Source organism: Pyxicephalus adspersus, chromosome 2 (assembly GCF_032062135.1).
Source record: "Pyxicephalus adspersus chromosome 2, UCB_Pads_2.0, whole genome shotgun sequence".
NCBI lineage: Eukaryota > Metazoa > Chordata > Amphibia > Anura > Pyxicephalidae > Pyxicephalus > Pyxicephalus adspersus.
Window position 1 is genome coordinate 159,042,531 of NC_092859.1, and position 72,089 is coordinate 159,114,619.

Genomic DNA, 72,089 nt, shown 5'->3' on the forward strand with positions numbered 1-72,089 from the left:
ACTAATGTGGTATATTAGAGAACAATAAGTCCGGTGCACTGTTATTTGGCCTGACGTGTAGAGGGCTTGTGTGCCGGTATCCCGAATTTACAGTCACCATTCCTGCGGCTTTCCTCCATTTCTTTTGACCAATTTCTAATTACATCCGGGGTTTCCTTAATTAGCTTAATTGTTTAGGGGAAGTGTTAGACCCTCAGCCAAGATTTCATATGTGCCCCCCTTGTGCTCTTTTTACCAAAACATAATATGGAGATCACCCTAAGACCAAAAGAAGCGTTCCTAATGCAATCCAACACAAGGAATTCGCACGCCATGTTTAATCTTTGTCAATTGAAATTTGCCCAAAGCCCCAAGTGGTGACCTGGATGGGGGGGGGGGTGCAGCACAAACATGGGGGCAGAATGGAGATAAAGATTAGGAAAGTGTTGGATTGCCAATGGACGGTACTCTGATCCCATACACAGGGAAGCCACTCCGGCCATTTCAATCATCAGCTCACCCCCCCCGAGAAACTCTCTGCAACCACAGGTCCTCTTCAACATACAATTCCGGCTATAGATGGACTTCTCTCTGAATCTCCAAAAAGTTCTTCAGATTGTTTCCGCACGCAGTATGAATCAGATCGAATCCGACTTTTTCAGACGAGGAATGGGGGGATAATAACGAATTTTTAAAGGATCGCAAAACGTCAATATTCGGGAAAACAATTTCAAACTTTGCACAAGATGGTACAGAGTACCCCATACCTTCCACAAACAGAAACCTAATCATGATGGTAATTATTGGCGATGTGGATCAGAAGAAGGCAAATTTCTTCATTTGTGGTGGAGCTGCTCTTTAATCCAACGCTTCTCGTATCTCTTTGATACCAAAGATTACCGAGGAATTACCAAAATCGATCACACACTCACAAATACAAGAAAACTCTTCTGTTCCACATCCTTATTGCAGCTAAACTTTGGATTCGGAGACTTCGCTTCCCACAGTAAGAGACGGGTTGAAGCAAATTACCCGTATAGCAGAAATGGAGGAGCTAATTCACTCCTCTCAAGACTCCAGAATATCAAAATTTATATGGCGACACCTAATGATAATCAAGTCCGACAAGAGAGTAGGGATGAAAATCTCCTCGAACTTCCAATGGTTCAGCGAAATTTCGGCGAACCGATTCCATGAAACTATCAGCCCTGGGAATCTCCCTAATTAACCTCTAGAGCTTTGGGGATCGCCTGCAGTCAGAGCTGTGACCGCAAAGTTCCCACAGTCATGTGACCATGGGAACTGAACTGCAGATGAACTCTACAGTTCTACTACAATCCCCAGGGCACTAGAGATTAATTAACCTCTATTGCCCCAGGGATTGCACACTCTGCTCAATGAATGGAGCCACCGCTGCAATCATTGAGAAGATGCCCAGCACAGGAGAACCTCCTGACATTGTAATATAAGTATCTCTTACAAATTATACATCTCTATCTGTAACAACTGTATAATTTGTAAGAGATACTTATATTACAATGTCAGGAGGTTCTCCTGTACTGGGCATCTTCTCAATGATTGCAGCTGTGGCCGCATACATTGAGCAGAGTGTGCGATCCCTGGGATCCCCTCTAGTGCCCGGGGATCGCAGCCCTGGAAATCCTTTTATTCAGGGAGAGATTGACCTCTCAGCGAATCAGAAGGCCGCTCTCACTTACATTTCCGGTAAGCGAGAAAGCCCGATTCACCGCGAGATCAAACGTAATATTTTCGCTCTCTCATCCCTACAAGAGAATCTCTTTTATTCTTCTTAGATTTCTATCGTTCTTTTTTTCACCATGACCCCAACATTCTGTATATCATTCTATTGACTCTTGGATAATATAATTGAGATATCCTCCTAAATAGTTTGTTTGTTGAGATGATTTCATTTCCGGAGACACTTTAGTTACAAATATATATTTTGGTTTTCTCACTCGGTATACTTTGTACTTTAATTGTTATATAATGTCATGTGACTGACGCAACTCCCTACAACACATCACCTATGTATATTCTGTCATTATATTATTCTGATATTGCTGGAAACTGATGTTAAAATTTCAATAAAGTCTGATAAGCCCAAACAGCTGACGGGACAATCGTATCTCATGAAGTCACCCCGGCCCGAGATACAGGGAACTCCGCAGGGTGTTAATAAAGAGCCGGCAAATTATTTCCATTTGGTGGGATCCTGGTATAAAAATCTTTCAAAATCGGCATAATAGCCGGGTCACTGCGGCACAACTCCAACTGTGCCACACATAGGAAGCCAAACACGTGTCGCCATGTATGTGCCCGGCCTTACATCACATTGGTGGTGTCTGTGCCCCCCCATATTACATTGGTGGTGTCTGTGCCCCCCCTTATATTACATTGGCAGTGTCTGTGCCCCCCCTTACATTACATTTGTGGTGTCTGAGCCCCCCTTACATTACATTGGTGGTGTCTGTGCCCCCCTTACATAAACTTTGCACAAGATGGTACAGAGTACCCCATACCTTCCACAAACAGAAACCTAATCATGATGGTAATTATTGGCGATGTGGATCAGAAGAAGGCAAATTTCTTCATTTGTGGTGGAGCTGCTCTTTAATCCAACGTTTCTGGTCAGAGATTTTAGATTTGATACCAAAGATTACCGAGGAATTACCAAAAATCGATCACACACTCACAAATACAAGAAAACTCTTCTGTTCCACATCCTTAATGCAGCTAAAATTTGGATTCCGAGACTTGGAAAACGACTTTGCTTCCCACAGAAAGAGACGGGTTGAAGCAAATTAACCGTATGGCAGAAATGGAGGAGCTAATTCACTCCTCTGGAGACTCCAGAATATCAAAATGTATGCGGCGACACCTAATGATAATCAAGTCTGACAAGAGAGTGGGGATGAAAATTTCCTCGAACTTCCAATGGTTACTCGTATTTCGGCGAACCGCAAAACCATCAGCCCTGGGAATCTCCCTAATTAACCTCTAGTGTCCCGGGGATTGCCTGCAGTCAGAGCTGTGACCGCAAAGTTCCCATGGTCACGTGACCGTGGGAACTGAACTGCATTTCCACTACAATCCCCAGAGCACTAGAGGGTAATTAACATCTAGTGCCCCGGGGATCGCACACTCTGCTCAATGGATGCAGCCATGATCTCCCGATCATTTCAGGAGACACTTTAGTTACAAATGTATATTTTGGTTTTCTCGCTCTGTATACTTTGTACTTGAAATGTTATATAATGCCATGTGACTGACGCAACTCCCTACAACACATCACCTATGTATATTCTGTCATTATATTATGTATTCTAATTGGTGGTGTCTGTGCCCCCCCTTACATTACATTGGTGGTGTCTGTGCCCCCCCTACATTACATTGGTGGTGTCTGTGCCCCCCCTACATTACATTGGTGGTGTCTGTGCCCCCCTTACATTACATTGGTGGTGTCTGTGCCCCCTCTTACATTACATTGGTGGTGCCTGTGCCCCCTTATATCAGTGGGTGGTGTCTGTGCCCCCCCTTACATTACATTGGTGGTGTCTGTGCCCCCCCTACATTACATTGGTGGTCTCTGTGCCCCCCCTTACATTACATTGGTGGTGTCTGTGCCCCCCTATATCAGTGGGTGGTGTCTGGCACACCTTCATGGTGGCCATGCCATGGAAGATTACAATTTGCACACAGAAGCCCCTGATTGGTGGGGGTTGGGTCAGCTGCCCCTTTCGCCCCTTGGGGGAATACAGTCCCTTACTTTCAGACTTAACTTAACTCTCTTACACCAGTTTGAGGAAATTCCCCTCCATGCTCAGGTGATGGTGCCGGTATTTTGTAGCCCCGGGCGGTGGAAGGGACGTTACTCACAGGAAAACCCTTTGCCAAATGACCGGCAGATCTGGAAATTCCATGGCCGTCCATTATCAGCTGTCAGAAACAAGGAGCGGCTTCTCTGTGCAATACACCAAGCTGTGATAATCTTACCTTTTATGGGGCAATTTGCATTTGTAACAATTCTTTAAAATTGGGGTAAAAACCCCTTTAAGCTGGTGAAAAATTTACCAAAATTATTCAAACTAAAGTTTAACGTTTCTATGAAAAAATTCAGAAGCCTTTTGGCCATAATGTGATTTTTATTTCAATTTATTTATTTTTGGGGGGTATTTACAGCCACCTTCCAAGGCGCCATGGGTACAAGGGACGCCAGGTATACCTCTGCCGATACAGCCGGCATTTATCGGGGTTTATTTTTCAACATAAATCCTAATTAAAGTGAACTCCTGACCAAATAATATTTATTATTTTAGTGTTGTATCGAGTGGGCACAGAACAGCTCCCTGGGCTCATTATTATTTTTACACAGTATTTATATAGCGCTGACATATTCCGCAGCGCTGTACAAAGTCTATAGTCATGTGACTAGCTGTCCCTCAGAGGAGCTCACAATCTAATCTCCCTACCATAGTCCTATGTCATTATCATAGTCTAAGGGCAATTTTAGGAGGAAGCCAAATAACCTAACTGCATGTTTTTGGAATGTGGGAGGAAACCCACACAGACACGGGGAGAACCTGCAAACTCCATGCAGATAGGGTCCCACCTGAGATTCCAACCTGGGGCTGGAAAGACCGGAGTGCTAACCACTGAGCCACCATGCTGCCCACATACTCACATGAAGCCAGTGGATAACCATAGCCCCAAGATTGGGGTCCCCTATACCCCTGACTATGAGTGCTACCCCCAGATTTGTGCAGACAAGGACGGATGATGATGCACATGGAGCAGAATTGTTTGCTGATGGAGGTGCGAGACTTTGGCTGTGTATACCCCATGCAGGGCTTTTTTTTATAAATTTCAATTTTTTTTACATTTTGTAGAGGGGCCACTGGCGGATCTAAAATATTTCTATGGGGCCCCTGGATGATGTAATATGACAGACGCAAACTTTATGCCAGGAAGTCATTGCCTTAACCTGCAATAAAGGTGAGCCAGGTGAGGTGGAGGTGTGGCCCTGCTGTCCGGCCCTGAGCATTTATCACCTCACCTGTGAGTAACACCAAACAGAACAATCTGAGGCTCCAACCCAGCACAACGTCCTGCTCTATATTAACATTCACCGGAGGTAAGTGTGAATCTTATTTACTAATAGCGCCAATATACAGAATATAGATGAAGTGCAATGTGAGCGCTCATCGTGCATCACTTCCATGTTACTTCATTTGTCTTCATCATCGCGGGGGGAATTGTGCAGACTTTGGCCCAGGAAATGCAGACAGCGCTCTGATCTGTACTGTGAGAGCGTTCTGTATCTCCAGATCAGAAATGTATCTGTCATTTATTACCCCCATTTATTGTACAGCGCTGCCTTATATGTTGGTGCTATTTAAATCCTGTTTAATAATAATAAAGGCTTACAATCTGATTGAACAAATGTATAAAATGTTTAGAGAGCCATTTATAAAAGAGTGAATCTGACATTCCCTGGCGGAGAATTAATTACTGCCGTGGCAATGAAAGAAAGATTCTTCACCAGGGAATGTTTCAGTGAATGTCAGATTCACTGATTTAATATTAATGAACCTTATCCTGCATAGTTCTCTGGACACTTTGGGGACCTTTTTATAAAAATTTCAACTAATGGAGAAGTATGCACATTCATTCTGTGTGAATTAACTTTTTGTAATTTATAAAGCTGCTGCATTGGTCCATAATGAAATGTCCCTAATGGATTTTGTGCTCTTGCAGTGAATGTTTTTAAGGTGTTATTGTTATATTTTGTGTTATATTTGTCCTGCAGAAGACAATATAAATAGATTGTAAGCTCACAAGGCCAGGTTTTGTGTTTGCTGTCTGATCCTACATGGGGTCTCCATTCCCAGTCTGGATTATGGGGGATCTCCAGTGCTCCCCTCTCCTTTGTTTCTGGAGGGGTCAGTGGACCAGATTTTTCACCACCGATTGCATTTGGGAGAATTAATTTGCCGGCAGTAACCTCACATTTGCTGCTAGTAAGAGGATGGGCAACAAGGAGATAAATTCACACTTGTGGTGCAGGTGTTATGGAGAATGTTAGAATGAATCTTCATGGATAAGTGAATTTATCCCGAGTGCCCCCCTAACCTACCCCACCCTCCCCCTCCACAGATCTGATGGCCCTGGTTCTGCTCTTTGCATCCATTTACTGTCCCTTCTATGGGACTCATCCCTGGCCCCGGGCGCCATAAGGAGTCCATGGGGCACTGATGGGGTGCAAATAAAAAACAAGTCCGGTGCACATTTTTTTGGCCTGCTGTGTAGTGGGCTCGTGTGCCCGTATCATAAAGAACCGAAACTTACAGTCCCCATTCCTGCAGCTTTCCAACATTTCCATGTAAATGCAAAATTGTGTGGGGAAAGTGTTAGACCCCAGAGATTGCCCCCCCCCCCCCCAATATGTTCTGGTGACCCCGGCTACCAAAACAAAAAAGGAAGATCACCCTAAGACCATAGGAACTCATTCTTCATGAAATCAAATACAAGGAATACGGTCGCCATGTTTAATCTTTGTAGACTGAAATTTGCCCCAAATGGTGACCTGGACAGGGGGGCGCAGGACAAACATGAGGTTAGAAAGGTCAAATGATTAGGAAAGTCTAAGTTTGTTTTTAGTTGCTCAGGGGAAGTGTTAGCTCTTCAGACAAGATTGTGTATGTGCCATCCCCACCCCCTGGTGACCAAACAGAAAATAGGGGACATTGTATATTTTGGTGTTGCCCATCTAAGACCAAGAGAACTCATTCTTCATGAAATCTAATACAAGGAATATGCACGCCATGTTGTTTAATCTTTGTGGATTGAAATTTGCCCCAAGTGGTGACCTGGCCGGGGGGGGGGGCAAACATGGGGGCAGAATGGGGATGAAGAAAGTGTTGTATTGTCAATGGACGGCACGCTGATCCACAGGGAAGCCAAGCCGGCCATCTCAATCATCCGCTCCGTATTCTTCTATATAAAAGCCTGATAAGCCCTAACAATGCAAATTGTCACAAACAGCTGACGGGACAATCGTATCTCATGAAGTCACCACGGCTCAAGGTACTGGCACTCCGCAGGGTGTAAATAAAGAGCCGGCGAATTATTTCCATTTGGTGGAATGCCAGTATAAAATGTTTAATCGGCATAATAGCCGGGTCACTGTGGCACAACTCCAACTGTGCCACACATAGGAAGCCAAACACGTTTCGCCATGTATGTGTCCGGCCTTACATAGGTTATCATTGTGTGTACCCCCCATATTACATTACATTGGTGGTGTCTGTGCCCCCCCCATACATTACATTGGTGGTGTCTGTGCCCCCCCCATACATTACATTGGTGGTGTCTGTGCCCCCCCCATACATTACATTGGTGGTGTCTGTGCCCCCTTATATCAGTGGGTGGTGTCTGGCACACTTTCATGGTGGCCGTGCCATGGAAGATACCATTTTACACTCAGAGGCCCCTGATTGGTGGGGGTTGGGTCAGCTGCCCCTTTTGCCCCATTGGGGAATACAGTCCCTTACTTTCACAAACTTTCTTACACCAGTTTGAGGAAATTCCTCTCCATGCTCAGGTGATGGTGCCGCTTTTTTGTAGCCCCAGGTGGTGGAAGGGACGTTACTCACAAGAAAACCCTTTGCCAAATGACCGGCAGATCTGGAAATTCCATGGCCGTCCATTATCAGCTGTCAGAAATATTGACAAGGAGCGGCTTCCCTGTGCAAAGGTGTGATAATCTTCCCAGCACTCTGTTTTATGGGGCAATTTGTTTCCTTCTTCTGATGAAAAATAAAATAAACGGCACCATTGGGGGGTAATAGTAATCGGGAACAATTTCAGATGCCATGTTATTATTCTGAAGGATTTCTCTCCTCCTTGGAACCAACATTCATATCTTAAATTATGGGGAATTGTACAGGGGACACACACTTCTGCCCTGAGGGGGTATATTCATTCTGGGGGCAATACAGCAGTAAATGCCTGCAAGATCCAATTCAGATCTTATAACAATCTTGGAGGAGATTGGGGGGGGGGGGGGTCACTTGACTTTCTGTTCTAAAGACAATGGCGGTTACAATGGCGCAGCAAATGAGCGCAAATAATTAGGAACATAGTGACCAATAAAAACCCAACTGATGTTCTAATCCATCACCATCCTGAATCCAATGTACATTGATTTATCTAATACCACCTCACGGGATGTAATCCTCTCCCCTCCCCAATATTTGGAGGCATGGAACCATTGGGCATTGCTGCTTTGCCATGGATCTGATAACATTTCCCTTGTATAATTATTTTCCTTCTATTGTTTTTCTGCAGAGTCTCATCATGACGAAAGCTCGCGCTCTGATCATCGCCATATCATCGTTTTATGATCGGCCCGGTGAGAACGGTATAGCGTTAGATCAACGTAATGGAGTAAAGCGTGACACGAAACGTCTCTTCCGGGTTCTCTCCAAGCTGGGCTTTGATGTTTGTTTGCGCACTGATATCACTGCCAGAGAGATCAGAGAGCTCTACCAAAACGGTAATTATACTTTTATGTTAAGATATCAATTATATATAAAGAGTCCAATCCTAAGTCACACATTCGTGGATTGTTTGGACTTTTATGTTTAAAGAAAACAACAAAGATATACCACTACTTAAAAGATAAAGTAAAGTTAAAACAACATTAATATTACACAGTACTTATATAGTGCTGACATATTACACAGCGCAGTACAAAGTCCATAGTCATGTCATTAGCTGTCCCTCAAAAGAGCCCACAATCTAATGTTCCCTACCATAGTCATATGTCATTATCACTAAGATAACTAGTCTAAGGGCAATATTGTGGAGAACCCACCTGGGAGTACCCTGAGGAAACGCACACAAACACGGGGAGAACCTGCAAACTCCATGCAGATAGTCCAGGCCAAGATTCCAACCTGGGACCCAGCGCTGCAAAGGTCGGAGTGCTAACCACTGAGCCACCATGCTGCCCAGTCAAGTCAATATTTGTCTAACATATGGTTGTTTTAATTTATTCCTACAATATTTATTAATAATAATAGTAAATAATATTATTATACAATAATATTAAAAAATATATAAATAATATTAGGACATGCTCCATGCTCCTCAGGCTTCTGATCAATCATTTATATTATCTTCACATATTGGCATATAGAAAATGCAATCCAGTTGGTGAATATTGATTTTTTTTATTTCTTTCAGAACGAAGGATGCCCCAAGGGGATTGTTTCATCAGCATCCTTTCCAGCCATGGTGAGGAGGGGGTCATTTATGATTTACGTGGTGATCCGGTGTACCTTCGAGATTTGTATGACCTGCTATCTCCGGAGAGCTGCCCAGCACTGGCTGGGGTACCCAAGCTGTTCTTCATACAGGTGACTATGTGGGGATGATGCTGGGATGGGTGATGTGGGGATTTATGGCAGGATTGTTTAATTCCAATTCACGTTTTATCATAGGCGTGCCGAGGCACAGATTTGGATGAAGGAGCCATGGTGGAGACTGATGCGGCATCACCCCAAATAAGCGCCTTCTCCCACATTGACTCCCTCCCGAGGGACACTGCGGTTGTGTTTGCCAGCAGTGAAGGTAGGTGAAGATTATTGTGCAACATTCCAAATATCTAAACTGAGAAAAAATATCCAAGAAATGTTCATGGCACTGGAATGAAGACAAAATGTACTAGAGAAGTCCCTGATGCATCAAAAGCCTTTACCTGAAATCTGTACAATGTTCAGGATTAGGAGAAACTATGGGTGCCTAGGCATTACCCAGTAACATGTGATGTCTTTGTAGGAATTCGGAGACAACGGTCATATTGTTAGCACTCCACCTGCAGCATCCTCGGCTTCCCTTTAGCTGTGCAGATTTTTTTTTTTTTAGCATCCCCTGCACTTTCTCTGGGGCTGTTCACAGCTGGAGGGGATTTCATAAAAAGTGCAGCAGCCAATGAGCAGAGTAGTAGTTCCTGGTTCTAACATTGTCCTGCTATTGGCTGCTAGCCGTATTTATACCCCCCGATTCCAGGCTCGGATTGCTGTATCCTCAGCCTTACCTGAGATTTGCTCAGTCGCACTCTGCCATATTTTTCCCTTTTGGTTTCCTGACCTGTGCTTGTATCTGGAATACGCATGTGCTGTCATCCAATTTAGTACCTGATCTGTGCTGTCCCTACACCGGAGCCCTCTGTCCCCTTCGCCCCTGGTGGGTAAGAGCCTGGGGGCCACGATCTGGTGTTCTCCCCACAACAAAGTAGTCATTAGGGTCACCGGGCCGTCATCCCCTGGGGGGTTCTCTGGTGAAGACCGGGAGACACTTAGACTCTACGCCCCAGGTAATGCCGCATCACCTGCCAGTGGGTGAAACCCTAACATATATATTGCCCCATTCATGCCAAACAAGTGACAGCATGGAATCAGAAAGGTGTGACAAGAGTAGAAAGACTGAAAGAGGCAATCCTCCCAGTTTACATCAATTCAGCTAGAGCCAATTACTGGGGGAGGGGGGTAAGATGTTTTCAAAAAACAGAACACTAGTTTGTGGGCACAAACCCAAAGTGTATATTGTAAGTAGACACCTGTGTATAAAGGATGGGGGATGGGGTGGTGAGGAGTGCGGCTATCTTACAATAAAAGTTTGCTGTACCTCTAATATGAAGCCAGTGAGCATTAATAAATACTTTGGCTTACTAAGGAAAGTTTTATTATTATTCCCTAACTTATCTTTCCCTTTTCCCAACTCTCCTTCCTTTGTTCCTCGCTCCTCCATATCTCCTTACTGTTGTAGGTCTTGACACGCTTGTACCTTAGCTTCAGTTGTTGAATGTCTCAACAAGACCTGCGAAACGCGTGGAGATTGTGCATTAGTCTTAGTCTCATTCTGTCAATCTACATATTTGCTGACATGTTTTTGTAACCCAAAAACAACATTTTAACCTAAAAAATAACAATTTTATAAAATGTTATTTGTAATGTATATTTCGGAAGCCTTAATGTCCCTTATGATCACCAGTTTTTGGGATGTTGGTATCGTTTCTAGAATAGTTTTGGGATGTTGGTATCGTTTCTAGAGTAGTTTTGGGATGTTGGTATCGTTTCTAGAATAGTTTTGGGATGTTGGTATCGTTTCTAGAATAGTTTTGGGACGTGGTTTCCTGTATTCATAAGTATGTTTCGTGGAATGTTTTTATTGATACAATAAACTGGTAAGAAGGATCCATATTGGCAGCATGCAGAGATCCCTCCAAGCTTATTAGATTTCCTACCATTGGCTGATTTCATGCTTCTCTCTTTAGGTTACGCGGCATTCCAAAACCCCATTGGCTCCGTCTTCCTGCAGACGCTGTGTGACATCCTGAGCGGAAATGAGAAGGACCTGGAACTCACTCAACTTCTCACTCGCCTTAATTTTTTGGTGGCCTACAAGTTTGAAAGCCGAGGAACCTATGGAGGCTACAAAGAGATGCCATGCTACATTACTAACCTCACCCGGGAGCTGTACCCATTCCGGAAGAGGACATAGACCGGCTCTGTGCCTACACCTATACAAGAATTCTACACTGCCATGTTTTGTAATATTGCCTAGCTATAGCAAATTCACCGGACATTGTAAATATCTGGAGTGTAAGGAGGGGAACTCCAAAGAACTTTTCATGACTTGGTCACTTTTATAGTGGATATTGATACATTGTAATACTAATTAGGATTGCAGATTAGAATTGGCTTTTCTGTATTATTGATAAGCCGTTGTGTGTTATTGCACGCCATTGTTTACACGGAGTTATCAGGTAATGTAATGCGTATATTACAAAGGTTAAAACATTTCATGTATGTTCAGACTGAACAATCTAATCCTGGCTTAGTTCAATATGTGACCTCTAGGCCTATCAAAGGACAAGCGTCGGGTAAATACAAAATATTGCATATCTATAATTCTATATTCATATGTAGCAGCACGTGCAGCTCTGCTTGAGATCGTTTGCTCACAGACCTCAATAGCTGATGAGCAGATTACTCGCACACCTATATGAGTCGCAGCAATGACTGTCCTGTGGGGTTTTAGTTGGGAATTTCCTGAAAGCTGCTAAATACTCCAAGAAATCAAAAGGTGCATCCTGTAATGTGTATTTGGAATTTATATGCATGTAAAAACAAAAACATTGAATGTTGTCAGTGTAACTTGCCCCTTTTGCTCCAATACATTGGACTTGACTTTTTAAAGCTCTCCAAGGCTGGAGAGGATACACTTTCATCAGCGAAGCTGGGTGATCCAACTTTGGAGAGGTTTCAAAAATCAGGCCCATTGACTCGGCCAGAAACTGGTACGCTTGTTCCAAGTCAGCTAGTAATAACACCGGAGCCCCTGGCTTAGTGAGACAGCCGGGCAAACAGCATTTTCAGAGGAGCAATGTCTGTGATAAGAATGCATTCCTTACAGACCATAGATAAAAGGAGGAGTGATTGAAGTGACAACCATGGATGGTGCTATGAAGAACTCATGAAAACAGAAGACAAAGTCGGCAGCACTCCAAGCCAATGGCTGTACAGGATCCCTTCCTCAGCGATGGTCACTTTGTACCACTTAGGAAGGGGCCCTATGGGGCCCCCGAAATGTTGGCTTTGAAACATGTTAAGACTGCGATTTTGGTGACTGGTGACTTCATCTTGTGTTTCCAAGCATTTCTATAGTCAGCTATGGCCGGCTTCATAGTTTTCGGGAGGTTTGTCATTATAAAACTGCACTTAGATAAATTAAATGCGTTCTATTATATGTAAAATTGATATGTAACTAGAATTATATTCTAAGAAAGTAATAATTTAAGAAAAAGAAACTTTAAAAGCCTATATTTATTTTATTTATTTGTAAGTCCTCTTTAAATATTTGCAGTAAAGTTGAATTTGTTAAAATTGGTGTACAATTTTTTTATTCTGACTCTCTGGCCCCGATCTATAAAGGTTCGCCAAGGTTGGAGAGAATACACGTTCATCAGTGAAGCTGGGAGATCCAGCAAACCTGGAATGGATTTCCTAAAAGTCATTAGCTATTTGTTAGCAAATGTTTTCAATCCTGGACCAGATCCATTCCAGCTTTGCTGGATCACCCAGGTTCACTGATTAAAGTGTATTCCCTCCAGCCAGAACTTTAATAAATCAGGTGCTCTGGGTCACTGGATTTGATACCCCGTTGTTTCCCATGCGGAATAAACATGGAGGAAATATTTATAAAGGATTAATCCTCATTCACTAAATATTTACTAAACGCTTTACCATGTGGTGTCGGTTGCCTGGACATTTATCACCTTCTGAAAATATTTTCAGCCCCTGGATCTTACAATGTATCCATAAAAAGAACTGCTGTGTAACTTCTTTGTCTTTATAAAGCTGAAATCATTTCAGGGCAGAGTTGCCCAGATTTGTCCTAATTATATGAATCTGAGCTTGTGTTTCTATTGGCATCAATTGGGTTATTGGTAAGAACTTTTGTACCTATTATTATCTGGTATTTATATAGCACCAACATATTACACAGTGCTGTACAACATCCATAGTCATGTGACTAGCTGTCCCTCATAGGAGCTCACGATCTAATGTCTCTACCATAGTCATTATCACAGTCTAAGGGCAATTTTGGGGGGAAGCCAATTAACCTAACTGCATGTATTTGGGATGAGGGAGGAAACCCACACAGACACAGGGAGAACTTACAAACTCCATGCAGATATTGTCCTGGCCGAGATTCTGACCTGGGACTCAGCGCTGCAAAGGCCGGAGTGCTAACCACTGAGCCACCCATTTATAACAACTAGACCCTGGAATACCACCATGCAAAACAAATCATAAAAAGCTGTCCTGGTTGCACACTATATGCATACATGTTGGGTAAACCTAAAACTTTTACTTACAAACCTTCAGTGTTCTCCCCAACCCCCTTTAGCAGGGCGCACCACCCGGTACTTTTCAGTCACCACCTGGCTGTATCTGGGTGATTATTGATGAGTTGGGTCACAGTAAAGGGGCTGCCACCCACCTACAGCTCCTTCTCACCCAGCCTAAAAAAACACTGACGGTGTATAGATACCTTCTAATTTGTAACCTTGCTCCAGATCTAAACACCTCTGTGCAATTCTACCAATTGATTCGAAATTCTGACCTTCTGGTAAAGGAATCACTTCATACATTTATAAACTTTTCCCTGGATTCCACCTCTCTGATATTATTATTATTATTATTATTAATAAACAGGTTTTTTATAATGCCAACATGTTACGCAGCGCTGTACATTAAATAGGGGTTGTAAATGACAGACAGTGACACAGGAGGAGGAGAGGACCCTGCCCCGAAGAGCTTACAATCTAAGAGGTGGGGGAAGTATCAAGAGAGGAGGAGGTTACAGTAGTCCAGACAAGATTAAAAAATGACCATTCTACCCACCAAAAAAAACCCCTAAATACACATAAGGCTACAATGAAAATGGCCGATGGGCTGCCAATGTACAAATCCCATGTTAGTAGAAAGAAGATGTTTCCTCCTGGCCGGAAGCTCCCCATAATATCGGTCTGACTTTACGTACTTTGGAATTTATGGCAACATTTATAACGGAGTTCCCAGAACAAGAAGGGAAATCTCCCTCAAGGAGACTCCGGTAGAAACGTATTTGCTGACAGGGTGAAGAAAGTTTTACAATATTAGAATTTTATTTCTTTGTGTCTTTAATGTCCAGGTGATTAGCATCAGACAGAACAGAAAGGGATTAGAATGTCATAGGAAACGTTGATGGATTTATTACCTAAAGTTCTATAGTGCCAACATCTTCAGTGGTTCTGTACAACAATAAAACAAACAATGAAGATCACACAGATGAAGCCCAGCTGAACCACCCGCCATGTAATTTGTACACAGAGGTGGAGTATATATACACAACCATTGTACAAACCGTGAGAATTGGACGGGTTTGTCTCACGTGTCAGTACAACTTGTACGACATTCTCATGTTTTCTGCTCCTCACTGGCCATCTTTCGTACAATCCAAACCAAATCTTTCCCGAATAGTGCAATGAACACCTTCAATTCTATCACTTTGCTCCAGGTATTACCATTTATGTCTCCCAACTGACCCAATTAGAAAATCTGTCCGGTAAAGGAATCATTTCAGACATTTAGTCCAAAATTCTTAAATTTGTATGGGGTTCTAGGATACTGAAATAGCCCCCCTAGGGAAGCTACACGCTACAGTGGAGATGCTGGTGTAGGTAAACTTTGATATTCCTAATAGCCATCGGTCTCTGAAATATCTCTTATTTGGGTAGCGGTCTCTTTAAGGTCTTTTAAGCTTTTATTATCTTTGTTCTACGCTGTATGGTATTCGAGTTACCTTATATCCCTGCATCTCCCTATGGAAGGACTGCTGGGGTGTCCACTGTTCCTCCCAAGTTTGCAAGGACCGGGACTTCCATTGGTGGTCTCACAACCCAGTATCACTGGTAATATAGAGCTATACGCTCCATGGAACTCTTCTTGTATTTAGAAGTCAGACATTACATTGAATATATTATATGGCGGAAACGCTCCCTCTGTGGCTCACTAATTTTGAAAGGGCCTGTCGGGATGACCGTCATGGAAAGGGACTCATCACTTCCCTGCATTCCTCCTTGCTGTTCTCACCTTAGGAAAGCCCTCCTATGTCCTATGCCTGGGCTTTGGAATAAGACTTTGATTGAACTTTTACAAGCCCATAGCTCCATTAATGTAAGAACTCCTATAAAGGTACCATACCCCATCCCGAATTTCTAAACGTCATCCAATTTTTTCCCCTCTCTGTTTCCGGGGTTGTGGGTCTATTGGAACCATGTATCACATTTGGTGGACCACGGGTTCCAAGATGTTGGCCCATGGTATATCTCGCCTATGTGCTTGTATCCTCATCCATGGGTGAAGCTCCTTTTCGGGGGATTGGACTTTCCACCTATATGTGAGCACATTTTCATCTCTCATATCCTGTGTGGTGCTACACAAACAATAGCTAAGACTTGGAAGTTTCCATCCCTACGGTTGATTGCAAGATATCTTTTTTTTGAAAAAAGCAATATTGCTTGACAGACTCAAGAAGTATCAAGAAGATGATATGGCAGCCTTGGGTTGACTTTACTTTCCCCGGTTTGTAATCTGTTTTCACATATTTAAATCTCTTTTGGCCCTTCTGGTGTTTTATTCGACCACAATTGTGGTGCTGGTTGGGGATCCACATTCTTCTCTTGCTTCACCGGTCTTCTCCTCATTCCTCCCCACACTTTTTTTCCTTCCCTCCCCCATCCATCTCCTCTCGATTACTTAACGTTAAGGGGTCATTCATATCGCAAGAAATTATCTATGATTGAATATGGATACCAACAATATTATGTGACGTTGGGTTTAAGTTTGCTTATAGTCCTGCAAAAGATTGGTCCTTCTGGGATGTGAGTACCAACCTTGTTGCTGCCGTAACTTTTTGGTCTCCCCTACTATTCTGTGTGAGAACATCCCTGTTCCACCATAGCACTGACTTAAAATGTGTATGTTAGTAATATGTTTATTTTTGTTTGTATAAATAATGCTTGGAAATATAAGTTTGATGTGATACATTATGGAAAAAATTGTTGTCATTGTAGATGTCTTGCGTCCTGAAGAAATGGACTGTGTTACGCGAAACGCGTAGGACCATATTGCACAGGATTGAACATAAGATATATGAAGCTTTATACAAGTATTTTATATGTTTTAAAGATTTTTAAGGTAGCGTCCTTGGTAGCAAAAGCCTTCTACTAGAACACAAAGTGCAAGAGTGAAGTGCTAACCTCTGCTGCCCCTGGTATTTTCTGTAATTATATTGCAATGCCCCTCTATGGGCTATCCGCATTCCAATGGAACGATGGACCTGACAAGTCACTCAGGTGTATTCTTCCAAGGATCAGTTTCCATTCTTCCATCTCTGCTCATTCCAGTAGGAACATCGGACTTCTCGGTCTCTGGTGTTGGAGCTTGCACATATTACATCAGGACCATGTAATATATGCGAGCTCTAACCTCTGGACATGGCAGTCAGAGCCAAACAAGAGAAAGTTGCAAAAGCAGCGTGATCAGCCAGACAAAACAATTTTAATAGTTTCCCACTTAAGATGTGAAATTATTTCCTGTTGTTTCATCCCATCGGCCTACTACTGGGTACTCCAGTGAATGCTATGAGAAGGAGATTTTTGTACTTTTTCTTCTGTACTTTTGTACAGAACTATTAATCTTATATTATTATATTATTATATTATATTAATTTTATCCCCTAACTACGGCCTGGGTTAGGTTATTGGATACATTGTTAAAAAATCACCAAAGTTAGTCTACATGTTTTTTCATGACAAGTTTCCTTTCTAATAAAGTCACATGTATATACCGAACAAACAGAGGTGTGAGTGTGTATTGACTCTAGATTACATATGTTATATCTCATTATTTTCAGAATTACGTTCCTCACCTTTGTGCCCGGTCCACAGGACTAATGTCTTCTCGGTAATGCTCATAACACCTGATCGGTGACTAACCAGACAGGGCGCGGTCTGCGGTGTAATCCAGGGACAGACTTTGCTGGACAGTTTTTGATCAGCGGACCTTTTCCTTGAAGGAAGTTTATTCCCGAAGAAAGAAAATCAAAACCTGAAAAGACCATTGCGAAGTGTGAATGCCAAAATGTCGAAGTGCAATATAAAAGTTTTAGGAAATCAGAACAAAAGATATTTACAATGAAGATTTTTTTGGATTTTCTCTGCTGCTCTGGTCAGCTGCTGGAAATAATAACAGATATTTCCGGATGTGGTAGCATATCTCACTCAATCCATGTGTCGGGGTTAGGCACCACATGCAAAACTAAATAAACAAGGCATCAAAATAGACAATTTTTTAACAAAGAAACATATTATCCATCTAAAAACATTTTAGGAACGTTCATAATAATTTCAAAGGTTTGTACAATCTCAATCATATTCGACGCGTTTCACAGAAAACATTCGCTTCTTCAGGAATTTGTTGAGCTTTAGAATTTTTTTGCATAACATTATTAACAAATGCAAATAGAAATATATCAAAAATGTACAAAGCATTGGTCAGACCACATCTGGAATATGCAGTCTAGTTTAGGGACATTGTGGAATTGGAGAGAGTGCAGAGAAGGACAACTAAACTAATAAAAGGAATGGAGGAGCTCCGCTATGAGGAGAGATTAGCTGAACTGAATCTATTCTCCCTTGAGAAGAGACGTATAAGGGGGGATATGATCACCCGGTATAAATATGAAAAAGGGTCCATATAGAGAACTCTCTTCCCCATTACTCACTGTAAGATCATTACAAAGCACAAGGGGGCGCTCTTTGCATCTGGAGGAAAAGAAGTTTAAGCTCCGGATAAGGAAGGGATTCTTCACTGTAAGGTCTGTGAAAATGTGGAATCGGCTCCCTCAGGAAGAAGTTTCAGCAATAGATTGCGTTAGATAGCAATAGATTACTATAGATTGCGTTAAGAAAAAGCTGGATGATTTCTAGAAGCACAGAATATAACTGGGGATTAAGGATTTATAGTAAAGATAACAGAGACTGCTGATCCAGGGAACATCCGATTGCCTCATGGAATCCGGAAGGAATTTTTTTCCCGTTGAAGCAAATTGTACCCGGGGTTTTTTGCCTTCCTCTGGACCAAATATGTCTTATAGGGTTTTATATCTGGGATATGTTTATTTCCCCAGGGGTTGAACTTGATGGACTTTTGTCTTTTATCACCCTAACCTACTATGTAACTATGTAAAAATACAATACAGCATCCCGGTTCTCCTCAACCCAACCAGATCTCCTCCCCACCCAAACTTAATTATAAAAAAATCTCCAAATACATTTCTAAATATCTGCTGTCCCCGGGCTGGTCCTTTTTCTTCTTCCTCTATGGAAATGGTTGGTGGTCCATGAAGAGGAGTGAATATAATAAACTAATCTGCCTGGTGTTTTGCCACATCCCAGGTGCATAAAACATTAACACGTTCCAAAAAGGAAACAAAGTGACTTTATAGGCATAAATATAAAAATATATACTAAACCTTTATTTTATTATAGCAATCATGGTATATTCCCGGGTTTACAGGAAGGGGATTAATGACATTAGATGGTTGGTAATTCAACCTAAAGGGGGGCTGTACAGTGTGCAAAGTAAGTGAAAAAAATGACAAATAATTTGTTTGTAGACTAAAACAAAGACCTAAAAACCGATTGCCGACCTACCCCAAGATAAGGCTTCCTGTACCGGCGCCCACTTGTAGCAATCTATTTATATCTATAATATATATAGTAAAATAATAACTATATTATTCTTTATTTTTTCTTTACAGGAAATGGAGGTGTTATAGAAGCAATGCTTTCTGTGTGTAAATTACAGTGAATAAGATAAGGAAGGATTCACAGGAAACTTCTGTCTAGTCACTCAAGACTCTAGGAGGAGAAAGTAGGTGAAAAGGATTTCACAGAATGTACAGGATTGGGACACAATGGTAATAAACGCAGCAATAAACCATCTGCGGTGTGTAATTCCATCATCCTCATGCTGCCTCCATGTGACATTTGTTGGGTTGGCTCCTGATTGTACCAATCTGGACGGTAAAGTCGGCCCTCATGCCCATGCTAGGAACAAAATATAACAAATCCTCTTTTGGTCCATAAAAAGTGCCAACCCTTCGGGTCATACGGGACTGCGGTTTTATACCTTTTGCACTGGTGACTTAAGTCACCAGTGCAAAAGGTATAAAACCGGTATAAATATAATATATATAAAGGTATATAAAAGATAAGTTTTGTGTTTGATATTTGGTTGTTTTTGTCGGAGGATCATCTAATCCAGGGGTGTCAAACTCTGGCCCGGGGGCCAAATCTGGCCCCCAACCTCCTTTTTTTTGGCTCCAAAAAGAAATCCTAAATATTAACTGCAGCTGGCCCGCCGCAGCATTGAAATAGTGCCGCTACTACAATTCCCAATATCACTCACGTCCATAGACCAGCAAGCTCTCTGCCTATGTGTGGCCCCGTATTAGACTGTTTTATGCTTGGTTGTTTTATGCTTGGACTGTTTTATAGATGCAAATAATGCCGGGAATTTCAATGAAGAGGGAGAGTTCCAGCAGCGGGCCACTCATAAGATTTAGCTCGGCATTGGCCCCGTCTGCCATTTCCAGCACTCCCCCTCAGCTTTTCCTTGCTACCCCAAGGCATGGACTGGAATGGTTGGATTTTCATAGAAGAATATTAATTTTATTATTGTTAGTCTGTGCAAAAAGCTTACCATTAAAATTTAACTCAGAAGAGGCATAACATTTTTATTTAAATAAATTCTTATACTACAGTTTAAGCCTCTTCATGAGTGTTTACCAATAAATTACATTCAAAAACATTTTTCCTACATTATACAAATTAATTATACATTTATTTTACATTATTCCATTTTTAGGTACCTGGGGAGCCTATAGTGGGGACTTCTCTCTACATCCCCATGACAGCTCACATAATAAATGTAATCTTTAACCCTTCTACCTAAACTTTCAGTATTACCCCCATTTACCTTTAATGATATTCAGGTGTTTCTACTATCCAGGTTCCTGCTTTGAGCTAAGGGTAGACCCTCTTACACTAAAGGATTTCTCCGACTTCCAATATTCTATAAGCCAAGAAGAGAAGGTTACCACAACTTACTTTACAATAAACTAGAATAACCAACAGTTTAGTTTGTGAATAGCAGCCAACCTTAAAGTAAGTGCTATCCCCTGTATAAGTCTCTCTAAGACTTATTTCTATTATTTCTATTTAGAATCACTAGTTTTTCCTCCAACTGAGTACTTTGTAGTTCAACTTCCAGCTCACCTACTCCTTTACAAGTAATCCAAGTAATATTTGGATACCAAGTAAGTTGAAACATACTTCTCAAAATGACTTACCTTACCTATCATAAGCCCATCATTTCTATGTCACTGATGTATTTTTTTCTTTTGTTTATACCACTGTGCAATTATTATTATTTTTATTATTATTAATAATAATAATAAACAGGATTTATATAGCGCTAACATATTAAGCAGCTCTGTACAATAAAAAGGGGTGGCAAATGACAGACAGATACAGACAGTGACACAGGAGGAGGAGAGGACCCTGACCCGAAGAGCTTACAATCTAGGAGGTGGGGGAAGTATCACACAATAGGAGGGGGATATGGAATGGTGGGAAGTAGTGAGGGTTTAGGAGACAGAAGAAGACGGGTAGGTGAGGGGGAAGCGTTTCTGATAGCGTATTTCTAGAAAGATACGTATACAGATATACAGATATATATATGTATAATATAAACACAAAGGCACAAATTACAGGAATAATTCTATATACGTGCATATCAATAAACTAAGAAATGTGCTACAAACAAGTAAAAAACAACTCGCAGCTAATCCGAGCAGGAAAGGGTTATAGAACATTGGAAGCTTAAATCACTCTGGGCCAAGAACTGGCAAAACCGGGCCACACATTACAGCAAGAGTCACAGGACTGTTTTAGGATATATTCAGAATGGAAATGGCAGCAATTCAGAAGGGAACCCCGGAGATCTTCATGTATCAAATTTGTACAAATATTGTAAAGTAAAGTGAAGGTGTATACAATTTACTTCATAAACTTATCATTGCCCGAAAAACTTTTGTGTATATAAATATTGCTTATATATTGCTTATGCCCAAATGAATTCCATGTTATAAAACGAGACTTCATGTGTAGTCCCAGATGCCCGGAATGGAACGTGTGCAGGGCAATATCCGCTGTCTGCTGACCTCAAACCCAGTTTCACTCGACTTTCTCCTCCTCCCACTATTTAACCTTTCTCTCAATTATCTCAGATTAAATATTCCACATTACTAAACGTCTACGGTAATGACCACAATAAAATATAATACTGTAATGTCTCCTTTTATCTTTTATCATAGATATGGCTCAAAAATAAAAATCATTAATGCCAATACTGCAAATCACATGAAACTGCATTTATAAGAAATGGGAGTCAATCTGCAATTCCTGTATTCATCATCTGTGAATGTGCCAGCACAACACTACATGATTCAGTATTAATTATTTCTTATTTAAAAAGCACCTTCATCTACTGTAGTGCTGTACAAAGTACAATAGGGACCGCAGTCATATCTATACAGTGGGAATGTCCAAATATACAAAAATATTCCAGAATATAAAAATAGCACAATACATCTGGAGGAAAAGAAGTTTAAGCTCAGGATAAGGAAGGGATTCTTCACTGTAAGGTCTGTGAAAATGTGGAGTCATCTCCAGGAAGGAGTTTCAGCAACTACTATAGATTGCTTTAAGGAAAACATTTGCAACTTATTAGCAGACGTACCATACATTAGGTTTATAATCATGTACCGCATCCCAATACAAATTACCACTTTAATATTTCAAAAAATACATTTGGGACTTTTAAGGCACCATATATTTAACATTTCTCTTTCCAGAAAGACTTTTTAACCATATAACTTATATATTTGATTTTTTAAGTAACCTTATAAAAACATTTTATTTTAAAAACAAGACAAAAGTACTTGCATACATACAAACATGCGCCCAAAGAAAACACTAACGTAAAAATGAGAAGGAATATAAAGTTCCTTGTTTCCGGTGGGATTGCAGCGCGGATCCAAAGTCGCCTTTATTAGAGCTGCGCCTGTTTAATCATAAATATATCAACATGTACATTGCTAAATGATCAATCCTATATAACAACATGTGCAGGGGCCATACACTTATGTCAGTAAATATTTGGAAAGAGAAAACTTTTTTCTTATTTGGGTTCTGTACATTACCGCAATAAATTTTAAATGAAAACAAAGGACATAGGGAGCAATGTTTCTCACATATGTTCTTCATGATTATCTGAAAATCTTGTTACAATAATAATCTTTGTTTTTGTTAATTCTCTTTTAGATGGAGAATTGTATAGGATCCCTGATCAAGAGTTTTCTTTTACTTTCTGATTTGTCTTTTTTAATAATCTTTGCTGTAGTTATTTTGCAGCTATCATCTCCATGATACCCCACTGACCCCCTCACACCCCTCTATGATACCCCACTGACCCCGTCACACCCCTCTATGATACCCCACTGACCCCCTCATACCCCTTTATGATACCCCCACTGACCCCCTCACACCCCTCTATGATACCCCACTGACCCCCTCACCCTCCCTCAATGATACCACCTGACCACCTCACACCCCTCTATGATACCCACTGACCCCCCTCCATGATACCCCACTGACCCCGTCACACCCCTCTATGATACACCACTGACCCCCTCACCCCTTCCATGATACCCCACTGACCCCCTCACACCCCTCCATGATACACCACTGACCCCGTCACCCCCTCCATGATACCCCACTGACTCCCTCCATGATATCCCACTGACCCCGTCACACCCCTCTATGATACACCACTGACCCCCTCACCCCCTCCATGATACCCCACTGACCCCCTCACACCCCTCCATGATACCCCACTGACCCCCTCACACTCCTCTACGATACCCCACTGACCACATTCCAGTTCTTACTTATAGTTACCAGAACTGATCCCCAAATAATTGCCCCCTTCCCTCCCTGTTTTCCTCCCATTTAGCTACCTCCTGGTGTGTATTAATGAGAGGATCCGCCAGGTGGCGGTGTGTCCAATAGGTCATGTATTACTGAGAGGTACCACCAGATGACGCTGTGTCTAACCAGTCAGGTATTACTGACGCTGTGACTAATCAGTCATGTATTACTAAGAAGTGCCGCTAGGAGCGCTGTGTTCCGGTGAGTTCTCTGTAGAGCGGGAAGAAAGAGAAGGCCGGTCTGTCCTGTCAGGTACGGGGGGGGATGAGTAATGAGGGTCGGTGTCTGGGCACCGAGCCCCGGTGCAAGGCCCCCGGTTCTGCGATATAATTACACCGCCAGGCACAACATTCCATCTGCTGTAATATTCTCTCCTGCACGGGGAATGCTGGGACTTGTAGTCCTCTATACATTTATATTATGGTGGGGGAGGGGCCCTGTCAGTTCTGTGTGGTGAAGGAATCCTGAAGAGATGATTGGAGGCCGCACTGCTGGCTGCCCATAGAAAATGCTGATTTCCTGGCTGCTACAGACATTAGAGGTGGGGGGTCTGACACCCCCTGACCTATTGGGGTCATCGCATGGGTCTGGTGGTCCAGCCATGGGGTCCTATGGGGCGATCTGGGGAGCGAGACCCCCAGCTGTTATCTGGGCTGACCCAGTGCTGTCACCAAGCTGCTAGGGACCCCAACTGTAACCCCAAAGCTGCAGGGGATCTATTTGTATCAAATACCTGCCGAGGGGCCCCTAGTAGCATCGTGTACGTTACTAGGGGCCCCCCGGCAGGTGCACAATGCTAATAGGGACTAATCGTGCCCCAGGCAGGGGGCCCCTAGCAGCTTCGTGCGCCTGCAGGGGGGCCACCTAGTAGTGTAGAATTGTTCACCCGCAGGGGGACCCCCAGTAGTGTCATACACCTGCAGGAGGCCCCCTGGTAGTGTTGAGCACCTGCAGGGGTCCCCGGTAGCATTGTACAGTTGCTGAGGGTCCCCTAGTAGTGTGGTACTCCTGCAGGGGGACCCCATAGTTCTAATTATCGTTCAGAAAACCCATAGACGCATCACTGAGGTGTTGAGGACCCCCCACTTGTACCCCAAAGCTGCAAGGAAGACCTTGTGCTTCAGTGGACCCTATATGTACCCCAAAGTTTCTAATCCTAAATTGTACTTTATAGCTGTGGGGTACCCCTAATTTTATCCCAAAGACATGGGGCTCCCCACATTACATTCCAAAACTGCAGAGAGCCCACAAGTCATAAAAGAAACCTGCAGGGGACCCCAATTATTACCTCATAGGGAACCCTATTTTATAACTGGAGGGGACTTTTAGTTCCCACAGGGGACCCCAAATAATACCTCATAGGAGCATGGCACCCAACGTTGTATATTTTACCTGCATGGGACCCGTTTGTGCCCTGTAGCTGCAGAGGACCGCCAGTCATGTGCCTGATCCTGTTCCTTTATGGGCCGGCCCTGAGATCTTGGGGAGTGCTTTGGCCTTATGGTCAGGCGCTCTCCCTTACTGGGCATCTCTCTTCGGGGGAGCTCCCAGCCTAGTATCCGTTGGGACTGCCTATGCAGGCCCATAGAGAAAAGGACCCCGTCTGACTTCGGTCATACGGGCTAGTAGGTCCACTCCGGCTTTGGCTGGATGGCCTTAGTACCCAGCTTCCGTCAGGAGCCTTGCCCCAGGGGGTCTGGGGAAATTGGGTGGCCCTTCCTCTTTAGAGGAGGGATCACCATAGTAGTGCACGTTTTTTGTTTGGTGTTTTTGCACTTTTTTTTCCCTGAAGACAGGGTTTTTATTTAGTGGATCACGTTTCGTGAGATTCGAAAAAAAAATCCACTTTGCTTGCCAGGGTCACCCGGAAATCCCGGCTTACCTTGGGAACTAATGAACTCTCCTCCAGACAGATGGCAATAAAAGCCTGCCGTAGGTTTTCTCCCTCCCCGTTGGTCACTCCAAATCCAACCCAGTATTCTCCCCAGAAATGTTTTTAAGCTGTATGGGAAGAAGCTGTAGTAAGTGGCAGCCCCTATACTGTGACCAAACTCTTCAGTAATCACCCAAAAAACAGCTGGGTGTTTATTAAAAAGTGCTGGGTGGTGCACCCAGCTAAAAGGGTCTGGGGAGAACATTGCAACTACCAAAATCGTAAAGAATTTTTGTCATTATTTTTGTTATGCCTGATATCCGGCACTTTGCTAATACGGAGACAACACTTTATGAGGATCCTCCAATCTCTGTGTTGTCGCCCTGTCACGCACCTCCTGTCCAGATTGCAAGGAGCCATGCTCATAGTGCCTTTAGTGTTATCACCATTGGAAATCCTGGGCATTGATGTTCAGCTGCTGCTGAAATTGGTGCCTGCAGGTTGGAGATCAGCAACACCAAGGTGATGAAAGGTTAAATCGTTTCTTTCAGACCTGTGGTGTGATGCCGCGCAGTTGGCAGCCCCCAGGTGCACAATACACCGGTGTGGTGCTGTTAGTTCAGTATTCTTCCTTGATAGGGAAGAAGCTGTGGGCAGGTGGCAGCTGCTGTATTGCAGTGTTCTCCCTGGCCTCTTTTAGACAGGCGCACCACCCGGCACTTTTCAGTGACCACCCAAAAACTGTTTTTGGGTGGTCACTGAAGAGTTGGGTTCTTCGGCTTCTTCCCACCCGGCTTAAAAAAATTCCTGGGTTGAATACTGTATTGTGACCCAAGTTATCAGTAACCACCCAAAAACAGCCGGGTGTTTACTGAAAAGTGCCGGGTGGTGCGCCCAGCTAAAAGGGGCCGGGGAGATGACTATAGCTATATCAATGTCTTTGCAAATGGGGAGATTACTATCATCACATAAGCCAATTATACAAATGTATTCAGTCACTGTTTGTAAACGTTAAGCTTTAAATATGTTCATCTCTTTAGTTCTCTGTTAGTTTTCTGCTCGTGTCATCCGTGGATCATCATCAACCTGGATCTTCCGAGTTTAGATGGGGTGACCCTGACCGAACAGGAGCATGACTTCTACACGCTTGTGTCAGCTGAACTCAACCATTACTTACAACAGGGAAATCACAAGGCGTAAGTGAATGTTGTACCACATGTGAATCCTAATCACCGGGTGTCAGTGAAGTCGTTCCGACCCGTGTGTGGGCACCAGGCCTGATGGTATACAGGATGTTCATTGCATCATTCACATGGTAGAAGACGGCTATGATAAAATGAGTTGTAGGGAGAATCCTCTGCAGAGTTTTTCACTGACCAAAGGCAGAGCTGAGTTTTATTTACAAGTAGTCCCCGGGTTAAGGACATTTGACATACTGACAACTCCTAGATAAGAACAGGGCTTCCCTGCTTGCTCCTGTGTAGAACAGAGGCTTGAAGGGGGGAGGGGCTGGTTTGCATGACTTTCAGAAGAAATCTTGATATGGTTGATATTAAGGACTGAGCTCTACTGCAACCTCTTGTAACTTCTTAATCACCAAGACAAACTCTGCAGTTGTTTTTTTGCTTAGTTTGTGATTAACTCACAGTGAGGATTTTATACAGTAACTGACACCACGCTGCCTAATATTATGTTGAGACAAACATCTGTCCTAATTGCATTTATTAAAATAATGTACCTGTTCCGACTTACATTCAAATTCAACTTAAGAACAAACCTACAGTCCCTATATCGCATGTAACCCGGGGACTACCTGTATTGGGAAGAGCAGTGGTTATCTTGCTTGTTTCTAAGCTACGTCTCCCTGGTATGCAGAGGTTAGTATCTAGATCGGGGTTTCTCAACCTTTTTACAATGGGAGAACCCTTGAAATAACTTTCAGATCTTCAGGCTCCCCCTTCTATAATTATTTAGTATATAATTATATTTATTATATTTACAGCTTAGTACATTAGTGTGGTGGTCAGTGGGAAGAATTCCTCTTACATTGCTGGCCATTGGGAAGAATGCCACCCTTACAGATAACCAAAAAGATCATTGGTGTCACTTAAATTGACCTGCGAGACACAAACTGCTCTTTGCTCATGGAACTCCCAGCAACCTCCGTATTAAATGTTGGGAAACATTGACCCAGACAAAGTGAACCAAGGAAGGCAATTGGTGAGCTGGCACTGGCAAAAAGGTGTCAGAACACACAGTTGATTGCAAATTGCTAGATATGAGTCTGTGTAGCTTCATACTATCAGAGTGCCAACGCTGACCCCTGTCCAGCGTCAACAGCTGTAACAATGGGCACATGAGATTTAGATCTGGAATATGGAGCAATTGAAGGATGGTCTGATGAATCTATTTTATTTTTGGTTATGTGGATGGCCCGGTAAATGTGTGTCATTCACCTAGGGAAGTGGGCAGGCTGGTTGAGGCAGCAAGATGCATTATGGGTGGAAGTCAGACCAGGGCTATAGGGTAACAGCTGTAGAAATGGAGCTTTGGTGAAACTGGTATACTTGGTGTATATTCTGGGTCTTTAACTTGTAATAATAAAAAACACCACAGAGACTGTAAACAAGGTAGAAGGAGGAACAAGAAGTGAAAATTTTCATTTTCTGTATAGAATAGAACAGAAGAATGAGGCCGATACACATCCGGCGGTCAGGTCGTTCTTGGATGTCCAGCAATTCTTTGAATAATATGGCAAATTTAGGTCTTTGCATGCTTTTGTGAGAACTCCTTATGATAGATTTGAATTCATGGCTTCACCCCCAGCATTTTCTTTCTTTGTTTTTTTTGCCTTGCAGGGTTCTTTTGTTCCCGCCTGTCTCCAGCCGATTTCGTTACCTTATCCACCGGTGCACGCAGTCTTATGATACACTTAGCAGCTTTTCTGTAGGTGAAGGGTGGCAGCGCCGTACTGTGATTTGCCATGCAGGGATCAGGTGAGATAAATGTATGTATGTTGACAAAGCTATTGTCTTCATTTGTTCAGTAGCCTCTATATAAATCCTGTTTATTAATATTAGTATTATTGTTATTATTAATAATATTAATACAAAGGGTATTCAGGATACAGTTTTATAATAAAAACATGATGACTGTGTGACAGTTACTGCTTTTTACTTTAGACTTTACATCCTTTTTCATGATTTGTCGTTGCTGCCGTTTAACATGCAAATATACAGTGGTACCTCGGTATAAGTCCGTTTTGGAATAAGTCTAATTTGGTATAAGTCCCGTTTGGACATGAAGAATCTTGCTTGGTATACAACCTTTGAGCTAGAACTTGTATGGGTCAAATTGAGTCACAACACCGCACGCCACCCTTGTTTATCTCTCTCGAGACAAAGGCACAACTGCCCACAAGTGTTAGTATGCCAGTTGCCACCATTCAATGAACAACCCGCGCTATATCTCTCTGTGAATTACAGAACATCTCCTCCTCCTCCCTTCTCAGCACCATCCTAGTAGGCACTCGACTCTTCTCATCAAGATAAAGCTTGGTTTAAAGTTTAATAAACCTAAAAGGTTTAAAGTTTAATTTATTTCATCTATCTTGTATTTGTGTATTTTAGTATTAAGCAGTGTTTAAATTATTCTATACAACCCCATCGCGATGTCTAATATACCAATAACAATAGGATTTTTTTCTGCATGGGAACAGATTAATCAGTTTCCTTTTCTTTCTTATGGGAAAAATTTGTTTGGTATAAGTCCTGTTTGGTATCCAAGTATCTGGAACAGATTCTGAACTTTATACCAAGGTACCACTGTATATAGTAATGCTGTATATTTCCATAAGGTTATGGTGTAATTTTCCTTTTTTCATCTTCCTAGGCTGCCCACACAGTCCGAAGATTCCCGGGGCAATACCCCAGATAAAAATTACAATCGATTTTGGAGCAGCTCTTACAACAAAAAATCAGAGTCTGGAAGAGGAAGACAAAACTGGAGGCAAAGAAAGGATGCGAGACCAGATAAAGCAATGTATGTGGCCAAGGGAAAGCATTGTTGGAAATCCAGAGAAAGACAACACAGTAGAATAAAGGATGGAGAATCTGAAGTCCGAGAATGTCAGAGGTATACATATCACAAGGGTCAACTAGTGCAAGTGACAAAAACAACAGTTGACATGAATGGACAGGGAAGAGTGGAATTACAAGAGAACACTGAGAAGAAAGATGAAGTATTATTGGACAATGCAGAAGCAAAGGAGAGATTAGTGGACTGCAATGAACCGGTCCATGGACTATCAAGCCAAGGGTTACCAAAGGAGAGATCAAGCAGTCATGTGCCTGAAAACGTTGATACACTGGGCAAAGCTGTGCAAGACACAGGACACAAAGGTCAAGATGTGTCTGATATTGGCATAGAAAAATATCAAGAAACCGAGAAGAATTCTTATGCACAGGAGAAAGTACTGGACCACATAAAAACAGTGCTGATCTCAGGTGGGCTATCAAAGGGTCTGGAGGTCAGTAAGAAGATACAAGAGAAGGAGGGTGAGGTAGAAACAAAGATCAGGAAAGACTTTGACAACCTGAAGATTAAATCAGAAAGCGTGGAAGAAAAAGGAACAGAATATGCAGAAAAGTTAGAAATGAACACTCAAAATCTGGGAGAGACAATTGAGAGTCCTCTAGAACCAGCGCCAAGGTCACAGGAACTGGATAAAAATAAAAGCCCTGCAGAGGGTGAATGTAGAAAAAATGTAGAAAAGACAGTGCAAAGTCAGGAAGGAACATACTGCAAAACAGAAAGCTGTGAAGTGAGGACAGAAAGCAACAAAACGGAAAACAATAGACCCAATCTGGATTTATTCCAAGATACAGGTGAAGCTGAGACACCTGAAGTCTGTAAATTGGATATCAAAGAAGCAGCTGGCTGTGCCAAGGTACAAGAAGAAGCAATCATGGAAGATAATAAATGTGTGACCAAACTTGAAAGACATTGTGATGATGTGGAAATGGAAACATCTGGCTCTGTCTCAAATACCATATCTGTAAATATATTTCCTGTTCCTGATGTAGATGGTGGCAATAGGAAAGATGAAGAAGTACAAGACATATCTACTGGTAAATCCACTAAGCCTGGCATATCTGAATCACACCAGACGTCTGGCTTACCAGAAGAAGACCAAAATCTGACCAAACTTCTTCCAACTTGCAGCAGCTCTGTGCAAATGGGAGCAGAAGATCTAACGGGCAATGATGAAGATAAACAGAAAATGCTTGAACAAATTATGACTGAGGTGAGCAGAGACACTTCTGGAAAAACTGCAGAAAGAACTTGGTATTAGGAACCAGAGCTCTGTGTGTCTATATGCAGTGCTCTCCCCAGCCCCTTTTAGCTGGGCGCACCACCTGGCACATTTCAGCAACCACCCGGCTGTTTTTGGGTGGTTACTGATAAGTTGGGTCACAATACTGGGGCTGCCACCCACCTACAGCTTCTTCCCACCCAGCCTAAAAGAAATTCTGGGTTGAACACTAAATATGTACCTGGGAGTTAAGAAAGCAGAGTAAAGGTTTGAATGATTTCAAGAGGTGATTCACACAGGGATATAGAAACGTTAAATAGCATTGAAATCGGCTGTGATTTTGCACAGCCAGAATAGATTAAGGATTTTCAACAAATCACAAATATATATTAAAAAAAATGTATTTATTGGATAAAGTAGGGAAAGGTTAGACCTACTGTCAGGTATTTATTGCAGTTTGTGACTCCTCTGGGGTGTAGGTGTCCACCATCACGGCAGAAAGTGCAAATCCTACATTTTAGGTTTTTATCAGGTCAACAGGTGGGAGAAAATCCTCCAATGGGGGCGCCTGCTTTTAGAGCAACTGTCTAGGATGAAAATTTTTGTTCCTCTCATTTTCTGTTGCATTTTTAGAACAGGAGGTGAAAGGAAATATCCCTAGCAGGGTTCATGAAAAAAAACCTGTTGGAGTGTTTTACCTTTCCCTGCATGATACAAGTTTAAAGCGGAACTAAACTGAAAAAAAAAAAATACACTTACCTTTAATCCTGCAGATTCCTCAATGACGCTGGCCCTTCCCTCAACCCAGTCCTATGTCATCCTATAATTCCTCTTTGTCTTGGCCTAGAGGAAGCACCGGGCACCACCATCTTTTTTTCTTCTCTTCCATCTTGTCTTCTTGGTACATCACCTGACCTTGCACGGCACAGGTGGGATATTGGGTGACGTAGCACGCTGTAAAGGGGGGAAAAAAAAAGACTGCACATGTGTGAGATCGGTATCTCTTTCCCCTTAGTGGACAAAATACCTCTTCTGTGCATGCCCAAGATCATCCGTGTGCAGAAGGAGCACCCAGAACTTCCCGGGATGTGTGACTTAGGTATCCCGGGAGGCTCTGTGCTCCCATTCAGTCTTGATTGTTGTGGCTATCAAGACTTAAAAGGATGGTGCTGCACCCTTTTTTTTTAAAAAAAAAAAAAACAACATTTTTTCTTTACTTATAAGGGTTGTCTATATTTTTATGTAAAGTGAAAATATGTTTAAATATTATGTGCCTGTTAAAAAAACAATACAGGTTAATAAGCCAACATAGTTTGTGCATGTTATAATAGTGAATAAAAAACAATATTGGGTGAATGTTGCCACCAAGTGGTAAACTGAGGTAATTCAGGAATGCCTTTGTTTTTACAGGCTTTCTAGCTCTAGATGATTATGATGTATAAAAGTATAAATACTATTGTGAATGTAAAGCAAAATGTCTTCTTCATTTCAGATCATTACCCATGTAAGTGAGAATGATGTGCACATCCAGCCTCTTATAGGGGATTTCTCAGAATATACAGAAACGCAGGTGGATCATGGGAGATTTGGCCACATTATTGAGATATACGGCTTTTCCCCAACACTTACCACTGATGATCTGATGGAGCCTTTCTTGGAATACAGGTAGGAAAAGTTAATGCTACCAATAAAGCTTTCTGGGAGTTGTAGTTCACTCAGAACAGTGGCGTCTGAGCTTTGGGTATCCAAAGCTGCTGTATACACAAGACCGCAGTGTTCCCTTTAAGCCGGGCGCACCACCCGGGACATGTCAGTAACCACCCAGCTGTTTTTGGCCGGTTACTAAAAAGTTGGTTCACAATGCAGGGGCTTCCACCCACCTACAACTTCTTCTCACCCAGCTTAAAAACATTTCTGGGGAGAATTCTGAAACAAGGTGAATTCTAGTATTTCTAAGGATCAGCCTTCAGTCTGACAATCTTGAAATTCATATGCCACCTTTTTGTATACCAGTGCACATCGGAAATTTGCTTTCAATTAAAAATGGAAAAAGAAATCTATGATCTGAAATTTTTCACTGTACCCATAGTATCGGCCTAAATCATTATCAGAGCAAACATTTAAACATAATAAGGGCAAATATCTGGAATCCTAATTTTGGTATTTGCCTGGATCACTGCTTGTCAAAACTCTTGCATAAGACTTATTTATTTAATGATTTCGATCTTTACACTGTACCATCACTTGGAGTATGTAGGGGTTGGGACTCTAAGCCAGTTTTGTTTTGTCTACAGAGAAAAAGATTTCCGTCTGCTGTGGGTTGATCAGAAGCATGCCCTGGGAATATTTTCCAGCCCTGAGGATGGTAAGATGTAGATGTGATGTCAGTTTTGTGGAATGTGACATGAGCTGAGTATGCTGACAGCGGGCTGTTCATGGAAAGGCGTTCATCACTTTGCATTTTCACTGAACATTTGTATTGTTTATTACTAAAATCCGGAATAAATTTGTGTATATAAATTTGGGCAGCACAGTGGCTCATAGGTTAGCGTTCTGGCTTTAGCAGTGCTGAGTCCCAGGTTCGAATCCCGACCAGGACACTATTTGCATGGAGTTTGTAGGTTCTCTCTGTGTTTATGTGGGTTTCCTCCGGGTACTCTGGTTTCCTCCCACATCCCAAAAAAATACAGTTAGGTTAATTGGCTTCCTTCCAAAATTGACCTTAGACTGTATTAAAAAAGACATATGACTATGGTAGGGACATTAGATTGTGAGCTCCTTTGATGGACAGCTAGTCACATGACTATGGACTCTGTACACCACTGCGTAATATGATGGCGCTATATAACTACTGTGTAATAATAATACACAGACCATTTTGAATATCGTGATACACCCTGCCCTGTGCAGGTACATGCTGAATCTACATTCTATCTATTGAATTTACTATCCTACTAACAGCTGTGCAGGACGCAACAGACCTGAACCCACCATGGAACGTCTGTCAATCATCCTATTAATCATATACATGCAATAATTACAGGGCTCTGCACAGATATTTGCATCAAATTGTTTTAATCAGCTCTGCTGACTAACTCCATATTTAGCCCTTTGCATAATTCTTGTTTTCTCTACTGTTATGTCTACACTTCTGCAGGGGCTGACCTCTCCCAATTACAGCTATGCAGGCGGCTCTCATCTTTCTGAGTATCAGTCCAGGACCCCACAAATCGAGACATTGCTAACAAAATCTAGAAGTAACTTTTGGGTGCTGGTTTTTGTGTGGGATGCTGTCCATCCCCAGTGTTTCCCATATCTGGATTTATTCACATTGCTTCTGCCCTTGCCCAGTCTCTGAAAACTTGCTCCATGAATAGGTCGGTTAAGCCAAGCATTAGAATTTACCTCTTTCCACTCTCCTTAGGCCTTTAAAGATTCAGCAGTTTCCACCACAGATGGGGTTAAAGCTGTAATGAATGACGTTTCACACAGGGCATTCCATGTTTTCTTTCCCCCCATTGAGTGTTGAGGTGGTATCCCCATGCTTCTGCTTTCTGATTCCACTTGCAACTCAAATCCTAAAAACCTGCTCCTCGTTTACTGTGACCTGGTCACCTTTGTCTATGCCACCTTTATCCGCCACCAGCTGTTAGAATGGTGTGAGTACCTGAAGCTTAACTTACTTTATTGTTGCAGCTTATTTGGAGTCTCTACCAGAGTTTCTTTGAGGGGATTCATTGCCATGCTGGTTACCCAGGGTTAAAGTGGAACTACACCTAATATTTAAAAAATTGCAAGCAGGCAGGTCCTTTATTGCAGAAGGCACAGGCAATGTTTCTTCTTCATATAATAGATAAATATCTGCCTGATTACTGTTTGTTAATTGCTTTCGCCTGACTTCCTTCTGGCACGGGTGCTGTCATGTTCGACTATTGTTTTTTTTTCTAATTCTGGATTTTTGGCCATCTTGATTAATTTACCCAGGCTGGAATAATTCAACTCCTGCACATTCACAGCCCAGTGTGCATTAGGAAAATGACTGTAAACAGGCTGGTAAATTATGGAATTGCAGTAGGGAATCTCTTCTGCAATAATAAACCTGCCTATTAACATTTTTTTTTCAAATCAGTTTAGTTTCTTTTTAAGGACACCATCTCAGACCTTGTTGATGTGGTACCCAATACCCTAAAGCTTGAGGATTGGTCTATTTTTGGTGGTTTTTTTTCTTGGGTCCTTTAAAGCTCCAGATGTTTCATTGTTTTTTTGTTTTTTTAATCTTTTTTTTTACAGAGACTGGAAACGCTCCCAACATAACCCTTTGCTACCCTCCAAGTGCTTAATGGATCTGTTCCTATTTAGAAAGGCTTAACTGTGGTCCAACTCTCTTGTAGATCCAACTTGAAGGATTAAATGTTCCTTAAGTCTCCGATCTCTACTAATGAAGGCATCATGTGGTACCCCCTACTGCGTCTTTTGTAAACACATTAAACAATTCTGGAAAAGGATAGTTACTTTTTTTGTCAGAACGATGGGAAACCCATACATCTTCTGAGCCTGTTGCATATATATATATATTTAATATACACCCAAATATGCACATTTAGCATGCTGATTTCAAATCATGATTCTTTTCCTCATTGAAAGCACTCCAGATAACCTTCCTCAGCATATGAAGAAAAAAATGCCTATTTGTATGGCCATACTTTCAGAGCCAAACCTAGTGATTCCTATTGTGCAGCTTTCTCCTCCCTTCCTATTTGGGGAGCTTGTCAGTATGCGATAAAGAACAATCTTCCTAAAGAAATGACCTACTCGGAGGCTCCAGACTTTCATTGGATTATCATTAATATTACATTGTATTTATGTAGTACCAACAATATAGGTAGCACTTTACAAAGCTCATAGTCATGTCACTATCTGTCCCTCAAAGGAGCTCACAATTTAATTTCCTTACCATAGTCATATGTATTTATTACAGTTTAAGGTCCGTTTTTTAGGAAGAAGCCAATTCACCTAACTGCATGTTTTTGGAATGTGGGAGGAAATTGAAGTACCGGAGGGAACCCACACAAACACGGGCAGAACCTGCAAACTCCATGCAGATATGTCCTGGCTGGGATTCGAACCTGGAACTCAGCACTGCAAAGGCCGCAGTGCTAACTACTGAGCCACTGTGCTTTCTTCAGCTTTGGTCAATGTATCCCCTTTTTGACCTAGGTACATATCAATACCTTGTGATCATCATGTTTGTCTAGTAAGTACATTTATAGGTATGTGTGGTCTGCAGATGGAAGTAATAAGATATGATTTAAACTATACACTAAAACATGTGTTGCTGGGTGTCTATGGATACGGTTTCTCATACTTCATACAGACCATGGATTTTGTCACTGGAAATAAACATCTATGATTGTGTCGGGTGAAAATCTAATGTCTGTACCGCTGTCTCCTGATGCTAAACGACTACTAATGACCACTGCTTTTTCCTGTGGGAGGTAAGCGGCGGGTTGCTTGTCCTTTCCAATCTATAGAACAATGAATAATGTCTTTGTAGTGTTTGTTCATTCCTGCTGTCACTGGAAACAATTATAAATACCTCGCGTCTAATGCACAACATACATATCTGTAGTTAGGAAGTTTGCCCTTTGAGTCTTAAGGATTTTTAATTTATTTTCTTCAAGATAATGCAGCAAAGCAAATCTTATAACTACAGAGGTTTAACTCAATAGTAGAAAGCAGAATAAAATCCTATTTTTTTAATTTTACTACTATATTACTTGATTATCTGCTGGTTTTGATGGCTTTTTGTGACTGTTGCTTTCTTTTTTTAGCATTTGCTGCTTCCTGCAAGACTCATCCCGCTATGAAGTTCCGCCCTTTGTCTCAGGCCAGCCGTCAGTCCAAGATACGGGCTCATGATAAAATGGGTAAAACTTTATTTCAACGCCATGTTTTTTAGTCTTGGGGAAAATTAATGTTGAAATTTTTTGGTATTTTTACGTCTCCATTCGAATTTACAGATTAACCTAATTGTATTTGTTTTATTACTTAGAAGTATCATCTTAGGCAGCCATATTTATTGGTTCCTCTGGTCATTTTTTATAGATTGTGACTTTTTATTTGGGCAGGATGGTGGTGTGTGTCTGAACAAAGCAGAATCACTTATATATAGCCCGAAGTGATTGTTTATAATGATCTTTTAGTTTTAAGCCTAGATTGTAAGCTCTTCGAGGCAGGGTCCTCTCCTCCTCCTGTCTCTGTCTGTATCTGTCTGTCATTTGCATCCCCTATCTAATGTACAGCGCTGCGTAATATGTTGGCACTATATAAATCCTGTTTAATATGAAGAGTAAGGCTGCGTGCACACATTAGATTTTTGTCTTTGAAAGCAATCTTTCACATCAAAAAGATGAACGAGTGCTGTACATACAGTGCCATTCTGCTCTATGGAGAGGGGGAAATGAGTGAGCGGCACCCCTCTGCACCCTCCTCCCTTCACTTCCATTGGGGTCATTCGTGGAACGGCAGGATAGATCCATGAGCAACGTTGGCCGGCCTTTGTAGACATCTCAGATTCTGATCTGTGGCTCGTATCGGCCGATGATCATCTAAAGTGTGTGCATAGCCTAATATGGGAAACACTTACCTTGCCATTCAGCTCGCTGCTCTTCAATTCAACTCTTGTGGACTGTGGGTGAGCACTCGGCATCCTCACACATAGTGCAGGGCCATTGTCTGCAATATAGACGATGCTGTGAGTGTCCCCAATGAAACCCAGAGCAGTTTACGGAGGACGTTTCAGGGGAATAGTTGCATGAAGACTGCAGGAGCAAGGGTGAGTACAAGTTCTTCCTAAACAAGAATGTAACCTGTTCAGTGCAGGAGTATTTTGTATTTGTTCCTTTCATATGGAAGATGCAGTTGCCTGTAAATTGTAAACCGCAGAGACTTAACAGCCAACTTTTCTTTTCACAATATAAAGCTGCCTTTCTCGAGCTTTTCAACATGGAGGAACCCTTGAAATAACTTTCAGGTCTTCGGGGACCCCCTGCTATAATCACTATAGCCACAGCTCACAGTACATTAGCTTGAAGGTTAATAGGAAGAATGGCTTATATGTTGGTGACCAGTGGGAGGAGTGTCACCCTTACAGATAGCCAAAAACATCATTGGTGTCACAAACTGCTTATTGCTCAAGGACCCCCCAGCAACCTCTGGAGGAACCCTGGTTGGGTACATTAGTATAAAGTGTCATCAAGACAGAACATTTGTGTTATTGAGAATTGCAAGCGTGTTGGGCACATTAAATTTTAGAAGGATTTTGTTTTAGATGACACAAATCACAACCTGTACTTTAACACCCCAATAATACGACCTGTGGATGTTTTTATCCCAAGAAGCACAGCACTTTAATTTAAACTTTTTTTTTCCTTCTTCTTTTTACTGTAATGTACCATTTTACTTCTCAGGAGATTAAAAATAAACCTGGTGTTAAGGGATTTATAGAAATTGCTGCTTTCATGTGATAGGCCTAAGACCCCACTGTGGATCACTATTCATTCAGGGGCAAACTCTTGCCTTTGGCTAGTGTAGGTAGACTTTAGAAATAATTTTTGAGCCCCTTGTCACTGTGATATGCGGTGATGTTGGTACAGAGTTCAAACAGCAGACTGGCATTATTGGTATATATCTGTGCCCTTTATTTTATGTGAAGTTCTTGGAACATATGTTACCATTCCTCTCTTTTTCTTAAGCTTGAAACCTTTGGAATAATTGACGCTGCATGTAAATATTCAGCTTATTCCATAAATAGCATTGTGCAGCAGTAATGTGACAATTAATCCCTATGTCTGGTCGCAGAAACACAATGGTATTCCAGTCTGCAGAAAGAAACAACTACAACCTATAGTTCAGAACAGGTAAGGTAATTTTATTGCCTAGAGGCCAGTACAGAACAGGGGTATTGTGCAAGAAGATAATACTGCCACCCTATGGGCCTGTACAGAACTGGGGTATTGTGCCGGAAGATGATACTGCCCCCCTGTGAGCCTGAACAGAACTGGGGTATTGCGCAGAAAGATAATGCCGCCACCCTATGGACCTGTACAGAACTGGGGTATTGTGCAGAAAGATAATCCTGTCATCCCATAAGCCTGTACAGAGCTGGGGTATTGTACAGGTACGATAGTTAATAGAACCTAAAGTCTTTTCAAATCTGCTTCATCTTTTTAAATAATATTCTGGTCTGGTGATCCAGCCATGAAGGTAATCTACAGCAAAATCACGTACTAACTCATCTGTGATATAACTGGAATATTTCTTCTTTTGCAGCATCTTTGCAGCCCTACAAGGACAGACCTCAGACAGATGCATCTGTGGCAAAGAGAATGGTGAACAGAGCCCTGGGGCATCGAAAACCAGAAGCTGATTCGTCTGTGAAGGAGCCTGGAACCTCTCCTTGCTGAGTGCTCATGCAGCGTCCTCAGCATGCTAATAACGTGGTTTTCTGAACACACAGGTGCAGCACAGGAATACTTTGCAAATAAGCTCCATCTGTTCAAGGAATTTCAGTTTGCACATGGGGTGGTCAATAACAATATACAGATTTGCTTTCCTTAGATCTGCCTTGCTCAGTAAATAGTTTGTATGAAGGAGATATTATGCTACAGATTTATTCTGTGACACTCCAGGCTTTCCAGCTGTTTAATTAGGAAGTAAAATCTTAAAGACCCTTGTGTGGGAAAAAAAACTTTTTCCTTTGCCTCTCCATGTGCCTTCAAGCAGCAGAGACTTTGAGGTTTTTTTTTTTTTAATTTGCTGCAATGCCAAAGCAGCGATCGCTGTTTGATGTTCTGTTTTTGTCCAATGCGGACGCCATGTTTACAGCATGTGACCATAACATGACCTGATTGGCAGCTACGTAAACTGTGTCTTTATTTTATCTGTCTTCCATGCCCCTTGTAGTAAATGATACACAGAGGTTTATTCCCCTGATAACTGGGGAAGTTTACAAGAAAAGGAATTCAGACTCATATTTTTTTTTTTTTTGAAGATCCACAGTGTGCAAGCACATCTTCAGGTGTAGAAAATAGTCCAATTCTAAACCCGGTGCAACAAAAAAATGCACAAGTGTACCACACAAAAAATTGCACCAGGCGCCTTGCATGGTCCCATCCCTAAAGGGATTAGGGCCTCTTTGCCTGAACCCCCCAGGGCACAAGTCTCCTGACTGGGCAAGCTTCTCGATTTTTGGGCCCACCCGACTCAAGCCTCAACCTAGGCTGGGTGGCTGCAATACCTTAGAGGACTGACCGAAGTCAAGCTCTCACCAGTAACTTAAGCAATGGGCTCTCCCCAAGAGAGACCCAGGGTTAGGGAGAGCACAGACCATAAGGCCATGCTCCCCTAATCCTAACTTTCAGGCGAGGCCTTAAAAAAGGATAAAGCTTTACTCATCTTGTGCAAGAGCGAAAGTGAATAAACGTACACCCAAAAATAAAGAAAAAGAGTGCTGTGGTATGGTAGCCATGGCTGGCCTTCTGCCCGGTTATACAAATTCCTCCGGTCTGGCCAAAAGGCCCAGCCAAAGAGACGGGTTGCAAAAGAGATGCAGATCAAGGTGCTGTGTGTGCAATATTTACTGTGCATGACCACTGTTATGCTCAGTGATTAAGGCACCCCTGGGCCACCCAAACCAAGGGTACAACACCTGCAGACCCACTCATGCCTAGCCCCTTAGCCAGAAGGCAGTCCTGTCCCCATCAGCAGGCCGAGTTAGGGAAATTGCCCCAGCACAACCTTCCCACTCCAGCCTTTTAATCTAGCACATACTAACGTTGGTGCCCCCTCTTACCCGGCACCATTGTTTTCCAGTATTCAGAACTGATAAGAACAAACCAAGCTGGCATCCCATCTTGGTTCTGAGTGGTTCTGGTGTGTGCATGCATACAGGTCATTAAGTCATGGAGAGCAAATATAAATAGTAATAAGTTATAATTTATTCCTAGACATACACAGAAAGAAGATATATATGTACTGAGTGGACTGCACCGTTACTGCAGGCTGGTGGAAGACACTGGAATGGTGTACAGAGGTTTGTAATTCACATGTCAATACATAGTACATTATAGGCCCTGCGGGGCAGTTATGTCTATTAGACATAAGACCCGGAGAACAGCAAAGTGCTGAAGGATCCACTGGCTGAAGAATTGATAGCACCATAAACCAACCAGAGGGATTCTTTAGTATGTGTATATAGCGGTCCCAGAGTGCTGAATTTAACAATCGGCTGACTGGCTGATCCAATGGTGCAGACTCTGAATGACACAAGCACTCGGCTCCTATGGCAGCTTTTCAGTGACTAGCAGCATACCACTGTTGGTGCACCATGTAAAATCAAGTGAATAGGCATTTCTGCTGTGTTCTTACAATGTAGGACAGTGATTGTTGCATGCATCCAGATTACTAGTAACATGGGCACATCTGATAGCGGGGTTCCCATCGAGTGGAGCGGATAGACTGTAGAACAAACTCCTTCACGCTGCTCATCATTTGAGGTCTGCCAAGTACCAGAAAATGTAAAATTATTCAGAGCATTCTGCTGCACCAGGACTAGCGCCACATCCAATAGACCCCTCCCCATCATTGTCCTGCACTTGAGGCTGTTCCTGTTCTCCTCTGGATTTGGAAGAGTTGAATGCTGTTCCCTGTCAGCTCTACCGGGTTGATAGCTGATTGTTGATGAGTCCACTGAATTGTTCAAATTTCTCTTCTGTCTCTGTGCTGTATGAGCCACCTAGAAGGAAAAATAGAATATCCATATAGTAAATCACCAGTACCCAATCTAATCCTAGGGGGGCTTGTATCATGTGCTTTATAAGGTCCATAGTCATGTCTATATATATATATATATATATATATATATATATATATACATATATGACGTATAGTAAAGCATATGTTAGATTACTGGATGCTAGCAACTCTCTGAATAATGTTTACTGGGTGACTTCTCACTGCACAACCCAATGACAACTACTTGCCAAATTGCAACCTATGGAAAGGCTTGAACTAAACCTGTATATACTTCTCAGCAACGCCCCCATAAATATTGTATAAGCTATGGTATAGGTGCATGAATATGTGCATGCTGGGCCGCCTTAAAGGGGGTAATTCTGTACCTGGCCCAACTTGACTTTTGCAATGTTGGAACTTTTAAACATGGAATAGGGGGGTCCAGGAAAATTACTTAGTATGGGGCCCAGAAATTTCTGAGGGTGGGCAAAAACTTTGTTACAGAATAAAAGAATTGTCATTTGCATTACCCAGCATTATTTTGGAATGATTGCAACCTCCTAGGTTTTTAACAGCATGCTGCTGGTCTGAGTTAATGTTGCTTCAAATCTGAAGTTCCTTAGTACAATTGAAATGACCTTGGTCCTTCATATCTGTGTGTAATAGAAGGTTGATGCAAATGTAACTAGAGCTCATACCTACAGGCATGTGAAGAAGCAGAGCATTACTATTATTAAACAGGATTTATATAGCGCCAACATATTGCGCAACACTGTACATTAAATAGGGGTTGCAAATGACAGATACAGACAGTAACACAAGAGAAGGAGAGGACCCTGTCCCGAAGAGCTTACAATCTAGGAAAAGAATCTACTCCAAAACAAATCACTGCAATTCCTAGAAAGTCCCACAAATCACTCCAATTTCAGAAGTCCCACAAAACACATTGCATTTGGCTCACTACTGAGTTTGATTCCAATATCAGATATTGCATTCATAAATGCCCCTCAGCCAATGCCGTACCATAAATGACTTTGCACCCTGACACTGTAGCTCTGCCCCAACTCACCTATATGACAGTTGTACATCCATATACGATGACCATCATATCGACATCGACACTTCATGATGTTGTTGGTGTAGTCTGACTCTGCCACTTCTTGATTGGGATTAATAATTACCTGTAGGACACAAACAGAATACAGAAGGTAAAATATTGTACAATGCAGCAGCTGTTCAGACCAACAGAGGGCGTTTTTTTCCAGCTATAGATAAAATGACTGTTTTCCATAAATGTCCCATCTGATTCATTGCCCCTTGCTGCTACTTTATTACAGCTTGTCATTTTGTTAGGTCTAATATGAGAAAACAATTAGGAAAGTTCCAAGAAGTCTTCGAGATGAGTAATGTTTTTCCGAACTTCAGATTGACACACAGCTGTGTCTCTTGATTTGCATCCAAGATTTTATTGAGGTAAGTCAAATATGACTTGTAATGCTAGCATTCTACCTATTGTCACATGGAAGGAATGGAGAGAATGAAAGGAGGAGAAGTGGGGATGGGAAAACATGGAAAGTGGGTTAAAATATCTGGCACAGGGCTTTTAAAGAAAACGAAGGGTCGTCAAGTGTCACAATAGGCAAAGGATGATGAAAAGAATGGATATCACTCGGCAAGGTGGGGCGAATCTTTCAGGGCCCAATTACATATTACGGTGCCTTTAATTTTAAATAGCACCTCTACACAGGCAATGCACAGTAGTAGGAAAGGTATTGTACTTGCACATTGGGGGTGCATTGGCAGCCAGTTCATTTTAAATGGTCTGCCATAAAGTGGAACTAAAACCACACTTTGCAAATTTGTGATTCATACGGGTGATTATAGCAGAAAGGGGCAGAGGATGTCCCTTCTGCCATAGCTGCCTGATCTCTGGCCAGCTCAAATTTTTGCCTGGAAAGCCTGGCATTCTTGGCTTTCCTTGTGCAGGCTGTGCAGGCGTCAAATCATCTCGGCCCACCCAAACAAGATGACCTAAGATTGTAAGGAGGAAGAAGAAAAGAAAAATGGCAGCGTCGTTCGATGGAATGGGGCTAGGTGGTGAGTAGCGCAGTATTTATTCCACTTTAAGAATGATGGTAATGCAGTGACAATGCAACTGATTTACCATTTGCAATTTCAGCACTGATACCACTTCTCTCAGGTCTAACACTGATTTAAATATATCAGTTTGTTTCCCAATTAAGAAAAACACAGTTTGCAGTGATAGCTTAGCTTTTGCTTCCACGGCTTCTCTAGAACTATTCAGATTCACAAGTATGATGATGGAATATTCCACCACTGGACTGAGTTATAATGCTCTGCAGAGTCCCTGTTATCTTATTTTTACATTTGTAAGCTCAGCCTTTCCTTTTGTGGGTACAACCATCCATGTGCAGAATGTTTGTGTAGACAAAGTGTCTGGCTGAGCTTGAAAACATTGTGCTGATAAAACGGAGGATTCAGAAATTATTTATTTTAAAATATTTGGAGTCTTCACAGCAGTGGGTTGGGGCAGTGATCTGAATACGTTTACCTGATGGGGCTGATGCCAATAATACATTTCGGGGTAGATGTGACATCAAATTTTAGGCTCTGAAACCGTCAGCCTTGTTTTACCACTTGGTGAATCACTGACCCACAAAGTACTGAATCCAGAACCGGTATACATAACCCATGAGCATGTGCAACCTGCTTGGAAATGGCAACATTTTGATAAGCAAGTCATATTTCAGCAGTCCAGGGTGAGAATACAACTAAATCACAGCACCCACAGCTGTCCCTGAGAAGTAAGCCTACACTAGTTAAACAATTGCAAAATGGATGTATAGAATATTACAAATATCTAAATCTGACCGACTCCTTTTACAATTTGCTCCAGAAAGAGGAGCATTGTAGATGGTAAAATAGATAAAATGTGCCAGGATTTATGTATCTCACCTGGAAGAAATAATCTCCTGGGGCCACGTCAGTGATATCGATCCATTGGCAGTCAATATCGTGTCTGTAGATGTCCCAGCAGCCAACGCTGATTCCTTGTTCACCAAAGTTAGCGCAAACATACTGCTTCTGCCCATCTGTGCAATAATAAGGAGAGATTTAGAAATTGATGGTGGAGAAATGACAAATATAAGAACAGGAGAGAAGATTAGAAAAGACAGGACTTGTCTCCGTGCACTTACCTGTCTCACACTCTGAGTCCTCCAGACAAAAACTGGCTTTGTGGCCCTCAGCAATCTTGGTCCCATTCAAACTCAGCAAGTCGTAATGAGTGAAGACCTCCATGCTGTGATAATGGCTGCAGAGAATAAAAGAAAACACTTATTATACACTAAACTACAAAAAGATATGCGTTCCATAACAGTTTTTATATATAACACCACAACTGGGGCAATCCAAGCCAAGAGATGTACCCTTCACCAGGAGTCAATGTCGTCCTCCCCCAAGCCTGGTGGCTGCAAAGATTTCGGCATGGATGACCTATTCTCTGAGGCCCTGAAGGAAAAGCCACCAACCTGGAAACAGATTCTTTGTTAAGGTCTGTGGAGGAAACCTGCACAGGCTGAGCCCTTAGGGCTAAGACAACATTGCAACCATCCAGCTCTCTATTAACATCCCTTACTGGCACTGAGCTAGTTTCACAGGACCATAGAATGGCTGATGTCAATGTTTATCAGGGTCAGGGCCCAGAAATGTAAAACTGAACCACAGACCGCTACAAAGGCTTTTCTTATAAATAAATATAAATGTATAGTTGGAAACCTTTAATGTTGATAGGAGGAATGCCTTGAAGGAATCAAGAACATAAAGTTGATGAACATGAATGTGTGTGGTCTACAAAGGAACAACAGTTGCAATGGTGACTGGGTCCATGTTCTTGGGGAGCCTATGGGGTCTCCATTAGTTTGGAAAGGGTTGATTGGGATAAGGTCTTTGGCCTATGCTCAGCTCAGGCCCAGTGGCACCAGTAAGTTTCCGTCACTGGAAATGATGGCCTTTCATGATCTGTTCCAGTGGCAGTAAAATGAACAAATTCTGCAAGCAAAGCAATAATCAGATGCATGGAGACAGAAGGGTGTAAGACAAGAAGGAGGCACCATACAGCACGCCACGTCCTCCTCCATGGTATATAAAAGCAATGAGTGACTTTGCCTCCTCCTCCAAAGGATAAAACTACAAAGAGTGACTTTGCTTCCTCCTTTATAGGATAAAGAAGCAATGAATAATTTTGCTTCCTTCTCCATAGGATATGAAAGCAATCAATTAGTGATCCACCACAATGGATCCTTGATGATGTTGGGGGGCTGCTGTACCCATGCTAGATGTTCCTTGAGACGATCACGAATTTTTTGTCCCTAGCAGCAATCATCTAGCATGTTGTTAGTGTTTATTATTATTATTATTATTATTACTAAAGAGTATTTATATAGCGCAGACATATTACGCAGCGCTGTACAAAGTCCATAGTCATGTGACTAGCTGTCACTCAAAGGAGCTCACACTCTAGTGTCCCTACCATAGTCATATGTCATTATCACAGTCTAAGGACAATTTGACGGGAAGCCAATTAACCTAACTGCATGTTTTTGGAATGTGGGAGGAAACTGAAATACCCAGAGGAAACCCAAAAAACATGGGGAGAATCTGCAAACTCCATGCAGATAGAGTCCTGGCCGAGATTCCAACCTGGGACCCAGCGCTGCAAAGGCCGGAGTGCTAACCACATGCTGTTATCTGTAAGTTGCAATGGTAATTTTCCACATGTACACTGAAATCTGTATGGTACATTGTCTGCTTGTTAAGAGCCTATTTATTTGTCAGTATACCTTGAAAATGATCATTCCAGTCATCCTGTGAGCTATTTCCATCTGAAATAACTTAACTGAGAACAAAACACATCAGGATCCCATAAAAACTGGATCGTTCTTGTAGAAAATATGTGAAAACATTAACAAAAAGCAATCTTGTGCAGTAATGTATTGCATGTGGGAAATCAGTGTTGCATGTAACATATAAGCAGCACGCACCCTTGGAAGCTTCATATAAAGGTCCCCCCACCCCAATGCCTCCATTTGCCAAGTTCTGTATCTGCTGGGAAATGTCCTGACTGCAGAGGAATCGGGTTTTGATATCCTGCTGAGTGTTTGTGATATCAGTTACCTTCTATATTATGCAATTCTTCAAAGGATCAATATACCCAAATGTAATAAAGAGGTTTCATGGTAAATGCTTAGAGGTAAATCTTAAAAGGGGCATGTTGTATCTCAGGAACTTTTGATGTAAAATCTTGTGATTTTAGGCCTGGATTTCTCCTACAACGACTCCAAAAAAGTTAATTCCCTTTGGGATATATATATATATATATACACTATGAAGAAGACACTGGAACACCGATTCAAGCTGGGAAGACCCTTCAAGGTGAGTGACAACAAATAGTTGGTAGAAACCAAGGTTGACCATGTCACCAGGAGATGGGCAGATGGCTGATGTCTCCCCCTCCTATTGTGTGAAACTTCCCCCACCTCCTAGATTGTAAGCTCTTCAGGGAAGGGTCCTCTCCTCTTCCTGTGTCATTGTCTGTATGTGTCTGTCGTTTGTAACCCCTATTTATTGTACAGCGCTGCGTAATGTTGGTGCTAAATAGATACTGTTTATTAATAACAATAATATTATTAATCCCCAAAGACTCTCCCTATATCTGAAGTATTATTTTATGATAGATTGAACCTTTAACTAATAGTGATGTAATTGTTATCTAATACACCTATTAATGTTAAAGTTCACCTGCCATGTACATGATGTCATGGTGTATGTCCCAAAGAGGTGGGAAATGCAATGAACAACAATCCATATAAAGTATAAATGATCATCTCAATGCCTGATGCGTTTCGTTATTTTTGCTTCTTCAGGGAGAGTCAAATAAAACTACTTCCTGAGGTAGCCGATTCCACATTGTCACAGACCTTACAGTGAAGAATCCCTTCCTTATCCGGAGCTTAAACTTCTTTTCCTCCAGATGCAAAGAGCGCCCCCTTGTGCTTTGTAATGACATTGAATAATTGGGAAGAGAGTTCTCCATATGGACCATTTATATATTTATACAAGGTAATCATATCCCCCCTTATACGTCTCTTCTCAAGGGAGAATAGATTCAGTTCAGCTAATCTCTCCTCATAGCTGAGCTCCTCCATTCCTTTTATTAGTTTAGTTGCCCTTCTCTGCACTCTGTCCAATTCCACAATGTCCTTTATGTGGTGCCCAAAACTGGACTGCATATTCCAGATGAGGTCTGACTAATACTTTGAGGCAATGTACATCATCATTCTGAAATTCCCCTACTCTCCCATCAGCTCTCTTCGGAGTACCAAGTCATGCTCATAGAATACAGTTGGTGGGGCATTATCTCATTTATTCCTCTGATATTTTCATTCTCCATTTTCCATGTCACAGGGAGGAACGTCCCTCCGGCAATATACTGTGATCAATCCCCACAGGCCTTGCAGCAAACCACACAGAACAGCATGAAATTGTTCTGGCCTTGTTGGCTGGATTGGAAAGCTTGATCATTTTTGCTTGGCTTCAGTTCCCACACTGAAGTAGAACTTTGCTCGATAATAAGTCACAGATAGAAGAGAGCGGCAGATGCTTCTTACAATATGGAAAAGATGAAGCCACGTAAACAAAAAGCAGAGGTCATGCTTTTATATATATAAGTTGTTTTTCCCAGATGCGGATGTGTGTTACTAATCAGTATTATCTGCAGGGTCTTAATATTACCCACAGACTGCAAGCAACCGGTACTAAACCTTGGTGGGAAGTCCAGCTTCCGCCATCTTGTTTTCAAACTATACAAAGCTGTCCAAGCTGCCTCTAAGAAGCTAATTTACTGCAGGTTTATGTGGAATAATATTATGAAAAGTGGATTGGAGTGATGAAACAGGAAAATAGACAGCTCTGCACTAACATGCAGGAAAACCATACACGAGGCTTAGCTATGGAGAGGAATAATAAGAAAATCTGTAACTTGGCAGGATGATAAATCTTTCCAATTTCCAATGATTTATTCTAATTGAATAAATCAATAAAGAAGAAGGAACTGCTTCAGCTGATGAGCTGTATTGTTCCAATCACCAAATGATCTCTTGAACTCAATGGACCTGTTTTATTAAACTTCTGCAAAACCGGAGAAAATAGACTATCATTGGAGCAAACCTAGAATGGATCTGGTCCAGGATTTTAAACATTTGCCAACTAAAAGCAAATCATTTTTAAGAAATCCATTCCAGGTTTGTTTGTTCTGGATAGCGAACCTGCACTGTAGGCCACCACAGGACAAAGCGCCCTGTTTATTTTCATCATTTTCGTCACTTGCAGCATAAGGGAATATTGGGCAAATAGCTTTCGGACCTCTGTTCTGCTGCCTGCGGCATCCCCGGCTTTCCTTTGGCTGTGAATGTTCCCTCTGCATCCCCTGCCCTGGGACTGGGTGCAACTGAAGAGGCTTTAGAGTTGTGCAAAGACTAATAAGCAGAGTAGTTCCTAATCTCAGTCCTGCTCTGCTATTGGCTGCTAAGGCTTTTTAGCTCCAAATGATCTGTGCCTGTTCTAGCATTAGCTGAGCTGATCTGCTTTGAGTTTTGTTTGATATTGCTGCTGACCTTGGCTGTTCCTGACCTTTTGTCTGTACACTGCCTGGACCGGCCTTTGCCTGTGACACGACTCTGTGCTTCTCCTTTGCTACCTTGTCTGCTGGACTGATTGCACGTGCTCAATGTTTTTTGTAAGAACCTTGAGCTACTTTATCTGTGGGTTCCTAGTCCTCTGCAAGCCCTTCCCCAAATGCCATCCTTTGCGCACTCCTGGGGGCAACCGTGTGCTGGGAAACACTACCAGTCTCATGAGGTGTTGGATTGGGGGGACTGGTGTCTGGTGAGTACTGGTGCTAGACCATGGCCTTACAGACAGTTCATTTACTCCAGTCTTAGAGAACTTTAATACATCAGGTTCAATGCATGCATTCAATTTATGCAATCCCCAATATATAATGAGTATTCCAGTCCTACAATGCATAATAACTATTAGGCATTTATTTGTGTGTTCAGGTCCAAGCATTGCCTTAGCCTTTATGACTTCCTATTTACCATTAAGGCATGAAAGTCCTTTAATAAAATTTAAAAAATTTCAGCCTCCATTGCGTAGATTATAATAAAAAAAATAGATGCCTCCTCAATAGGCAGATAGTTAAGGTTCCAATACCCATAAAGACTGAAATATCAGGTAAGCTGTTGTTGGTGGAGCATGCTGGGATAATTTATCCTTTATCCGTTGTAAATGCTTAATGATTTGACTCCATTATGAAAATGCCAAACATTTTAACCAACTTCAAAAGAAAAATAATTACAGCCATTGAATAGCTAAATTACATGTAATAGCTATAAATTCTTCAGAAAACTCAAATGTCTGTAGCCAGAGGACAGGGAGTGCACTACTTATATCTTGCATTAAATGTGCAGCTCCACAACCAACACACAGCAATACACAGGAATGGGGGACTGCCTGCTATCACTACATATCTACACCCACACTATATACAAGCAAGCTGCAACAAGTGAAAGGTATTGGAATCCAAAACTGATGCAGAGGACTCTACACATAATCTGCACGTGAAAAAACAAAACGCAGCCAGGTTATGCAGGGTTATAGAGAGCAAGTTTAGGTAACGTTCGTGTTTTTGGAGAAGACTTTATTAATTCTTGCCCTTCCTCCTGATAAGATTATCAACTGCTGCTAGATACCTTCCAGCACTGACACCTGCACAGACTGTAGCTCTGCATGATCCCCAGCTGAACCCATTCCCCCACCACCCAATATACTATATGAGTCATCCCACCTATCTACCCCACCACGCTCTCCACACAGCACAGACCCCACCCATTGGTTCCCATGGGCCAAGGCTTCACCTTGACTTAACCATAGCTATGAGACCACCCCACCCTGTTCCCGGTCCAAATGCCAAGAAACAGGCACGTCTTTCTTCCACTCTGCATTCCTCGACTCCAGCCTGGCACACTGTCCCTGGCATGTGTGATTAAGAGGTGCGGTGTACTCTGCCTCTCAGACTCTTTGCTATATTTATTGCTTGTTTGCACTTCCATGTGTTTGTTAGTTCTACTTTTAGACTAGAAAATCTAAATGTGATCAGTAAATACCATTAATAGTGAGGTGCTGCTGGGTTCATGGGAGCAGGAAGGAAGAAGGGAGAGATGCCAGGGAGAGTTTTATCCCCAGGCTAGGAGGTAATGGGAGTACATTTTAAAGTATAACATCATCTTCTAAGCATTAATCATTCAGAGTAAAACAGCAAAATAATCAACTGTAAATGGCATTTAGTAATTTTTTGATTGTGTTATGCTTACATGAGCATTGGAGGGCTTCATAGTGCTCAACAGGGAATAGTCAGACAGTGCTAAAGACGAGAAAGTCTAAAAGATATATGGAATGCAATGTCTATGGATCTCCTAGAACAGTAACCGAATACCAAATGTCTCCTTCTTTACCCTTTCTATTAATATTGTAACATATTTCTTTTATCAGACCGCTGGCCAGTGCTCCTGCCTAAAGCTGGCTGCATTAGCTGTCACATCCATTGTCTGTAATGTTAATCCCTAAGGTCTCTTTTGCTCCCTTATGGCCTATTTATTATACAATTTGGCGTATTTTCTTGGTTCAATACCAAATATAGCAGAGTTCAACCAGAGTTGTCCTGTGCACACTTCCTTTTTAATAGGAAAGAGTCGTATCGAATATTTTTGGGTCAATTTGTCAAAAAGTAAAAGTTTAAAGATAAGTCAAATGTTGTCGATGGTCATATTCAACAAGCGATACATGCACCCTTCGTTATTATATTTTAAGATTTAAATACATAGGCTGACACCAATCTGTCCACAAAAATACTGTCAACCCACAACAACACAAATTGCTGCATTTCTGATACATCAACAGGGATTCTCCTGTACCTAGAGGTGTTAGGAGAGGCTTATCTGGCCAGTAATCGAACTCTATGCGCCATAGCAGTATCGCTCCCTATTTATTCTATCCAGAGATGTCATTTGCAGCAGCAAGAAGATCAAGGAAATAACAGCATCCCCTGCTTCTCCATAGCCGTGCAGCTTGAGATGTATCTTCTCAGCATCCCCAGCACATACTCTGAGGCTGTGCACAGCTGGAGGGGATTTAGGAACAGATTAGTCCCTGGCATCATCCTCCCCTGCAATTGGCTGCTGGGGCTGTATAGCCTCTCTGCTCCCTGTGCCCAGTGGCCTGTTGTATTGTTAAGCTGGGCTGACCTGCTGCTGTTGTGTTATTTGTTGGATTTACTGTTACTGATTCTTCCTGTTTCTAAAGCTGTGATTGTATGTTGCCTGGACCGACCTGGTCTGGCTCTGTATTCTGGATTTGCCTTTGCTGGAATCTTGGTATTGCATTATCTGTGGGCTCCGGGTCCTCTGTCAGCCCTCCCCAGATGTCCCCCCTGGCACACAGAAGTCCTGGTGGCTTTAGTCATGGCACAACTTCCCTAGCCGGTTCTGGTGCTGAACCGGGGACTTACAGAGGGTATTGCAGAGATGTCTGGTATATGTTTTTATCAAGACGGGATGTTAATATAAAGTAAGAAACTTTAGCTGATCTTAGTATAATGAAGAGGATCCAATATGTGCGCAGAGGGCTAGATCAGAAATACATTTCCATGCCCAGAGCATATGCTAAAGATAAAAGTGTCTGCGCCCCCCTCAATCATCTGGCCCGGGGAACTCTTTTTAGAAAATACTCTGATGTATAATTGCTCATTTCTCACGATAATTGTGGAGAAGTGTCTGGCTTCATGTAAGCGGATGCCTGACTTGTGCCAAGGCATGCAAAAGGTAATGGTGCGAAGCTGTAAACATCCTCTTATAGTCACCTGAGCTAACTAACCCTTCGCCAAGTTCTTAACCATTTCTGTAAAACAACTGAAGAAATGATAACAAACAACATGTATGAAATCACTGAAACACAACAAACCCAGGGCATATTTGTGGCACCACCTGTGGTCACATGACTCGGAAACTACCCAAACACTGCAAACCCATGGAAGCTCCAATATAAACTCTACAAGGTTTAGGTCCATCTTTAGATGCCTAATTTTTGTTTTAGGAGCAGCACACAAGACAGGTTAGTGGTGCCTAGGTTGGTTCCCAACCATTCACCATTTTTACACCCATATTTTTCACCGGTGCCTTTTCTGGGAATGGAAACCACAGATCCAGCAATGCTCAGTCTGTGCCCACTGCCATCTGATTCCTTCATCATAACCTCAAGCTTCCTTAATTGGACAGCCATTGGGAAATAGAAACGGCAACAAGGCAGCAAAATGGGCGACCGAAGATAGACCCTTCCACTGCCTTGGAGAATAAAGACTCAAAGTCACCTGGCCACAGAATTAGGTATAGAGGCTTTTAAATTGGGATATTTTTAAATCAACATGGCGGTTCATTGGGGTCATGATGGCAAAGGGTTTTTAAAGATGATATCAGACGGAATTCTGAACCAGCTGATGAGCTCGTGCTTACAAAGCTCTTTATGTATCACTCCAGATATGACCGATCCTTATATATATGGCCACCAAGTGACCAGAAATTGTGATTCGTAAGGTTCTTATGCCCCAGGAAGTCCCCATATTACCACAGTGGACCAGTATAATGGTGGCTTTGGGTAACGACTTACCGATGGCATTCATGCCATACCCAGGCATGGCGTCCGGTCTTTGGTCGGAAGTCAGCATGTCCAGTGTTGTGTATTTGGGAGCTGAACCGTAGAAGACGGCGGAAGCCGGTGGTAAAACTGGCACGATCGGCTGAAGAGGAGAGGCAGCGCTCTTCATGGGCACACTGAAGCATGAACATGGGTCTGTCCTCCAGGTATGTGGTCTGCTCCACCAGAGGGGCATTAAGGACAAGGTCAGGGGCAGCTGCCAAGGAGAAAGAGAGAGTCAGGCGCACATTGACGGGTAATACGAAGAGTCATTGTGACATATAACACACAGATGCCATTTTGGCTGTAGGTAGAAGTGAAGCTTTTTATATTTTAATGGAAAGGAAGGAGTAATTATTATTAATTGGGGTAAGAAAGACTCACTTTCTACACAAGACACGCCGGCAGCAAATCTTCCGCCTCCCTTGGGACAGTTGATAAGGGGTCCATCGTGTTTGCAGTGTGACAGTGACATCTCTGTGCCAGAGCACTTCACTCCACTTAAAATGACATCATCGGCGGTGACATCACCTTGCCAGTACCAGGTTTCCTGTGGATGGAATACAGATGTGAATGGCTGTGCCAATGGTATCGATACAGCTGGGTCAACGCTGACTATCCAGGATATGCTGAGCCTTGGCCTAAAGCACCTCAAACCAAAAACTGAGCATAATGGCCTTTACTTTTATTGGATTAGATCTCAACTCACAGGCTGTGTCTTCTAGGTCACTTTAGGCCATGTTTTTATTAACTCACATTGTGATTCATTCAATTAAATTGAATGTTTTATCCCTCTGTGCAAACTGAAAAAGGTAAATTTGCCTAAAAATATTTAAAAGGAAAGTAGATGGGGCCAATGTACAGATAATATGGTGGGTGTCATTCACAATTCATGCACTAGGGGTGGCTGCGTTCATTTTTAATTAAATAATTACACTTGCATTGATTGTGAATGAAAATCAACACAGCACCATATAGTGGACAAATTTGGAATGACACCTACTAATAAATAAACATATCGGAGCTTTTGCCACTATGTATCTATCATCTTTCAAATTAATAAGGTAAGATTGCCTATCTCAGATTGCACATATTGATAAAATAAACACTCTCATTGAATGAACCACCATGCAAAATGTTTATAAAAAATGGCTAACAATAGGCTACAGGAGTTCATAAACATTGGATGAAAATACTGTTATACAATTTATAAGAAAAAAGCCAAAGAAAAAATGGCAATTGTATGGCGGCAAATTATGTCACCCGTATAGTGTACAGATTTGTTTTAACAAGCATCAAGTAATCTCAGCAGCTATTTTAATTGGATACAGCTTTACTTCTGTGTTTCTGAAAGAGCTACCGGCCATGATAATTAATCAGAATGTTACTTTTATTATCAAAGCTTCCTGCAAATACGGATTCAATTTGGCTGATTGGCAACAAAAGAGCATTCTTTTTTGAAGTTTTGGTAAAATGAAACCTGTTGTACCACGGCAGCCAATCAGATTTCAGCCTTTTATTAGTTTAATGTTTTTGGCCAATTACAAGCCAGTCTCTGATTGGCTGAGAAGAGGGAATGCACACCCCTATTCTTTTCACTGTGGACATGAAATATATCTACAGGGTGAATGTATAAACATCCAGCACAGCCTGCGGTAACAGAAGCTTTGGATAAGATTCCGACCATTCCCATTTGACATATATTTATGAGAATCCAAGGGGTCTGATCGAGGACATTTCTTTTGTTACCCACATTACATGCTTCCTCCCCCCTCCGGGGTTTTTGGCATTGCTAATCCTACGTGTTGCACAACATTAAACGTCCTGCTTACAGCTGCCGTGCATGGAACAATGTCTGTTTTCCACACCATGGAATGGAGCCAGGGAACATTCCTGTAAAACCTCTGGAGCAAAACAAGCTATGCGGCTCTGTCACAGGCTGCAAAAATCTTACACAAACTGAACCGGCTCTCCATTATCACACGGAAGACCTATAAGTATTCACAATGGCTCCTCACCTGAAAAGCATGGCTGGCAAATCCTAGTCCCAGCTGGCGACACACAATCATGGCTTCCATGGTGCCCCAGCCCTCGCTGCACACGGTGCCCCAACGTAGGGTTCCATTACGCTCCATGAGAACTTCTACTCGTCCTTCTGTGGGGTTACGACCTCCACTCAGACGAACCTGTATGGAAACAGATCAGTAAGGAAGTGTGATGATGATGTCTCCAAGGATTGCAGATTCACCCTCTTGGATATGATATTATATTGGCTTTACACACTTTAAGGCAGCCAAAGACAGATTTTAAAGCCATGAGAAAAGATAAATAAGAAGGAAGAACCTTGACGTGTATCTGACCATGTGAGCGTTGGAAGATCTATGTCTATAGAAAGACAAAGAGGTCATTGTGTGGCCTGCAGCAGAAGAGGTTTATGGGCAGGATACCCCAACCCAACCAGGTCCCCATTACCTCTGTACCCTATAAATATCATTTTATATAATTTATTTCTACCATTCACAGAGCAGACAGCCAACTACGATTGGACCTCGCCACTGTTTGGTGACCTCAGACATCGTTGTGCTTGTACATGTTGCAAAGCTAAGCATTTGATTATCCCATCTGATCACTCATTCGGCCTGATTTATCAAAGCTCTCCAAGGCTGGAGAGGATACAATTTCATCAGTGAAGCTGCGTGATCCAGCAAACCCGGAAAGGATCTGGTCCAGGATTCAAAACATTTGCAAACAGAAAATAGCTGTGAAGAAATTTATTCAAGGATCACCCAGCTTCACTGATGAAAGTAAATCCTCTCCAGCCTTGGAGAGCTTTAATAAATCGGGGCCAATATCTCTGCGTACAACCATGTTCATCATATTGGTATACCATGGATGGAGATTTGGCAGCTATGAAAGTATAAATATTAATCTGGGTCAATACATCTCCGATCTGTCAGTGGTAATCCAACAGGACTGAGCTCTCACCTGGTTCTGGAAACCCATGGCCGGAACATTGCACCTCACGGCTGCGTCCTCCTCGTGGGTACAGCTGGGGGAATTCATGTTAAATTTGCAATCTATAAGCGACTTTTCAAAACCGGTGCACTCAATCTCACTCATGTGAATGTGGCCAATCCCTGCAGAGACACAGAGAAAGGTTATTGTGCAATACAGGTTAGAGATGTGACTAGCTGTCTATGCTGAGACTTCAGTATGTGAACAAGCTGCAAGACTTGGGGAGACACAACACATAAATGACACAACCTGACCACATACAATGAAACCATTGTCAATATGTATAAATGATAGGAATATTGAATTGTTGCAGAAGTCTTCAAAGCAAGGGACAAGCAGAAGCACCAGCCCTTCCAAGTAGCCTCTAATTCCCTGGAACTCATTGTTGGGGTACAAGAGTATCTACTTCGGTATATATATGTAGTTACATTATCAATATATGGGTTCTGATTTTATGAAAGCTATCCAGCATTGGAGAAAATCAACTATCATGGTAGAACCTAGGTGATCCAGCAAACCTGCAATGGAACTGGTCCAGGACTGAAAACATTTGCCAAAAAATACCAAGTGATTTTAAGAACTCCATTCAAAATTTACTGGATCACCCAGGTTCACTAGTCTATCTTCTTCAGTCTTGGAGAACTTTCTTTAATTAGGCCCATGGTGCCCATACGTGCAAGGCCATCAGACATTTCCGCATGCTGTGTCCATAATGGGGGCACATTTACGTTTAACTTCCTTCTTTTTTATACATAGATCCCCCTGATATCCTGCAGTTTTCACTCTGGGTTAAAATATTCCTATATCTTTGTTATCCTAAATGGATATATACATATCGACTCTGCAGCCGTTTTATTGAAATAAAATGTGATATGTTTTAACTACATTACTATACACAAAACCTCTTTATTATCTGGACATGTAATATCTATCTATCTATCTATCTATCTCTGTGTTATCAGGGGATCTATATATAAAATAGTTAATTTGCTATTTTTGTCAGCAAGAGCGAACATGACACCAGGATAATTGATTTAAACATTTTCTATACATTGGCTATTCCTAACATATATAATCTTCCCAGTTTTTAAACTTATTGTTCAATCTCCCTTCCCATTTTGTTACTAAATTCCTCCTTGTAAGCCTAATATACAATATATCCCTAGAAACCCCAAGTGACTTGTTTGTCCACAAAGCTTTGTAAACCATTAAGAGTCTCTAAAAATCCCCTGAAGAACCCACAAGGCGAAACGCGTTTGATAATTGTCCATTCCCCCTTACCATTTGTTACTAAATTCCCTCTAGTTTTAGATACACAAATGAGCATTTGGGACTTTTATTATACATAATATACCCCAGAAACCGCAAGTGACAAAGCTTTGCAGACAATGAAGACAATGGAACTCCACCTGGAGAGTCTGAGAAAAGGACTATAGTAGTCGCTAAGCTGTATTCATGGATCTGAGCTGATAGTAGAGTTCTGAAGTTAATCTCGGACCTGTGACCTATATCTGTACCCTTAGCAGACACTTCCTCAGACTTATTCCAAGAGGTCAGCAGTGACCTGATGGAAATGTCCCATCTACACGATTGTTAGGTCAAAGTGTTGTGCTCAGTTCCAAAGAGGACCATAGACTTGTAGAAAATCTTTATTTGGGTCTGGTATCCCGGAAGAACCAATCACAATAGTTACCTTGCCCCATCTGTGATCCCGATAATGCCTCCATGGCGCTGCCAAACCCAAGCTCCCTGCAGACCACACTGGCAGACACCAAGTTCCATCGATCGTCACAAATCGTTCCCCACTCGTTATTCTTCAGGACCTCAACTCGACCTTCTCCAGTTTTTGCTCCACCCCTCAGACGGACCAGTGGCTGCTGCAATGGGAAACACAATCAGTTAATGCCCAAAATCCAGACTAGGAAACCAGAGGGCATTGAGGTAAATGTGATGCTTTGCCCTGCCTTGGTACAACTCAGGTTCACTCATCATCCCCTGTATGTGAATAATTCCCCCCAACACACGCATGTATAATATCTCCCGCACCTCTTGACGAAATGCCTTCCTGAAGCCGGTATTTGGACTTGGGGCGAAGGCTCTTCCTGGGGTGCAGCTGACTACAGCAGGGCCCCCATCAGGACAGGTCATGTTTGGAAGAGTTCCACCAACACTGCAGGAAGATAAATGGGCCTCGTTTCCAGTGCAGTTAGCGGAAAGCTCCCAGTAGCTGTGCTTCCTACGAGTTGCGAACATCCTAAAAAGAAAAAAAAAAAGAGGATTTAGGGAATAGCGAGCATTGTTTGAAGGAAGAGAGACCCACAATTGCATAAGGATGCCCAGTAGGTCTCTTTATCGGTCACATAAAATATCACATGACAAGCAACGCGTTTCACAGATTATTGAGTGCTCCTTTATCATGGCTTATAAAAGCAGAGAATGTAGTACATTAATATATGATGGACCATTAGAATTGTAAAGCTCTGTGGACTGGAGAATGTCCACCCTCCATCTACGGTCTCCATTCTCTGCCCTGATAAGGGGGAACAATGAGCCCCAAAACGCATTATCTGTTTTGTGCTATATTTGGATATTACAGATAACTAATAGACCTTTTTAACAAATATGACCCTCTCACCTTTTAAACAATCTTTTTTAGATTTAAGTTGTGGACACCCCTGGCCATCAGGCCAATGAATACAGAGCTGCCTCTCCATTTTAGCTATAACGAAGCCCCGGGAAGACTGAAACGCGTTGGACATTTTCATACTGTGTGAGCAATAGAAACTTTTTTTTTCACGAAAGGCATTTTTGTATTGTAAGTCAGTGCTTGAACAATGTGCCGTGTAATCCCATATTAGCTGAAATATATTCCGTTGTTTATTTCAAGACTGAACCCCGGGCAAACAGCTAAATACATGAAGTAAATACAAGGCAGATTTGCTTGCTGAGGGATTTGTACTGAGGGAGATCTGAGCTTTTCATAGCTTTTCTACCTCATCTCTGTTTATTTTTCTCCTCTGAAGATCAGTTATACTCAAAGGCCTCCCTATGTCACAAAGCCTCCTTCCACCAGTCTGGGCTCTGCTGCAGAAGGCCAATACCAAATGAAGTATTCCAGTATATGTGCTGCTTGCAAAGATTTATTAATCACTCTGGATCAGTCATTTGTGCAGTTCAGCTTTAAAATATTCAGATTTATTTTTACAAAAAGCAAATGTGCTTTAACCAACATTGACCAATCAGTAATTCCATTCCATTGACCTCTATACTCTAAACTGATAAAAGAAGAAATCTGATTGGTTGGCATGGCATTATTCCATCTTTTGTATTATCTTACTTGTAGACCTTCTGGTTGTATTTCCTCTCTCCAGGGAACCCGAACATGCCACATATGACTCTGCTGTTCTTCTGGGTCCACTGGGTGTCGCACACCTGCTTCCAGTTGTCATTCACTTTTACTTCCACGTAGCCCTCGGTCACAGGAACGCGTTTGCGGTATGTAGCAAGGATGGGGCGGATGCGCACATCTTCCACCATGATGTTCAGCACCTGCAGGGTAGAAGTATGTTATAGGTGACTGCGGTGCTGGATGATTACAGAGAGGCTACACCATAAAACATATTTGTGTAGGAGCTGTCATGTGGGCGCCATATGCAATCAGCTCCTCTAATTATATAGAAATCATTTATTTACCGGCTGCTGCCACGACTCCTTTGATTCCCAGACTTGATCATTAAAGTGCAACCAAGACTCCAAGTCAATATGGCATATTTACAAAGTGACCCAACATTGTGGCTCTTTCTATGACCGCACGGTATATATTCAGGTGTGCGGCGCAGACTGGACGTCAGCAAAAATATTCAGAAGAATTTTTATCTGGGACTGATAATTGCAGGTCTATAAAAATACAAAAATAGCCTTCGAGTACAGACTGCAATAACACATGGATAACGGCCCATTCCTCCAATCTGCCAAACATATGGCCTGCTCGGAAATCATCAACTGGGTGGTAACCCTCATCATCCTACTGGTTACCATCATCATCAACTGCGTGGTAACCATCATCTTCATTGTAATGCAAATTTCTATTAAAGACAAATTACATAGAGCTTTACAAAGATCCAATCTTCTCATCGATCTTGGTAAATACCACCAGAATGCCCATACAGGGTACATACTACTGCCAGGCCTATACAGGGTACATACTACTGTCAGGCATGGAGGGTACTTACCACCGGCAGGCCTATACACAGTACATACCACTGCCAGGCATGGAGGGTACATACCACCAGCAGGCCCATACACAGTACATACCACTGCCAGGCATGGAAGGTACATACCACCAGCATGCCCATACAGGGTACATACCACCGGCAGGCCTATACACAGTACATACTACTGTCAGGCATGGAGGGTACTTACCACCGGCAGGCCCATACACAGTACATACCACTGCCAGGCATTGGGGTATATACCACCGGCAGGCCCATACACAGTACATACCACTGCCAGGCATGGAGGGTACATACCACCAGCATGCCCATACACAGTACATACCACTGCCGGGCCATGGATGGTGCATACCATATGCAGGCCCATACAGAGTACATACCCCTGGGAGGCCCATACACCGTACATACCACATGCAGGCCCATACAGGGTACATACCCTTGGCAGGCCCATACAGGGTAAATACCCTTGGCAGGCCCATACAGGGTACATACCCCCGGCAGGCCCATTCTGAGTAATTACTACCATCACACATTGAAGTGGCATCAATAATACTCAGGCACAAGGGGTACTAAACCATTATTCAATATTTTCTGCTTTAAATAGTCCGACTTTCCAAACTGAACAAACAATATATTGAAGTGGTTTGTGGCAGCCCTACTTACAAACACATGAGGGGGAAGTGGGGGTGACTTGGCCTCTAAATATAATCCCCCACATGCATACCCCCTCTGTGCAGATGTGTACACACAAAATGTCAGCTATGGATATTCAACAGCCGTCCTCTTTTAGCTTTGACCGCACTCTGAACAAACATTTCATGCAGAGAAGACGCTGAACTTGTGACCCAGACGCCTTGCAGAACATCCAACCGACCGCTCTGGGCTCAGTCAGCGGGTACGGCCTGGGTACAGACACGGCTGAGACTGGCACAGCCGCACCTACAGCAAAACTCACGGCATGGGCAACAAAGTGGAAAATGACACAAATACAGCAATCTGTACCCAGTGTGTCACGTAATAATATGTGTGTACTGTACACCAGGTGCGATTACCCAGCATGTGGGAGTGCAGGGAAGGGTAAACACAGATGCATGCAATGCAGCCCCTGACAACTCACATATCGTGCATAGCAGACACTGCACAGACCAGACCGCCATACAGCACATATGTTCCATGAATGATGCTGAGCGTGTTCACCCCCAATTCTTTTATACAAAAATTCCCACCATACAGCTGTATTTATCATAGAGGGGGAATGTGGAAAGACTAGTTCAGAATTAGCAAATTCATCATGTGAGATGGAGCGTGGGAGCAATGCATGTGTTCTATACTTGGCAAGAGGTACATGGGCAATGTGTGGGTACAAAGTTGGTGAAAAAAGGAAATGGGGACATTGATACAAGCAGCTCAGTGAAGCCTCAAGAGAATCAGCAAACCCTTCAGTCCCTCTGGACCTCCCGGGACAAAATATTATAGTGGACATTAAAGTAATAATTAGGATTTTTATTGGCTTCCATGTCATCATCACTGGATAACACATTGGGAACCCAATCATCTTTCCACCCACAATTCCGCAGTCCTCACCTCCAATCTCTCCACCAAAGCGTTATCATATTTGAACCCGGGGATCCTGCGGTCGCTGCACTGAATGCCGACATCCTCGCTGTGTTTGCAGTCTGACACCCCCCAGCCATTGGAGGTGCAGGAGGCAATGCTACTCTCTCTGCCATTGCAGTGGACATTGTCCAGCCAGATTGGACCTGGGAAAGAGGAAAAATGTGATATGTCATGGCGGATCGCAGGGGTGCTCAACTTTATGTTGCTTGGCTCCCCAAGAGTTATCATGCCCTTGCTCTGCCTGCATGTTGTATTAGCTTATTCAATAAAACAGTGGAAGGGGTAAGGATGATTCACACCTTGTAGTAGTCCAGGTGAACCAATTACATTTCAATTCATTGTGGTCACAAATTTCCCAGCACTTTCTATGCAGCAATATGCAAAAACCAATCAGATTGTGGCGGACCATAGATTCAATACAAAGTTATAATATTAAGGCCCAATCATGACTGATCTCTGTAAGAAACTGAATGTTTAATTCTAAAATATTAAAACTGCCCATTCCTAATACCAAAAGATTTATATTTGCCTGGAATGTATATAGGGGGGTAAAGTGGGCAAAAGCAGAGTTAGACCTCCCTGTATGGTGCCAGCACACAGATGTAAGTATATGGCCATGCGGCATTTCATACTCACCGTCACCCTTGCCATACTTGGAGCCGGGTGCCCACGATAACGCCTCCACGAAGCCCAGTTCTCTGCAGACCACATGAGCCGCATGGATGGAGAAGTCATCATCGCACACAGTGCCCCACTCGCCATTGTAGTAAACTTCCACTCTTCCTTCTGAGTGCTTGCGTTTCTCGCCCGCTAAACGAATGTGGACTTTCTGGGCTGGTTTGGGCGGCTGAGTTGGCTGTGGAGGGGGTGCTTGCTGCTCGTAATATTCAGGATAATATTGCCAATGCTCATATTGCCCCAGGGTGGGTACAGACAGTGTAAGGAAGACGAGGAATGCCGGGACCACCAACATGGTTTAGGGAAGTCACCCGCTCTGATTGCACGCCTGGAACAAGAAGGAGAAGCAATATATAATTGGAATGCAGATATTCATTACAGTGCAATTTCCAGAAACAAATGAAACTGTGTGAAAGGCAGAACATTTATATGTACATGATTGTGCATACAGAGCCCATCTCCTCATGTGTACATGGGCCCTATCTAGCTTTGCATACAGGGCCTCTTCTGGTGAGTACATAGTTTCATCCACATGTGAGTACAGGCCCCATCTGGGTGAATGGACACAGTCCCATCTGCTAGTACAGGGCCTATCTGTTTAGATGTATATGGCCCCACCTTGTTGGGTTTATCGTGCACCATAGGGGTGTGTGTACAGGTTTATTCTGGATGTCCCATCTGGTTGTGAATTTGTGGCCACAAATGGTTGGGTGTGCAGGACACCAGAGGGTTGTGTGTACAGGGCCCTATATGGTTTAGATTACAAAGACTCATCGGGTCTTGGTGAATGGGCCTCATACACTCACCCTACTTTTCCTCTTACATGTATCTTGTGCAATGGGTGCTAAAGGCCCGACCTGGTTGGGTTTACAGTGCACCATGGGGTTGTGTGTACAGGCTTATTCTGGATCTGTTTACATGGTCCCATCTAGTTGTGAATCTGTGGCCCCAAATGGTTGGGTGTGCATAGCTCCCTCTGTTTGTATCTATATGGTCCCGACTGGTTGGGTGTACAGGGCACCAGAGGGTTGTGTGTACAGTCTTGGTGAATGGGCCCCATACACCTTACATTGCACCCTTTATGTATCTTGTGCAATACATAAAATCACTGCAGTTTTTGTACTTTAAGCTTTCCCAAGATTGGGAACCATAGAAGTGACAGGCAGCTGTACTGCGTGCTGGAATATTGAAAAGACTGGCGGACCACTGGCACACTACCTACCGCCAATTCTACCCCTGTGCTGCTGCTACCGGGGTATCTTGGAGGAGAATCACTAGACCAGAGCCAGCTGGAATTGGAAGTTGTTGTGCTGGGATATTATGACTCCTTGCATGGGTCCACCATGCCACAATGTCAATGCAACTGGTGGCTGCCATCCTGCAACCTATATTCTCCATCCTGGCAAATGCCTGCCTGTAAGTAGCTGGTGGCTGTCAAGTAAATCAGGCAGCAGCAGTTGGTTTAAAAGTTTTAAATGTCTGAAAACTACAACCCCCCATGTATGCCCATGTCGCCTTTCATCCCTGGGGCCCTCTGGATCTCACCATGCTGCAATATAACCCAAGCAAAGTTCAATGTTTTCCAGCGTTTATAGCTGCAAGCTCTCAGATTTCAGACATGGCTAAAATCTACTTTCAGTGTCTTAGACAAAGATATATTGTATAGATGCCGTGAGTCAGGCTCTGCTGACCCATGAGATGGCTGCTAGGTTCCTTCAGTGGCCCTTAACCACCGTGAGAACCCACTTATCCTCCCTAGGGTGATATCACACTTTAATTAGATCCAGCCACCACCAACCAGGTCTTCTCCTATACATATAGAACATGCTGAACAAACCACAGAAAATGGAATTTTAACAAATTATTGCCAACACTTACAAACATCTAACCATGCTTATCCCAAATCCTGGATATTAGAGATTTGCTTACACCCCGGGCACCATACAAACATCAGAATGATTCAGTAGATTGATCATTATGTGTAGGTGGAAGCCCATATCCTCTTGTAAAATAAACTTTTCCTGTAGCCCCTTCCCCCAGACTTGTACAGGAGCTGCCCCCTCCCTGTCTCCTTCTCTGTTGGTTCCTAAGTCTGAATAATTCCAACATGAAATCACCCGGAATATGATCTCACTGGAACAGGGAATACCCCAGATCCGGACAATATTTGCTGAGCTGGTGGAGCGTCCATAGCAGCAGACATCCGTCGCCGTTGCACAATTTCAGCTATAAGACGTCAAATTGTTCCATAGGAGCCTCTGGTAACATTCACACCAACGCACGGAACCTTTTCCAGACCTTCTGAAATAACATACTAAAGCTGCTTGTGGTCTGATGTCATTGAACATTTTTCTTTGCACTTTTGACTTCCTGCAGAACAATGACCATTCTTTTCATGGCGGCCACACATGGCGCTCTACTGGTTGGATGGAAGGTTAGGCCTGCATCGTGTCTGACACCGACACTTATGGAAAGACGAGGAGCAATATAAGACCTACAAATATCCTAAAATCAATGTTTAGATGATTAGAAGTGACGTCCAACATCATTGCACACAATTGGGGCCAAGCTTTGTGCTCAAATATGGTGTTAGAATTAAACATAACCCTTGCAACCCTAAAGCTCAAAAACATAAAAAACATACATTGTTCAAAGAATTTACATGCAAAAAGAAATACATTTTAGAGAAGAGTTTATGGATCACAAAGAGGAATGATAAATGTTTCTGATAATCACATAGCATGGCAATAGTCATTCCAAGATTCAATCACTGGTTATCCTTCAGAAAACTGAAATTTGATTGGTTGGTGTTTGATGTTGCAGATTTTTTCTTTTTTAAAGGAAATAAATTGAACCCATCAACATTCATAAACTTTTTGTAAAACAGCTCAGCTCCTCATGTACACGCAGCATAAAGCTAACTTCATATGGGCAGGTAACTGGCACAAGCACGTGTTCCCTAAGGTTTGCTAAGCACTATCATGCCAAATATCACAAATGATCATGGGTCATCTGCTGCACTTCAGAACAATTTTTAAATTGTATGCAACAGTGTGGAAATCCATGCTAATGCGATTGGTAAGTGCTACCATTCACGTCTGTAGAAGTTGTTCAATGGCTGTCTGACCTAAGATGCTGCATGAAGATTTCGAGAGACCCAAACATGACGGCACCGCCTTCAAGACCTGCAAAAAATGGGTTTGCCCTTCAATTTGATTCAATGATATTTAGGGCAATGGGAGGTTTGGTGAAGCTTGTCTGCCCACCTCACCTTGGGCACATCACTTCCCTGACTTGGAGCTTCTGCAGCCAACAAGAGCCCTGGAATTGGCATTGGGTGCTTTTTTATTGTTTCTATGAATTTTGGGGGGGGATAAAAGTTTCAGGATCTAACTGCATACTAAACCCTGTTAATTGAGGTCTCTCCACATGTAGCTCCCACTGATCAAGAAGTTCTTTACCACTGCCAAGCACCCAGGCCACCCAGAACCGCCATCAGGGAGGTAAAGCCAATAGCCAATCCATGCGGTCTGCAGATCCGGGCCCCAATAAATGGGCTGAAGCCGGATACTGGAAAGAGCATTTTAGCACCCAGCTTCAGCCATCACTTGGCATGGAATAATTCATTGTGAATGAAATACAAATTTCCCTTTATTAATAACCCGAGACGTTCTCCAAAATGTCTTCCCAATATCATCCCCCTATATTACTCTATTAAACTATATGTATGTAGAATAAACGACATTGTGAATCATCGCATATTTTTGAATTAGATCTCCCATAAAGCAGTCTGGGGCCCCAGGCTATCCAGGGACTCTTATTTTCCGGTCCCAGCAGCGCAGAAATTAGATGTTGCTGATCACGTATGATTGTCAGTATGATATATTCTGGATGCAAGAGAATTTTCCATGCCTGAGAGACGTGCAGGGTGGGGGGGCGTTTGGCTTGGGACAGCCATGCAGAATGTATGCACATACTGTACCATCATTTTAATGTCATTTGGAAATATTTACAAACCAATAAATGGAGGAGCACCTTGCAGCACACCCAGCACCAGCTGTGAAATCACTCAGACTTGTAATTTGTCATCTCATAAAACATGAAATGTCTCAAAATGGCCGATATGATGACACGCAGCAGACAATGACTATGCAACTTCAATGGTGCAGACCGGCTGCAGAATGTGATCACCGGCAGCTGCTTGGAATATAACCGTCTGGGCGATATAATGCACCAAAATTAGAATGGATTACATACCCACACATGGACCCAACCTGCTCATATTAGGGATAGGTTAATATACAGATCTCATCGACAAAGGAGAGTGTTAATACGACACATGTAACTATATATATCCAGTCCCCAAGCCTATGGGAGCAGTTTTATTATCTGGGGTATCTATAGGGGCAGTGTTATGATCTGGGGTACCTGTGGGGGCAGTGTTATGATCCAGGGTACCTGTGAGGGCAGTGTTATGATGTGGGGTACCTGTGAGGACAGTGTTATGATCTGGGGTGCCTGTGAGGGCAGTGGTATGATCTGGAGAGCCTGTGGGGGCAGTAGTATGATCTGAGGTGCCTGTGGGGGCAGTGTTATGATCTGGGGTGCCTGTGGGGGCAGTGTTGTTATGATCTGGGGTGTCTGTGGGGGCAGTGTTATGATCTGAGGTGTCTGTGGGGGCAGTGTTATGATCTGGGGTATCTGTTGACCCAAAAAAGTCTGCTGAGAACTTTATAAAGAAATTATTTATGTTACAGAAGAACTATGGGGTCACCACCTTGAAACCCAAACAGTTTGGTTTTGGTTTGAGGAGCACCGAGATGACCTTTGGGCCATTTCAGAGAGAAGAATGAGAAACAGATTTCCTCTTCCAACATCTCCGAAGCCACTGACAATCAATCAGGGTTCTTCCAGAGGTTGCTGGGGGTTCCTGGTGCAATGAGCAGTTTGCACCTCACAGGTGCCCCCAAGGATTGCCATCAAGGGTGACATTCTTCCCACTGACCACCACACTAATATACTGTGATCTGTGGATATAATAATTATAGAAGGATTCCTTGAAGACCTAAAAGTTATTTGAGAGGTCCCCTCATGTTAAAAAGGTTGAGATCACCGGTCCAGCCCCCTGTATATCTATACATTTGGTCTATAATTGGAGAAGATGCAGAACAAAGATGGAGGAAGTCAAGGCCAGGTCAGGAACAGCTGGAAGTCCTGAAGATTTATGTCTGCTGATGTGCAGCAAGAAACAGCTTGCAGCTCCAATAATATACCGCATGTGCCAATATTATACAATATTACTAATATTTGCCAGCATTTCCTTTCATAAAAATTGAAGATAATGGGTATGAACATGTAGAGCTAACATCCTCCATTTAGACTCTTAAAATGAAATAAGGTCACAACGAGGACATTTTCAGGGATAAATCTTTAAATCTGGGACTTTCCCCGAGTATTCTAGACGTTGGGAGCTGTTTTCTGAAAACCCCATCTGCAGATGTTCAGGAAATAAGGGGCCAATAAGGGATTATTCCTGCGTTCCTAATCACTTTGTGCTTCTGTATCCGTCAATGGGATGACTCAACTGGCTGATGTTCTGCAGACTTCTAGAGCTTTAAAACAAATAATTGGCTAATTACTTTTGCAGCAGGTGAAGTAAGAAAGAGAAACGGAGATGTTTCAGACTATTGATGTCTATGGGTGCACAGGCTGAACACTTCCATATGTAGTAGAAGAATTATTCTTTGAAGAGAGAATGTCAGGATTATTATCCAAGCTTGTTTGTAATTATATTGTGTTGTTTGTATTATAAAATGACCTATTTATTTCAGAAACAAACTTTAAATTATAGGAAGCCTGTTGACTGGACTCATGGGATACCTGGTGGAGCTTTTGGGCCTGATTTGTGAAAGCTCTCCAAGACAGATAGACTATCATGGAAGAACCTCAGTAATCCAATATACTTGGAATAAATCTGGTAAAGCCTAACCCTTGACTCTCTTGTACCCTTCTTGGTTGCTCTATGAAAGCTTTATGTTGGACATTGTTGGAGGTTACATTGGATTCATGATGTCGTATTCCTTCTCAAATGATAATGTTGGGCTTGCCGGTTCTTAGACCCAAGTATTGCATTACGGGATGAGCATGCATGCTTCCCCATTCCCAGACGTAACAGGTAATTTGAATTGGTTCCATGGGGATTTTGCATTTACTAAATGGGAAATAAAGTCCATAGGGCAACAATCCTGTGGGAGAGTATATATGGGTTGGTGTTGAACTTAAAGACATCGACCTGGAGGCGATTTTATTTCTCAACAAGACATTGGATCTGCCCCAACTTTCCCTGTTGTAGGTAAAGATTTCATATCTGAACAGATTATTTTATTTATAGAAAAAGGTTGGTGGAAAGAAGTCTGGGCAATCCTACACTTGTTCCCCTTAAATATACTGCAAACACAAGAGTTTTTATGTTGGATAACAGATGACCTGCATTCCCTAGGTGTACATTCAAGTTTGGAGCTGCCTGTTTTTGCAAGATTTGTTGCATTGTATATAAAGATTTATTACTCTGAGGTTTGAATCTTGATATGAGTTCTGTGCAGACTGTGATGGATGGAAGGAAAATATTGACATCACACACTGAAAGATTAACATACGGAGAACTCTAAGCCACCTTATCACTTTGTGTATTGTCACAACGCCTATTTGCAATCAAAAACATGGTGGGGTTGGGCTCTTTACCCCAGAGCAAAGCACATGTAATGTTTTTAAACATTTCATTTCATTATTGAAGTTTCACAGACCTAACAAATGGTCTGCATGTTATAAAGAATCCTCGGGTCACAGTATATGTAAAAGGTTTCAGTTGAGCGCCATTTCCTTCATACATCTCTATTCCCGTGTTGTTGTCCTCTACTCTGGATATCCTAAGGGCCAGTTGGATGTACACAAAATTCATCTATCATATGAACATGAACATATCCTTGCATATAGAGTATTGTAGTGCTGCACAGATCAATATATTACCAGGACTGATGGTCAGAAGTACCGGCATCAGCCATCATTATCCCACCGAGACATTGGAACCTGGAAGGACACTTAGTGGAGTTCCTTATTGGATCTTCCTTGATGAATAAATAAAATAAATGCATTATTCTATGTAGGTATGATGTGGGGTATACCAGGTAGCCTGGGGCAGATCCAAGGTCACGGTTCATACAAATAGCTTCCTGATGTTCAGGATATATTTGGCTGCCTTGGATAACAGCTAAACATTTCCATCCCCTGGTTTTCCTTTACTAGTCCTAAAGAATTATTACAATGATCAGCCCGGACAGATATTTTTACCAGTGACTAACAGAAGCGTATGGGTGAGTTGTAGCTTACATACACATATGTTCTAGTAATTATATTTCCAGATGATTGGTTTGGCTGTTTCCCCTATGGCCTCCCCCACAAAAACATCATCCATAGAATGGGGTGATATCATCATTGCTAAACCACAAGGACCTGGCCCCAAGTAAATACGCCTTATATTTTCCACATACAGGGAGGTGATGGGCTGTTTGTGCCAAATTTCAGGGTTTTTTATTGTACAGACTACCGGATTTAATGAAACCCATATCATAATGGGAGGTCGCACTGGACTACGGCCATTCTCATGATGACCTCTTCAAGCACACGTTGTTGTACTGGATGTTCTTGCTTGAAGGGAACAAAAAATATAATTAGGATGTAAATATATCTGGTATATAATATATCTATGGGTATAATACTGTCAAAAGTTGTTTCTATGCCTGTGTTGTTTTTGGTTCTTGGTTTTGCCCATTACAATATGGCTGCTGTACCTTGGGGACCAAATCATATATTAGTCTAGAATAGGGGGTCAATTTCTGGAACAGTGAATGCGACTTTTACCAAGGACTCACTGGTTGTGGTTCATTTACTGTCATACAACACTTTTAAATATCAGAGACATTGTTTTATAAATATTTGTCCCTGAGTGTATAAAAAATGCTGAGCTGAAAACCTGTAACAAAGCACAAAAGATTTTTAATTGGAAGGGCCAACCTGGGCGGTGGATTCAGCTGTGTGTGAACACTCGGTAATTTAGGTCTTAGAACTTCCAATCCAGAGCCATTGACCACAGTGCCGAGGTTCCTAATAGGGTTACCAAATGGGCACTATTGTATCCGGAGATGGGGTGTGGCAAAACAATGGTGCCAAGTGGGATTGGGGTGTGAAGTACAATGGCACAAAGTTGGCAAAGTGGAATGGGTGAGGGATGGTAGTAGGGGATGAAACAAGTGGGGGGCAGACCATGGTGTTACGTGAGATGGTGATGAGCACCATGGTGCCCATTGGTTGGATGTGGCAGATCAATGTTGCCCAATGTAAGATTGGCTGCTCTCTCCCTTCTCCTCGTTCTGTTGCCAGGACCAAGCTGTTGGTCACTCCATCCACTAAGCACATGCAGAAGAAGAAGTGTTCACTTAGCTCCAGGACACTTCATGTATCATAGAGACACATGGGCGGCCTTGTAGACCTGGCAATGGAGGAATGGAAGAGTAATCTTCCAATGTGGACTATTTGTTAGGGGACAACTATCCAAGGGGGATTCCTCACTTTGGATAGATTTTCTATCACTTCCTGTTTTGCCTACAAGACAGAAAATCAGGGGAATTATCCCAACATAGGTCATAAAAAAATCCTAATATTCATTATAAATCTACCCAACTGGTTTCTAAATCTTTGGATTTGGATCTACTTTAGGTGTACCAGCAGCCACTATAGCAAAGGACCTGTAGACCTCTAACAACCTTCACCACTGATCTGTCACCCTTGAATCTGTTTGTAATAATATTATACATGGCACCAGTCCCAATTTTTCATGTAACTTATTCAAGCCACATCTTTTGCCAATATTCCCCTTCTTCGCCTAGCACAGAACTTATTTCATGGTGCTCAGGGAATGACGTGCATAGCTGATCCCATTATTACAGATCGTCA

At 42.4% G+C, this 72,089-nt stretch overlaps 3 protein-coding genes across 4 annotated transcripts in view; 2 read left to right on the top strand and 1 right to left on the bottom strand.

The window, feature by feature from the left end:
- The first annotated feature begins 5,023 nt into the window (after positions 1–5,023).
- On the top strand, positions 5,024–13,356 carry LOC140322235 (caspase-7-like). The gene is made up of 5 exons (XM_072398822.1): positions 5,024–5,131; positions 8,347–8,554; positions 9,247–9,419; positions 9,504–9,633; positions 11,339–13,356. The coding sequence occupies exons 2-5, from the start codon at positions 8,356–8,358 to the stop codon at positions 11,563–11,565; spliced, it is 729 nt and encodes a 242-aa protein (XP_072254923.1). The 5' UTR covers positions 5,024–5,131; positions 8,347–8,355; the 3' UTR covers positions 11,566–13,356.
- Positions 13,357–24,006: 10,650 nt separating this feature from the next.
- Positions 24,007–39,837, top strand: LOC140324785 (uncharacterized). The gene is made up of 8 exons (XM_072402895.1): positions 24,007–24,092; positions 26,645–26,800; positions 28,463–28,600; positions 29,496–30,909; positions 32,411–32,583; positions 33,213–33,283; positions 36,750–36,845; positions 39,250–39,837. The coding sequence occupies exons 4-8, from the start codon at positions 29,644–29,646 to the stop codon at positions 39,381–39,383; spliced, it is 1,740 nt and encodes a 579-aa protein (XP_072258996.1). The 5' UTR covers positions 24,007–24,092; positions 26,645–26,800; positions 28,463–28,600; positions 29,496–29,643; the 3' UTR covers positions 39,384–39,837.
- A 1,057-nt stretch (positions 39,838–40,894) lies between these two features.
- The window catches only part of LOXL2 (lysyl oxidase like 2), a 46,750-nt gene continuing 15,555 nt past the window's right edge, over positions 40,895–72,089 (bottom strand). For both annotated transcript variants that reach the window (XM_072402893.1, XM_072402894.1), the window contains exons 2-14: positions 63,039–63,408; positions 62,370–62,545; positions 59,891–60,102; positions 58,600–58,807; positions 58,247–58,430; positions 56,524–56,675; positions 55,557–55,724; positions 53,923–54,088; positions 53,512–53,755; positions 44,931–45,046; positions 44,689–44,825; positions 42,782–42,893; positions 40,895–41,713 (exon numbers count right to left, since the gene is read on the bottom strand). In XM_072402893.1, coding sequence (XP_072258994.1) covers positions 41,634–41,713; positions 42,782–42,893; positions 44,689–44,825; positions 44,931–45,046; positions 53,512–53,755; positions 53,923–54,088; positions 55,557–55,724; positions 56,524–56,675; positions 58,247–58,430; positions 58,600–58,807; positions 59,891–60,102; positions 62,370–62,545; positions 63,039–63,375 — 2,292 coding nt within the window. In that variant the 5' untranslated portion in view covers positions 63,376–63,408 and the 3' untranslated portion in view covers positions 40,895–41,633. The remainder of the gene's footprint in view (positions 41,714–42,781; positions 42,894–44,688; positions 44,826–44,930; positions 45,047–53,511; positions 53,756–53,922; positions 54,089–55,556; positions 55,725–56,523; positions 56,676–58,246; positions 58,431–58,599; positions 58,808–59,890; positions 60,103–62,369; positions 62,546–63,038; positions 63,409–72,089) is intronic.

Bases quoted from the DNA above. Each gene is read 5' to 3' on its own strand.
- LOC140324785 (XM_072402895.1), top strand. From the start codon at position 29,644: ATGTATGTGGCCAAGGGAAAGCATTGTTGGAAATCCAGAGAAAGACAA. The intron at 30,910-32,410 runs GTGAGCAGAGAC...TCTTCATTTCAG, and splicing joins TTGAACAAATTATGACTGAG to ATCATTACCCATGTAAGTGA. The intron at 32,584-33,212 runs GTAGGAAAAGTT...TTTTGTCTACAG, and splicing joins GAGCCTTTCTTGGAATACAG to AGAAAAAGATTTCCGTCTGC.
- LOC140322235 (XM_072398822.1), top strand. From the start codon at position 8,356: ATGACGAAAGCTCGCGCTCTGATCATCGCCATATCATCGTTTTATGAT. The intron at 9,420-9,503 runs GTGACTATGTGG...GTTTTATCATAG, and splicing joins CCAAGCTGTTCTTCATACAG to GCGTGCCGAGGCACAGATTT. The intron at 9,634-11,338 runs GTAGGTGAAGAT...TTCTCTCTTTAG, and splicing joins TGTGTTTGCCAGCAGTGAAG to GTTACGCGGCATTCCAAAAC.